We start from the raw sequence: 72,089 nt of genomic DNA on the forward strand, positions 1-72,089 counted from the left end.
GCCTACTCACACCAGTGGTTCAATCAGAAATCTTACGGTGCTGTCCCTCCTTTAGTCTCTGAGCCAAGCATTTCTGACAAAAGCTTGTTGGAAAAGTCAAGGCTAGGATGTTCTATTGTGACTGCTAGCCAGGCTGAGTAGTTGCGACCTGTCGGAAGCCTTCCCCCTTGCACAATGTCATTAGACACAGCCCTGACTAATGCTTGGTCTGAGAATTGAGAGCCTCACACCAATCTATTTGGACAACTACTGAGCAATCTTATTGATTTGCAAGCTTCCTTTAATTGTCAGTAAAAGAAGAGAAAAAAGAGGGTTTTTGAAGGCCCGAAGCCGTATGGTTTGAATTTTGGAGTACAGGCCCAATTGACATGTGGTCTGACCCACGAAGTTAAACAGTGGGCTCTTCCTGGGTATTTAGACAATACAAAGCCAGTAACTTGTGAAGTGCAAGCCATGCACTGCAATAGCGAGTCCATGGTCTTAAAAACCAGTACGGTCAAAGAACTGTTTTTGGTCTCGGTTTCTGGTTTTTAAAACTATGAGCGAGTCTGTAGCATAGTTCATGAAGTCTAAGTTCTTGTTTCAATTATTTATTGAAATTTTATTCTACTGAATCATGGTGATATTAGAGGCACCTATGTTTGGTGGTTATCAAGACCCAAGGATTTTCAACATTTGGTTACATGAGATAGACCAATTCTCTAAACAAGAAGGTTTATTAGATAAGGTTTGCCAAGATGAAACTCATCGGTCGAGCTATGTATTAATAAAAAGATAGTGAGAACCTTTGTCTTATATTGTACAAGCCTGCCATTATTGAGTGGAAAGAAATGAAGAAAAAAAAATCAAAGAGGAATATCTGGCTCAATACTATTGGAAGAAATATCTATCACAATCTCATCAGGATGATTTTTCTAGTTTGAGAGATGGTCTAAGGTAAGGGAACAAACAACGAGTACCAATCTCACAGCCTCTGGTCTTAAGCCTAACTACTCTAGGACAGTTTGCCATAGAGCCAACCTTAGCAAATCTAGCAAATGCTTAAGACTTGTCCGTGTTGAAAGAGAAGTTCAAGCACTGACAACTATTGCTTCAAAATTTGTGGAGCAAGAGTAACACATTGTAAATAGCAGGGGTGACATATTTGAATAGTGTGTAGCAGGTTTAATTCAGTCTATTGAAGAGTCAAATATGTTGCTTACCCTAGGTGCTGACTCCTAGGATTTATACCTTTTCTTTGTTTCTTAATTGCAATTTTCTCTAGTATTTTATCCTACGATAGCTTAAGAATCTATAATCTATAATATATTATAAAAAACTAAAGACGCTTTACTTTTTGTTGACCTTCTATATTTTTCCATATAAACTTTTTAGGTCTCACAATTTTACACATCATAATTCTCATGTATATATTTTTAATTGAATTAATTATATATTTAAACTCTCCACTAAAATCTTGGCATATTATATTTTCTATAAATGTTAGAATATATAGTTCTATATACTATGATAATAAATGCCTAATATTGAGATATGTATTTCCATATTAAAAAAAAAATAACTATCATAATTATCGAATTTCATATTTAGATTAAGAAAAAGAAAAAAAAAATTATATTACTTTTTTGTGCATTGCATGAGTTACCGACTAGTTTAATAATATGTCCATACTGTTGCAGAAATAAGAAAAGAAAAATAAAAAGTATACATTTTAGTTGAATCTATAAAACATAAAAGACAATCCGCAAAGAACACCTGCAAGTAATAAAAATGTTATGTTAAAGCCAGGATGGAGATGTGCAAATGAAGGTAGTGAAATAATAGATAAATAAACCCTTATCCTCCTGTTGTGAACAAACAGTGTAACTATTGTGTGCAAATGAAAATTCAGCTTGAAGCTTTGAGAGCACTTTGTAACTCTAGAATTTATTTTTATTTTTATTTTTATAGGTAAGAAATTTCTATTTTTGTATTGTAGGCATATGGTTAAAGACATGTAGCACTTTCTAATAGGATACTAAAGGTCTCCCTTATTGTTTAATTTTGGATGCTATCCTAGCAACTTGCTCTCCCAATCCATATCACACCTTCCTTCCAAACTCAATTTGTTTCGAAACTTCCAAACAAGTTGTCTTGAAGCTTTCACATTGAGTTTGAAGTGAGACAATAAAGATATAAAAGTTAAAGCCCAATATATTATTCTTGCCAAGGTTCATTGTATAATCCTACTCCAAGTTCATTGTACTAGGAATCTTGATCCTACTTGTAATCCTAATCCTTGTCCCAGTTCATTGTAACCTAGGGCTAGTCCTAAACTTGGCCTACTATATATATTATTCAATGGGTTCATAGTAACACATAGAGAGCTCAGTAATAGTGGGTTCCAGTTATCTTAAGTGATAAAGCCTTTTATCATTGAGTAAGAGATATGGGGTTTGAACCCCGTTTACCCCAAAAAACATGAAGATAAAGGGAAATAATCATTAGCGAAGACCATAGATTTGAAAGTACTTACCTCTTCTAAAAAACCATAGAGCTCAGTAATAATTATGTAGTCATTTTGGGCCTTTTTGCTGTGGATGTAGGTCTCTAAGGTTGAATTGCGTTAATTCCTTATATTCTTTCTTCTTAACCTAATTTGTTTTTTATTCTAACATGATATAAGAGTTAGGTCTCTACTTTTTTCTAACATAGCATCAAAGGCGCAATTCTATATTTTGCTTTTTCTAACAGGTTAAAAGAAGTTGAAAAAAAATAATACTACCTCTATCCCAAATTGTTGGTCGTGTTTAGAAAATCCAACTTTTTTGGAGAACATTATTTATTGTCTTGTCTCTTAATTAAAAAGACATAATTTTCCAAATTTGCCCTTAAACAAAGTTCTCCAAAAAAAAAAAAAAAAAAAAAAAAATCTTGTTTAAAGTGCTTGTGCTTGGTAGGGGCATAATAGGAAACTTGGTAAATTAATGACTTTGAAACAGGAAAAAATTTTGGGACATCCCAAAATGGAAAACAAGACCAACAATTTGGGATGGATGGAGTAATAATTTGAACTTGGGAGTGTAGAAGGCTGATAGAATTGCTTTACAATTTTAAATTCTCTTTTTTTGTCTACAAGCCTGGCTATTGGAAGGAGCATGGTGGGAGGAGCATATTGGGACCTAATTTGTGATGGTGCACTAGTACTGAGCAAATAATTGCTAGAATCTAACAATATTCAATCTAGAGTTGAATGATCTAATCTCTAATTGTGTATGAGACATCTACTTGACATTTCTTCACCATAAATATTGATAAACTTCCACTTATCTAAAAACCTTAAGCTGTTAGGAAATGATGGATTTAATTACTTAAATTATTATTGTAACACTCCATCTCACATGTGGGTCCATATTTTCACTTAATAACTACGGTCTATGTGGGACATTTAACTTTTAAGTGGGAAGTAGAGTGAAAACAAGGTTCAAACTTAGGACCTCCCGCTCTTATAGTATGACACACTACCATTTATCCCAAAAGTTTAAACTAAGTAAATGATGAATCTAGTCACTTAATCATTTTTCTAACATATATGGCATTCATAGGGGAAGATGCACTAGACACATACATATATAATGAAGGATGTCTACCGATATCCCACCTCCCCCAACAACACACACCAACCACCCCCCCCCCTCTCCTTGTCCTTTTTGTTTTTGTTTTTGTTTTGCTCCACCCAATTTGTTTTTCCTTGATTGTGTTAAGTTGGTGACATGAAAAGCTACATGGATGTATATGTGCATGTCCAAGATATTCAACGTGGAAGTAAGGACTATATTATCTACTTTCTTATGTTTATAGTAAGCCTTCTGATTTTCTTATCATTTTGCTGTTCTGATTTCAACATTGTCTTTCTTCTTCATCATGCATTTTCGTAAAGGATGTATTGTAGATGATGTGACAAAAAAAAAAAAAGCACTTTTGGGACATTCTGATTTAACGTGTCAAAATTAAAATATTTAACACCTTGTTTTTATCTTGGCAGCACTTATTTTTACTTTATTTTTGAAAATTCATTTTGTAACTTTTTTTGACTGAATTGCCAATGGTGCAGCTTCTTGTGAATCAATTGGAGCCTTTAACTGAGCAACAATTGGTAGGCATCTACAACTTGCAACAGTCATCCCAGCAGGCTGAAGATGCTCTGTCACAAGGCATGGAGGCATTGCAACAATCCCTGGCTGAGACATTGGCCAATGGCTCACCTGGCCCATCAGGATCATCTGGGAATGTGGCAAACTATATGGGTCAAATGGCCATGGCCATGGGAAAGCTTGGAACACTTGAGGGTTTCCTTCGCCAGGTAATTTTCTATTACGGTTTGATCCCATTTATTTTTTTCCCAGTATGGTTCATGCACTCATTGCTAGGAAGGAAAGATGATGAAATGAAACTCAATCTTAAAACAAGCTAGATTTGAAGTGGTAGGATAATCCTTACATTTGGTAGAAAATTGCTTCTTGGCATTGCTTTAAAATGCTTTAGCTACTTTGATATTTTCAGTAAAATAGTAGGAAATCTGTAAGTCTAATTGTTTTGAGGAATGTACGCCTTGCACAATTATAAAATTTTAATTTATGTTCCTTGTCCATAATTAGCCAGTTTGTGTTTCCATAGCATAAGGATTAGTGTTCCCAGATCTGCACTTTTCTGAATGATTGAATACTTTGGTATGTTTTCAGGTATTTGGAACATGAGGACTAAACCAAATCCTTCATGTAAATGTTGTATTTGTATATGTTCTTCAAAGCATTATGCATTTAATCTTGCTTGGGAATTTTCATGGAGGGTGGGGGGAGTCTGCAAAAAAGAAAAGAGTCTGATTACTTTTCATTAACTTCCTATTATTATTATTATTGTTATTTTTAGATTTCTGCAAAATCTGTCCTCTTGCTAGGTGAAGCAAATCAAACATTTAAAAGGATTAGTGCTAGTTTTGATGCAACTTGTACATAACTTTGGCTTCTTTCCCTTTTTTGAAAATTACCAGGCTGATAATTTGCGTCAACAAACACTGCAACAAATGCACCGTATATTGACAACCAGGCAATCAGCTCGTGCTCTTCTTGCAATAAATGACTATTTCTCTCGTCTTCGAGCCCTCAGTTCCCTCTGGCTTGCGCGGCCACGGGAATGAGAAGCACAAAATTGTCCTGATGAAGTTCTTTTGAAGACTGACCCAATCCTATCAAATGATCATTAAGCATAGAGTTCATAAAGGATCAGTCATATGATTCACCATTCAGTGGATTTGCTGTTGATCTTTAACCCTAAATTCATTTGGGATTGGGTTGTCATGCATTAGTCACATTGATCATCAAATTGAAAGTTGCAGATCTCTTTGTTGTTGATATTGTCTCCATCTGCACTTCTAGTGTCACATATGTTTACCTAGGTCGTTTATTCTCATTTCTTATGTTTAAACTATAGGTCCAATAATCTGATTATGATAGCTGTTTAATAGAACCAGGAAGGAAAATAGGATAGTATTTGAATGTAGGTTACAGTAATTGATTTGTATACCAGAATCAGATTATATATTGGTGAAGGAGCTTTTTTTTTTTTTTTTTTTTTTTGGTGTTTGGATTTTCTTTATTCATATTCAGCATGTGAATATGTTGCTGTGCACAATTTCATTGGCAATGATAATTTCGTAGGTTGGTTGTATCGTTTGGTTTTAGTGGAAAGTCAATTTTGTATGCTGAAATGTGCTGGGGAAGTTTGGCTATAGTTGGGTTTCATCAAATTTATTTAATGCTTTCCTGTATAAAGAAATGTACAATAGCTTATGTTACGACTTACAACCACATTCTGTTGGTTTTTTATTCTGGCTTAAATTAGTTAGAGAAGAAAAAAGAACTTTTATGTAAATCATCAATAGTATTATTTTCATTGTGTCAAAAAAAAGAAAAAAAAAAGACCCTAAATGTCTGGGCATGGAAATATATGAAAGGCATAACAGAAAAACGAAAAGAGAGGAATGTAAAATATTGATCCTATTAAATATAACTTCTTTCTTGTTCAAATAAACCTAGTAATTATCACATTATCAAGAAGATAAACTGGTGTGAACGTGAGTGTATTTACTTGAGCATACGTAGAGCTAATAAACACACAAGTTTTTCAAATCTGGAGTCTTATGGATAAAAGATTGAACATAAACAAAAACAAGAGTATTATCAAACAATGGTGCTCTCAGAATACATATACAAATAGCATAAGATAGATCCGGCTAGTCATATAACAAAAAGAACAAAATATAAGGCCCTGTTGGGAATGAGCATAGCTTTAGATGTGCTTCTCATAAGTTTTGTGAAACTGCTTCCGTCTTCATATATCCAGCGTCATAGTCTCTTACTAACTTGAGGTTGAATATTATGCAGTTGATATAACCTGTTATCATATAAATGTAATTGAGAAATTAGATTTATAGTGACTTAAATGAGACTATTTTCATTACTTTTACACTTCTATATATGATAAGGAAAAGGGTAGCTAAAACTATAGTGATTTTGATTAGTATACTCTTTTAAAGATTTTAACTTAATTTCTAGAATGTGATGTTTTGTTCTTATAATATAAGTATAAAATTAGAGCAAAATTAACAATATTACGTTATACCAAATATCATTTTCTATATTTTATAGAACTATCATTAAAATACTCTGAAAAGGGGATATAAAGGTCTCAGAGAAGCCAAAAACATGAGAATGAAAACCATTAGCTCACAAGAAGTTAGTGCACAAGTTTGTCTAATAATTAACGATATATGTATCTTTATTTTGAACAAGATGCATTGTTGTATTGGACTCATTGTTCATTAAATACCTTTTTTTGAATGCCAACTGAGTATGGTAAATAGATTAGTTTCAATTGTCCAAGAACTCGATAACTAGAGTCAAGTTGCATTGTGATTGCGTCTTTTTTTTTTTTTGCGAGTGTGCTGAGGATGGTTAAGAGATTTAGTTGGTAATAAGTATAAACATAAGGGCAATTGAATACTTTTTGATTGAGTGGATGGTCAGAAGCTTGCTTGCAGACAATTTATATGTTGTTCGTTGTGATTCTTATTTGAGTCTTAGTCAATGGGCACCACAACACCACCAATGCATTGAGTTATGAAAACATTGGTTAGTGAAAGTTCAATAGTGTAAAACACTATATCTTGTTTAGATCCTCAATTTTAAAAACACGGCTTAATTGCTTTTACTCTAACTTATTTAAGTTTGGAACAAGAGTAAATGATACGCAATAATCGGAAATACTCTCTAAGCCATAACCACAAGCAAGCAACAACAATAATAAAGCTTAAAGAGTAAGGGAAGAGAGATGTAAATTCAAGATAATATCGAGACGTGTTATCAAAGAGGAAACCGAAGTACTTGACGAAAAACCTCTTCGTGACCCTCTAAGTTGAAATGGTCCACTGTTGAATAAGTTGGAGTACAAGTAGGGCTATCCACGGGTTGGTCCGGGTCGGGTTTGTGCCCAACCCCGAACCGACCTAAAGGAATCGGGTGGAGAAGTTCTAGACCCCCCGCCGACCGCGAAAAGCCACCTCTTGAGTCAGATCGGACTTGGGTGGACGATGGTTGGCTTTGATTTCGATTGAAAATACAAAGATCAAACACAAACCAAAGAATAAGATTGATGATTCAGAAGATCTACAACTACAAACCCAAAGAATAGATCAATAAACCCAAATAATAGATCCACAAACCCAAATAATAGAGAATAGAGAGATCTACAAACCCAAATATACATATTGGGAGATCGTACTTGAGAGCTTGAATCTAAGAGAGAGAGATCGATTGACTAAACTGGTGAGGGCTAGGCAATGTTAGCGATGGAGGCGAGAGATTGAGTGACTGAGAGTAGAGAGATTAAACCTAAGAGATGGAGGCGATGGGTTTGATCGGCGACGAGCAGAGATCAGCGAAGAGTCGCGAATTGACGAAGAACAGAGGGATCGTTAGAGGAGAGAGTGAGAGTAGAAGAACTGAGTGGGTGAGTGAGTTCTGAAATTCCTTTTAACCCCTTTATAGTCCGGTCGGGTCGGGTGCTTCGGGTTTTGGAAGAAAAGACCCGCTGCCAACTCGCCGGAAATAGTTTTGGAAAGCAAGGATCCGCCATCGATCACTGGAGTAGTCAGATTGGGTGGTGGACGGTTCGGGTCCAGTCGGTTTGGCCGGGTGGGTCGGTTCTGCGGGTTGTTTGGACAACCCTAAGTACAAGGATACCAAAACGACCCTCCAAGCCTAATCTATCCAAAGTACTTGAATCCTCTAAGCTCCAGCTATCAACGGACTTCTTGGAGTCTTGTCTTCGCTGGCTTCCTACATCCCACAATATTGCCTAATTGCATCCACCAAGTTTCACCGGCTTATTTTGGCAAATCCCCAATACTTACTAAGCTCCAAACCACTCTCTATATTCTGAATAGGTGTGGGTTGTGTTTGGGTACAAATTTCCTCTCAAGGTATAATAATGGGAGAGGGAAGAAGAAGAGACTAATGATTTCTCTCGAGGATGAGTAGCTCTCTCTAACAAGGTGGGTGGGTTGTAAAAACTTCTCTAGGGTTTTCTTCTGAATAGCTTCCTTATAATATTGTGGGTAATGAGGTATATATAGTAGAGTAAAGAAGAGGAAATGTCGCACTTAAAATCTAGCTGATCAGTATATCTCGCGGGTTGGCCAAGTCACGAGTGACTTATGAAACATATCGACTGTTGAACTTCCTTATATGCTCCTCACATGGCCTTTTGCAGGTGTTGCAGTCCCGAGCCAGCCGCGAAATCAATTTTCTTGAGCAAGCTTCACCAACTTAGTACTAAACCCATTACAAATAAATCCCACAAAATACAAGGAAATAAATTAATGCAATTACAACACTTTTTGTCACGAAATAAAGCCAATATAAATGTTATGTGAAAAACCATAACTTAACAGTTAGGAAATCACAGCATTAGTATATGATATTGTAGTAGATCAAAAGAAAGCCACCTATCTAGATTTTGAAAATCATTGCAATTGAATCACTTTATCATTAAGCCTACATAATACAACTAGTTCCACTAATTAGCATCTTTATTTCTTCAATAAAAGAAAAGAAAAAGTGATCTTTCTAAACAATGTGTGATTTCTAATTCTACCAAATTGTAGATGATTGTTGACCACGAAAATGGTTCTTAACAAGTGTTTCAAATCAATCTCCAAAAAAAAAAAAAAAAAAAACAAGTTTTTCAAATGGTGTGCCTTATGTATATATATAAAATAGTTGTATCTGTATTTAATTTTTATGCATTTTTGGATACTAACTAAATACTAAATTGATATAAGAAAATATAATGTGCTCACCTACTGTATGTCTTGCCCAACATCACTTATCATTCTCAATAGTCTCAGTTTGCTCTTCTTGCTGTGTCTCATGATTCGCCTGCTTTTCCTGTATGAATAAAATATATATGTGATTTAAGTAGTCATAATATTTGCTATTGGAAAAATATTTGTTTCTACTATATCTAATCATAAGGGAAAATATTATTATTTGTCAAGACATTTTTTTTTTTTCATATATGTAAATTATGGGTCTAATTTTTATACTAAGTAATAAAAGCTTAAAGTATTTGCAAATTATATAGTGCGATGGTTTATACAAAAGAGTTAAAATTCACCCATTAGTGAGATATTTTTGGTGTGAATTTGCCATACCTTTCCTTTGAAGATGTTTTCTATGGTGGCATTTAGGTCTCCCTTCCAATGATACGTTTCTTCTCCTTCCCAATAACTATCGTATACTCCCTCTAGCTTAGGTGTGTCTAGATTAGATGGAATAAACGTGCTTAAACTAGGACATTCAATTACCCTTATTTCCTTTAGTGATGGCCACTCTAAAGCATTAGTTTCAGAGCAAAAACACTTCAGATTTGGTAATTTATGAAGCGCGATTGAGTTCACTTTGTAGAACAAAACGTCCTTTTTTTCCTCTTCTTCTCCTGCTCTTGTAAGGATTTCTTCAATCTTTTCACAGTAACCAATTTTAATTTCCTCTAACATCACAAGCAATTTTGCTATGGATGGTGAGAACAATTATGTCAGATTGTTACATCTCCATACATATAACAATCTCAAGTTCCCAAAGCCCAATATCCTTTTCAGACGCTTCTTCCATATGTGCATCAGATTATCTAACCCATATAGAATCAATTTCCTTAACTGATCAAGTATTGGTGCCATGTGATTTTTCTCAACATTTAGTTCCTCAAGTTGAAATAAAACTTCCGGTGAAGGGACATTAATCAATTCAATCGATTCTAGATTCTTTAGACACTCAATTATATAAGATGGAATAAAAGACCATATCTCTGAGGAGTTGTCGCTATCATTAACTTTTGGATTCTTCAGCTTACTCAAAGTACTCTATCAAAAATCAAGTACTAATAAACAAATAAAATAATAATTTCTCTTCAATTATTATTTGTATTTTTTTTTATAGCATAAAGTATAAACAGATCAGTGGATGACTAATAAATAGAAAAACAATCAATGTCTTTTTTTATCTGACTGTGTTAAATGCATTAAGTTTATGGCCAACAATTGATTGATTGGATATCTATATGACAGTTGGTGACCATAGTCCACTGGGATAAGTGCATAAATCTAGAACTTGTACGTACCTCTTTCTTCACAGAGTAGCTTCTTTAGGATTTATTGGTGGTGCCTTGGTCTGACACAGCCATCAAACCATAATTTTTGTGAGGTGGTACACACTCAAGGCATCGCCAGAGAAAACCAAGGGACCCAAGTTCATGCTCATTGGGTCTTGAATACAGTTCCCTATTGATTTTCTTCGACTTTCTTGGGCTCTGAATTTCTGAACCAATTGTTTTCAATTTTGGACAACGATACAAATAAATCTCCTTAATGGATGACCATTCAAAAGAATAAGTTTTGATACAGACTCATCATATTTGGCAGCTCTTGTAGTTTCAAGGAACTAACTCTAGGGAACAGGATGATATCCGTTGCCTCTTCTTCTCCATCTCTTTGAACAATGTTTTCGATTGCATCACATTCTTCTATCTCAATGCTTCGAAGTTCCACAAGCAGTTTTGCAATAGAAGTTGGGAATAAATATCTTAGATGATGACATTTACTTCAATGGATGTCAGTTTTTGAAAGCCTTGAATTCCTAGTGGAACATTCTTCCACACGTATGTCAACTTAGATAAATCTTTTACCTCTAAAGTTTTCAATTGAGCAAGTACAATGATCCTCTGGTGGTTATCGTTGATGTTTAGTCCTTTAAGATCAAATACCACTTCTAGTGAATCAGCTTTCCACAATTCAAGATATTTTAAATTCGGTGCCCACAAGATGGTGTTGGATAAGAAGAGTTTATGAGAGATAATGGGTGTTGATTTTGGAAAGGGGCCTGTATGTTGTTGAATGTCTGTCATCTTATGCTTTTCAAGATTGGTCACTTCATCAATGCCGATCCTTCCAACCTGATAAATCCATCAAATTATTATTAGCATTAGAGTTCAACTTTTTTAGTTTATTAGCATCAAATCCAGACAAGAACGAAATGTTAAAAAATTGGTAAACATAAAACAACGAGCTTTTGAATGGTTTAACTATACCTCTCGATTCAAGGATGGTTGGACAAGCTCAACGGGACCCACGCCTGTACAAAAGCCAATGAGTCTTGGTAGAGAGTCCAGCTCTATAGACGTTAATTGCGGAAACATTTTGTTATCATTTAGTGCCTTCTCATCTTCTCCTTCCTTGTGAAAACATCCTTCCATGTCATCACAGTCATCTATTTCTAACTTCTGAAGTTGAACCAAACCTCTTGCTATGGACAATGAAAATACATTTTTCAAATGTTGGCACTTTTCTAGACAAAGAGATTTGAGGTTGCCAAAACAAGCACTGTTAAAGGATCTCTTTGGGTATTGGCCATGATATATCTCTTTTAAATTATTTAGTCGAAACACTTTCAGTGACTCCAGGATAGGGAAGGCAGCATGAGGATTTTGATCTGATGTTGTATTCATTACATATTCTACATCATCACTTCCACCAACTTCTAGAACCTTCAAGCATTGAAAACCCTCTTTGTCTAACTCATACACAATGTTTTTTAAATCTTTTATTTCTTTCAACTTTAAAATTTCAGATTTCTTGAAAAGTTGAAGAAGCATCCGACTCTCCGCAATATCACTTATGTCACAACTTGCAAGTCCCAAACTATTTTTAATTAAATAATCATAATATTCCTTGAAATTATTCTCATCAATTTTCACATTATTACCTGCAAATATCTGAAATTTTATCGTTTAATTTTTGAAGGGCAAGTCTTTTGGCAAGACCTTAATATTTGGTATTTGAATTTTTAAAGCCATCAAATAGGACAAAGACATGAGTTCATTAAGGCTTGCATTTGCTCCCTTTTTCTCTTCTTCCTCTTCCATAGGTTTCCACTTCACATCTACTCCGAACATGTACAACTCTTCTAGGTGAGATAAACTCGATAGGAGATCAGGTGGAATTCGCTCAAGATCACTGCATTCTGTCAATTCTAACAACTTTAGATAACTAAGATTTCTCACTTCTCCTGGCAGCTCCTTGATTTTAGATCCAATAAAGCTAAGAATTTCTAGTTTCCTAAGTTCTCCAATTGCTGACACATCTGTTATCTCACAACTAACAAATTGCAGGGTCCGAAGGTTTTGAAGGACATTGCACTACAAAAAAGATTGCTATTTGCAACGAAACTTTTTCGATGACTACAAAAAGCCATCGGAAAAAATAGCTTTTTTGACGACAAGTCTCTTTCGTCGACAATTACTTGTCAAATATTAAAACATTTGTGACAGCAAAATAAGTCTATCGAAAATGCTTATTATTTTTGTTGAAAATATGATTTTTTTTGGAGGGAAGTGTTCTCGCCTTACTTTTTGCGATGGAATAAAAATATTCATCGCTAATAAAGTATTATTTACGACGACTGAAGAAAAATCGTCAAAACTATTAACACTTGTGACGGCTTTCATGTGTCCAAAATACCAAAAATATTTTTATGGTGTTAGTATTTGTGACAAACATTCTTCCATCGTAAATATAAAAGAGAATATTAGCGATAGACATAAAGCCATCGAAAATGGTAAAATATTTTGGAAGGAAAATTCCCCCCTTAGTTTTCACATTTGTGATGACATTTATCCATCACAATTATTATTTTTTATTTTTCTAATTAAGTTTGTATTTGCGACGAACATGTTGACCGTGGTAAATAGTTAATTTGTTTTAAAAGAAAGAATGTATTAGTGATGGATTTGGATCCCTCACAATAAATAAGATTTGTGATGGACCTAAGCCATCGACAATGGTACTTTTTTTCAAATGGGGAATTCATGCCCTTATTTTTCATGTGTTTATCTCTTTTTTTCCCATCACTATATATTGCATTTGTTATTTGCGACGGACATGTTGGTTGTCGTTCGTAGTTAAATTTTTCTTAAGAAAAGAAAGTATTAGTGACGGTAAAGTAAATTCGTCACAATAAAGGTAATTTCCAACATACATATGGCCATAAAAAATGGTTATTTTCTTTTAATGGTGAATTTTCCTCAATCTTAATTTTAAAAGCTACACAAAAACATCTTTCAAGACCCTCCAAGTATTTAAGGGCTATTTTGGTCATTTTAGAGGTAAAAGGTATATTGATCATCTTAAACCTTTGAGGGACACTTTGGTCATTTTGTAGGTTTTGGGTTGTGTTTTGGTTATTTTAGAAGTTTATGGGTATTTCGGTCATCTCCTAGCTTTGATGGCATATTTCAGCTATTTTGGATGGTCGGATTGTGTCAATAGGGTTAATCAAAGTTTCCCATTAGGTGGGTACAACAATATGTGTCCATCATGCAACTAGATAGAGATCCAAAATCTGACCGTTGGATTGGAAGAATGTGGTGAAATATTTGTATTTGTAAATTATAGTGACAATCAAACAGTCAGATTGTGAGAACAGAGTAGTCAAATCTTGCAAAAATTCATCAAAGTCTATTAAACTTGTTCAATCTTTGGTCCAACTTCAAAGTTGGTTCCAAGACCACTAGATTTGATCAAATTAGGTTGATCAGGGAGGTTTTAAGTGGGTTTTGGGTTTTAGTCAATGTTTTAAGGTTTTCTTGATTTTCATGTTTTTATCAGTTTCAAGTTTTAAAATAGCAAAACAAGGTAGTCAAAAGTCACATACAAATCCATTATGGTCATTGTAAGGACTGAAGTTGGATTGGATCCAGTATAGGAGTGGGTTTTAGCCCAACAAGCCCAAACAATGAATTTGTAGAGTATGGATGAAAGAACTAGATCTATTCTAGAAGAAAGACAATAAAAGTTGCTGATTCAAGATCATTAAACACAAATAAGATAAGAAAATCTATCATCGGCCTGGCTTGGGGAGATTATATTATGATGTCCTGTTGATGAACAAAGTTACAAGAGTTTACAGTATTATTACAAAGACTTCTTGATTTTTTTCGATCCCCTTTCTTAGACCATCTTCCTATATTATATACTACAATCTTGGTATCATCCTTACCATACACGTGTAGGTTAGATTCTAGGAACTCCTTCTTGTCCCATCTAACACCTCCTAGAACCATCAACTAGTAGCTGTAAGGCTGCTTGACCACTGTTTAGGTATCACCTCCACATTAATGCGACCAGAGAGTTAGTTTGGAGGCATTTAATGTGGAGGCAGCAGCTTTTGAAGATATTTGTTGCCTCCCTTTACTCATCCCTTATCCAATGTCCGACTCTTAGTTGTGATGCAACTTTGAAGGATGTCTGGGATGATAAGACATTCTTACTGACCTCGGATCTCCATTTTCGAGATAACTTTTTTTCTCGGACGTATTTTGGACTATCACGTACAATCTTTATTTCTTCTTCTTATACCATTCTCATTATAACCTTGCTTGACCATCCTCGGATTGATTGATATCCTCAGATTGAGCCATAGACCCAATTCATACAGTTTTAATATTACCTTCATGATAGTTGGCCCCCACAATCATTTTGTAGATTTTGAGTTGTGTTTTTTAGATCATTTTCTCAATTCTTAGTAATGTTTATATAGTATATAACTCTCTTGAAAGAAAATTGAATATTTTTAGTGATTGAAGTTTCATGATAGGTGGATGCAACAACACGCTTCCATCTTATGCCATAATTTGATTTAAAATTTGACCATTGGATTGAAAGAGTGTGATAAAATATTTGTTTTGATGAACTTTGAGCTTAATCAAACGGTTGGATTTTGAGAACGTGACCAATCAAAATTTCTTGATGTGTTGGTACAAGGACACATGTCTATAATGTTCTAGACTTAAATCCAAAATCTAACCGTTAGAGTAGAAGAATGTGATGATATATTGGTGTTTGTAAAGTATGACAAAAATCAAACGGTCAAATTGTGAAAAATGAGTAGTCAAAGTTTGCAAAATTTGGTCAAAATTGATCAATATTTTGTCAAACATGGTCAACATTGAAGTTGGATCTATGACCTATTGGAAAACTGAAAAATTGTGGGTACATAGTAAGTAATCTCTTCACTACATCCACATCTCCATTTCTTAAATCATCCACAAGTCACATTCACATTCAAGCTTGGGCTGATGTGAAGAATGTCTCTCATCTCTCTTTCCTATTTTAAATTGAGATGTTAAATAAATAAATAAACAATCTATCTTCTTTTATCAAAAAAGAAAACTTGATGTAAAAAAAAAAAAATTGCAAGAAGTGAGATTTCATAGTGTTTCTATCTTTTATTAATAATAATAATTAATAAAAAGTGATATTTCAAAGTGATAAATGAAATACATAGTTTTGTTATAAAAATAAATAAATAAATAAAGTTACATTGATTTAAAACAAGCCCAGCCATGCCTTATTATTATTACTTTATATATATATATATATATATATATATAAAAGAAGACCCCACAATATCATTTTTATCTTTTAGTAAAAAAAAAAAAAAAAAAAAAAAAAGAAGAAGGAAAAGACAAAACCCTAGCACCCTAGCACTCTCCCTCTCCCTTTCACTAAAAAACAAGTGCCCCCACCTTTTTTTTTTTCAATCCCCCGCCCTCCCTTGCCCCCTCACTAAATTAACACTCCTATTTCACTAAAAAAAAAAAAAGCCCTTATCTCCATCTATTGTTCATTCTCTCTCTTTCTCCCAATCATAATCAAACCCAAAAGGTTGGTCTTCTTAGATCCTTATCTTTTGATTTTTTTTTTTTGGTTAATGTATTGTGGTTTAGTAAATGTATTTGCTTGTTTATTTCATTTATCTAAATTTTGGGTTTGGTTTAGATATACCTCTTTCATAATATATCATCTAGTATTGTAGGCAAAGTTCTTGATAATTTGGTACTAGCCCATAGTGTAATGTTTGTGTGTATTGGTGGCCTTAACCAATCTGTTGATTCATGGGGAGCGTTTTTAACTTGATAATAGTGCTTTGTTCAATTTGTGTTTTAGCCTTTTAGAGTTTGCCCTGTTTGAGTTTGCCTCTTCTTTGTTAGTAAAGTTCCAAGTAAAGACAAAAGCAGCTTATAGTTATATAATAGGATTGATGATTACATTATTCTTTTAATATTATTTATATGCAATATTTATTGATAGATCATATTAGACTAACGGATACATGTAGTTTAGACATATATATATATATATATATAAAAGGCTTATTAACTTTAACAATCTCTAAAGTTATATTATTTTATTTATATTTATATTAAAAATGAAAAATACTAAAGTTCTAAACTTTTTTTTCCAATATTTTCTATAAACTTATGATATGATAAGTGGTTATTGGACGGAACAATCAGTCAATTGAAAGAGGTGATAGCTTTTATTATAAAAAATGTTTTGAAATCGATGGGCTTTAATTATATGCAAGCAACTACTACACACATATATTTTCTCAGTATAATCAACATTAAAATTTTTGTTTTTGCTATTTTATTTAGGTTGTTGAAATAAGTGATAAATTTGCTCATTATAATTTTCAATTAATTGCTATTGTTGGTACATATGTGATTTCATGTGATTTGTTGTGGTGATGGATATATTGTTAAGGGTGATGGAGATGTACTATTAATATGGTTATTGGTGGCAGATGTATTCTTTAAGTTCTTATCAACTGGAGCACTACAATGTTCTTATATATTTATTCAATTTAATTTAAAATATTGCAAACTAATGCTAGAGGAGGAGATCACAATGTAAATAATGACACAAGAGGAAGATGACTCTTAGATGGAGGACGACATTGACTCAGATGATAATTGATCTTCCAATATTTATGCTTTCAAGTTTAGTAAAGGATATAATATAGCCTTCATGTATTATTGAACAAACATGCTATTTTGTAGACCTTTTAGTATTTTCATTTTTAATGCACTTATTAGTTTTGAACAATTATGGATTTGTGTTTGTTATTTGAATGAAGAAACTTTTATGAACAATTATAGATTTGTGTTTATAATTTATATATTAATTATTCCATATACAGAAATATTTGATATTATCAAATAAAATAAAAATATCATAAATTTTTTTTCGACGGAGCTATTTTTTTGCAAATAATGTATGAGTGACGAGATAAATGGTTTTTAATAATGGCTAAAGTTCGTCAAAAAAAAGTAATTGGTTGCATTGATGCTATATTTTCGATGAAAAACTAGGTATTTACTATGGCTTTTAGTTATCGAAAAAATACATTAACGATGTTCATTGTTCATCGCAAAAGGTATTTGGTCGACCAACTTCCTCATTTGAAGTTCTATTTTTGACGACAAGGCAAGTATTTATGATGACTTTTAGTTGAAAAAAAAAAAAAAAAAAAAAAACATTAACGACAGCCTTAGTTCATTGCAAACTCTATTTGGTCGTTTAACTTCCTCGTATGAAGTTAAATTTGCGATGGCAATTATTAAGTACTTACGACAAAGTTTTGCTGTTGAAAATAAGTGTTAGCGACGACCTTGTCGGCAATATAGTATTACCCATGAGGCTTTTGCTGACGGACGTTGACGGCTTTTTGTCGTTGGTAATACGAATTTACGACGGCTTTTTGTGCTTTTGTGACGAACTTTGACCATTGCAAATAAGCTTATTTTTTGTAGTGTTGATTGATTGTGGTAGTGATGGAAATGACATATTTATCAGAGACAAAACCTTTAAACCATTCATCCCTGTAAATAGATTGGGTGGGAGCATCTGCAAAGTGTCTTTGTCACATGATAGCTGCAAAAGCTCGAGTTTAGGACACTCCAAGCCATCGGGATGCCATTTCAATTCTTTGGATACAAGCGAAATTGCAGTAGAACGCTCGCAAGATTCTTTTTCTGGCCATTCTTCCATTGCTTCATTACATCGAACCAGAAAACCTTTATTTTCTGCAATTGATATTGCACCATCCCGTACAACATCATGCATTTTGACATGTTCTTCTCCTTCCTCACTATCTAACAGTAGAAATGATCTTTTGAGATTCTTAACTATTGCATGTACTCTATTTCTTGCATCTGCAATAGTATCAATCTTTGCAAACAACCTTTGTCCCAACCCATACCTCACTAAAAATTCAATGGGAATATTACTATCTTCTGCGAATAAACAGCATAGCAAAAAGCATGACTTTGCTTCACTTTTTAAGTAACTATAACTAAGCTCTATGCTGGAATACACCTTTGAATCAAGACCAGGAATATTTTTTGGGATAGCATTTTTAAGCTGTTGAAGTGCAGCACTCCACTCAAATTCACTTTTGTTTTCTAGGGCTCTTCCAACAGTTACAATAGCAACAGGTAGACCTCCACATTCCTTTGCAACCTCTTTTGCTATTGGATGTAGACCGGGAGTATCGATACAATTACCTGCCTTCTCCTTGAAAAGATTCCATGCTTCTTCTTCAGATAAGACTTTGATTGGAAAAATCTTCTGAGTTTTCATCTGATTGCAGGCTTCTTCATTTCGTGATGTCAACAAGATTTTGCATCTATTTTTTTGACCACCAAAAGGAATTCCTACAGCCTCTAAATCAAGTGCATCCCAAACATCATCTATTATTACAAGAACACTCTTACTACCCATTAGTCTATTATTTAATCGTTCTGCTCTCACAAGTGGATTCTCTTCAACGAGTCGCAGACCTAGCATCTCCGCAATTTGAACTTGAATCTTTCTCAAGTCTTGATTCTGGGACACCACCACCATCACAACTTCAGCAAATAACTTATCATCTTTTGCTCTTTTCGCTACCTCTTTTGCCATTGTTGTTTTTCCTATCCCCCCCATACCGCATATGACAATCATATTGATCTTGTCAGCTCTTAGTGCCTTTAAAACTTCTTTCCTCATTTTTGTTCTTGACTCAAAATCCATAATACCTTCTATGGATGAAGATCCTATTCCCAACGGAGGAGGAGGATAGGACACTTTAGTAACAAATGGGGCTGCATCACTTAGAAGCCCATCAATTTCCAGAGTCTTCTTCTTAGCTTTTCTACTCAAGGAATAACGTGGACACCATCCATCCAAGCTCATCTTATTCGCTTCAACATCTTCATCAAGGATGTTGCGTACCTTTTCAATCCACGTCTCAACCTCAGGTGCTATTACCTGTCCGTTCCTTTTTGCTGCGCCAATTTCTAATTGCACCCCATCTCTTTTGTCACGCAACTTCTGAATTTTAATTTCAAGATCCTTGATGTTGCTATTGTAGTGAATCAGATAGCCACAATGTTTTTTGATTGGGTCCACAAAGTATCCTCCAATGGTTACTATAACTGAAATTGCATCCATTTCTTTGCTTTATTCTTCTGGATTCTCTGTAAGAAAAGAAGAAATTTAAAGTTTTAACTTTCATTTATTCAAAACCAAAAAGACGAAATTTTAAGTATTATAACTTTCATTTATTCAAAACCAAGTCAGAAGTGATGGTCACACTGAAGTTGACCTACTGATTAGAGAGTTTTAGCACTGCAATTGTTATTATTTTTTGAATGTGTCAGGGATTCATGGTTATCATCCAAATGGCATTATAATTAAAATTCCTATCAAGATTGATATATGAATAGGAGTTTCGGGTGTAACCGTGTAACACTAAAGCCTTCATAGAAAATTATGTGAAATTTTGATGGCAATTCGTGTTATTTGGGTTGTGTTCATGTAGTGTCGAGTGAAGGGTATTCAACTACATGGGTCAACCCAAACATAATTTATTTTAATAATCTTGTATCAACACTAACACAACCCATTTATTAAGCTGGTTGACACAATGCGAGACTTCCCAACCCACATATCATGCTCAACAAACATGTTATCTTGGATTGACACAGACATAACCAATATGACCCATTTATTAATATACAGGGAATGTTAGATTTAGGGGAGTCAATATTGTACCAAACTAATTAGTATAGTTGGAATTTGTCATACCGATAGGCGGTACAAAACACCCTTAAAGCATCCTCAATAAGGTTGCTAAATTGACTTTTAGTCAATTTAGCAACCAATACCCTAAAAATGTATTCCATAGCAAAGAAGGCAAACTTATTTAAAAAAAAAAAAAAATTGAGTTTGAGCTACAGTGAGCAACTAGAGATAGTAGCTCATTGTTGCTTAATCTCAAAAACAAAAACTAATTTTTTAATGTGGGGTGTTAAAAAAAGTATTTTATGTGCTAATGGTTATGGTTGTTGTTTATTGTGTTGGATATATTATTTTTTTGTGTTGTTTATATTATTTTAATGTGTTGAATATTAAAATAAAATCTTTGATGTTGGGTGTATTATAAAGTAGGTGTTAAAATAGATAAAGTAGTATTTTGAGTTGCTAAAAGCTATATTTTTTAGCAACCTTGTTGTGAATGCTCTTATAAGCCATTCTTACTAGCTAGACCACCACAAAAGTGGTCTTTTCTTTGTCGTGGTTCAAGCAATATACTTTCCTTGGCACTAAGCCACTGAAAATATTTGCTAAATAACATAATTTTAGGAAATATTTGCTAAATAGCACCTGACCAAACTTATTTAGTTATGTAGCACTTTTTTGAACTCAAGTTTGTCAAACTCGAGTTCCAAGTGGAACTAAACTCGAGTTCCAAGCATTATGTTTGATCAAATTGCCATAATGCTTGGAACTCGAGTTTGACAAACTCGAGTTCCAAAAATATATTACACTTGAGTTCCAAAAAAATGTTACATAACTAAATAAGTCAAACTCGAGTTCCAAAAATATATTACACTTGAGTTCCAAAAAAATGTTACATAACTAAATAAGTTTGACCCGATGCGTTTTTCCTAAATATTTCCAAAAATTATGCTATCTGGCAAAATATGCCCTAAGCCACTAGAGTGGATCCCATGCTCTCCCCTTGAGTAAGGATGTCAATTCGGGTTCGTGTCATGTCGAGGTAGGGGTATTCGACTAAATGGCTCAACCCTAATCTGACCCATTTAATAATCATGTCATGATCCTTCAACCGTAACTCGACCTGTTAATAAGGTAGGTTGACTTGACCTAACTCACTTGACATGCTTAATAAATGGGTAGTGTTGGGTTGACACGAATGTAACATAACCCATTTCAACCTATATAATATTAAATATAATATCCATCTAGAAATAATTTTTTTTTTCATCCCAAAAGTAGTGCATAGACTTCAAGTCTTCAACCCACATTCAAAAAATAATATAGTTCAACAAAAATATAACATCCATCTAGAAATAAGTTATTTACACTTCAAAAAGAGTGCATACACTTCAATCTAAATTCAAAATAACATAGTTCAACAAAAATATAATATCCTCAGAACTCACCAAATGCAAAGTATCAATATTGAAAAAGTTGGAGCAAACAGTAGACTAATCATGACTATAACTACAATTATCATTCATAGATTCTTTGTTAATGTCCAAATTCATAACATCTCCCACAAGTTCATCCAATTTTATTTGTGCAAGTTCTATGCCAAAAAAAATATATATAAGTATTAGTAGTTACAAAATATGATCATGCCTTAGCAGTTTTACAAGAACTAAATAATAATAATGTAAGAGTAATAATAACTAATGAAACAAATAAGATTACCTTTCTCTCCATACAGCCAATCTCTAGTGCAAACCAATTATAAGAAGGTTTAGAGATTTAGGGTTTATAGGGTTTAGAGATCTAGGGTTTGTAAAGTTTCAATTTCCAATTATATTCCTTGTAATTTTTTTGTAATTAATCACTTTTCTTTTTAAATTTAAAATATAGGTTGGATATAAAAGGTATTTGAAAAATCTAAAATAAAATTAATATTTATTTGTTATACAAATTAAACGGGTTGTGTTAAATGAGTAATTTTGGGTTGACACATAAATTGGCGTGTCAAACGTGTTTATTGTAGGTAGATCTGCTTACGACACGTTTCTTATCATGTCACTTTTGGGTTGACCTGTTTATGACCCAAACCCACTAAGGCCCAACTCTAACTCGAAAAAATCCCTGTCGGGTTTGTGTCGTGTTTGCAGGTTGGGTCGAACATTTACACCTCAAGTTAAGAGTGGGATTTGATGAACACTGTTCATAATCTTCAACCTTCAACCCTAATTTGACACTAATCTTTAAAAGACCATAACTTACTCATTTTAAGTCCAAATTAAACTGGTTTGAAGCTTGTAAAATATACCATCAAATCATGAAAATAATTGACAAAAAATGAGTTTTAGTGAGTCAAAATTGGTATGCAATTTTTTGTTTTTTTTTTTTTATTATTATTTTTTTTTACCAATTTTCAAAACTAGGTTTTGTATTTCTCTTTACATGCTATAACCCGCTGCCATATTTTAAAAAGCATGCTATTATCATCATTAGAAACATATTCATATGATTTAATCATTCAATTTCATGCCATAACATGCCTCTAAAAATTCGTGCATATTGGATTTTTTAAAAGCAACAAAGATCTTGGGTTTATTAATCCAAAAGGGAAAACGAGCATCCATAGCTCTGATATCAATATTGAAGATTTTAGCTGGGCCATATATTTGCATACCTTAATAGAACCGATTACTCACTTCCCAGATCTTTCTCGTCCTTTCTTTACAAACTCCTCCACACGATCTCTATAGTTCTTGGAGCACCTTTTTGTCATTGGAGAGGCTAGCAAAGTTTCTTTTGAGATTCTCACACTCCAAGTTCCAAGGTACTCTTGATGGTGTCCCTAGAAAGAAATGGTTTGCTTGAGAGATTACTTAGGAATTGTATGTTCGTTTTTGTTCTCATAATTTCTCTGTTGGTCCCTTTTTTTTCCTCTTTAATTGTTGTAATAGTATTTAAATACAAATTGAATAAACATACTATCAAGATGAGTGGTCTTATAATCACTCAATCCATCATATATTACTCCACTATTGATCTTGACAACTCATACTTAGACCAATTAAAACTTAAACTCGAATTTAAATTTGCTTATCAAATAGCCTGTGGATAAATAACCCATGTGGATGATTCATGGGCCATGTGTTATGGGTTGGGTCAAATCTGGGCTAAGTATTAACAATTAGAAACAAATAAGTTCCAAAATACAATGAACATGATAGTTTTTCCTTTATTTTGCAATTTTTTTAAAAAAGGTGAGGAACTCAAGGGTTTAATGAAGGATTAACAGTATAACTATTAAGTGTAGAGGAGCTTATAATCACTTTATGGAGAGAGAAAGCTTGAAACAATCTGATGAGGAAACAGATAATCTAGCCCACAGCACCAAGAAATTCAAGGATAGCCATCAGTCAGCAGAGGATAAGGAAGACAATTTACATGCTAAGGTAGGAAGTTACAAAGATAGGTTGGTGGGATCAATTCCTGGGGCATTTGAGAAAGCCTTTGGCTTTGCTAGTGCCATGCAAGAAGATGTTGAATCAGATAATGAAGATGAGCACGCACAAGATGGCAGTCTCATAGTGTGCTTCTCCAAAGATGATAAAACCTGTATGAGAGCACCTAGGTATCAAGCCCTCATCATCAAACCGTTTGGGAGGAAGGTGGGTTACTCTTTTCTTGTCTCTAAGATTCGGAGTATATGGAATCCAAGAGGAGGTATGGATTGCATTGATCTGGGAATTGATTTTTTTCTAATCAAATTTGAACTTAGTGAGGATGTTTATAACATTTTGAAGGGAGGCCCTTGGTTTATAGGGCAGCACTTCCTTGCCATTAGGCAGTGGGAGCCTGAATTCCAAGCATCTTCAGCAAAGCTTTCTTTAGTTGCAATGTGGATTAGGTTACCAGAATTGCCTATTGAGTTCTATAAGCATAATGCACTGTTAAAGATAGGGAGAGCTATTGGTCCTGTTCTGCGCATTGATGCTAACACTGACAACGGGGCTAGAGGGCGTTTTGCCTATTTGTGTGTACAAGTTAACCTTGACAAGCCTCTTGTTAAATCGATTTACTTGGGAAGGCTCAAACAGAGCATCCAGTATGAAGGCATTGGTACTCTCTGCTTTGAGTGTGGAAGAATTGGGCATAATAAGGAAGTGTGTCCATTCTTAGTCTGTGGGAATAGTAAGGGTGTTCAGGAGGAGTATATTAATGGAAGCCATGAGGAATAGAGAGGTGTAGCTGTAACACCAGAGGTGGAGAAAGCTCCTACCAGCCAATAGGATGAATAGGGGGATTGGATGATAATGACCCGGCATAAGCCAATGAACAGGGCCCGAGACAAGCTAAATGGCTCTAGTGGGAGCCAAACTGATGAGTCTTCCCAAATGCCTTATGAAAAGACCTTGCATAGAGCAGGGTAAGTAGATAGGGCGGTGGGGAAAAGAAAGGCGCCACATATCTAGGTTGACAGGTCATATAGGGAAGAGTCTAAGAGCACCTCGTCTTATCATAACAAGACAATTGATGGAAAAGGTACAAATAGAAATGGAGCTCGTGCCAACCCCAAACAAAAGGCCAAAGTTACCGTTGGAAATCAAAAAGTGTTATGGGCCTGGGTAAGGAAAAGGGTATGTTTGTGTTTGGGGCTAGTGTAGGCCCATTGAAGGATGTTGGGCTAGACCAAAGCTCTTTTTCATTTTCAAAAGTAGCTAGGTTTGAAGCAAGATCAGATATAACGGGTAAAGAAAGGGAGTCTAATACCTTTAGTTTCAACAATTATGGAGAAAGCAAAGAAGTGGGCGTTGTTTTACAGGAGCAAAATCGTACCAATCGGAGACGAGACTATCAAATGAATAAGAAAGGACCCAATGGAGATTTGGGGGTGGTTTGACTTGGAGCTAATGCTAGCTTGGAAAAATATGTTTTCTTTGACGGAGGAGAGCAGAGAGGTGGGTTACCTTCCCTTGATGAACAAAGCATGGGAGCTAACCTCAAATCCGTGGTGGAGGTTTGCTGCAGACAGACCAACGGTTCAAGCCCCTCCACCAACAAACTAAAACTCGTCAGTGATAAGTTCAAGTGTGCAAATCTTGGAAAAATCACTGACCGAGGCAAAAAAGGAATGGATGGAACCTGTGATTACAATGAGGAAGATTCTTCAAGACAAGCCTGTGGAATGCTCTATGAAGGGGAATTTGCACAGGGTGAAGATGATCCAATTTGCAGAAGCCAAGATCAAAGGCACCATTCTCACCAAAAAGTCAATAGGGGAGATGGGGATAGTTCACCACTCGATCACTCTGTTCCGAGAGAGTTTGGTGAGGAAGGTAGAGGTGATGGGTGCATGGAGATTGAGAGACACTGAGGATTTTTCTTCCTTGGTGCATTTGGATTCTACAAAAACCCCATTCAAGATAATGAATATCCTGATTTGGAATTGTAGGGGTGCTATGAAACCCTAATTCAGAAAGATAGTGATGGACTTGGTGGAGTGGCATGCTCCATTGCTAATGGTGATCACAGAGACTAGAATGAGTGGTGCTAGGGCTGTGGAGATGATTGAGTCTCTGCCTTTTGATGGCTCGGTGGTAGTAGATACTATTGGCTTTGCTGGGGGCATTTGGCTGCTTTGGAGGACTGACTTGGTACATGTGGAGGTCCTGGCTTCAACTGAACAGGAGAGATCCATGCCATTATCTGGGTAAGATCTCAATCTCTTAGTTGGATTATTAGTGCCATTTATGCTAGTCCTAAGTTTGTAGAAAGATGCGTGTTATGGAAAATCTTAAATTGATAGCCACTTTGCATGATCTCCCTTGGGCTCTTATGGGAGACTTTAATGAGGTTATTATTGAAGGAGAAAAGGCTAGGGGTAATCCTATCTTCCAAAGAAGAGTGAGGGCTATTCTAGATTGTATGAATGAGTGTCAAATGATGGATTTGGTGTTCTCAGGGCCTAAATTTACTTGGACTAATAAGAGAGAATTGGGGGGTCTCATCCAATGTAGACTTGATAGAGTTTGGGCTAACCCTAACTGGAAATCTTATTTCCTTGAAGCAAATGTTACTCATCTGGCCAGAGTTAACTCTGACCACTACCCTCTCTTGCTTAATCTGTGCCCTAATCTGACTAATACCTCCAATCGTCCCTTTAGATTCCAACTTATGTGGTTGAGTCACCATGACTTTCCAGCCATTGTCAGGGAATCTTCGGCTGGTATGGAAGATAATCTAGTTGGAGCTATCACTAGATTCACTCACAAGGCCCAAACTTGGAATAAAGAAGTTTTTGGAAATATATTTGCGAGGAAGAGACAGATCATAGCAAGGTTGCTGGGTGCCCAGAGAGCTATTGCTAATAATCCTAATAACTTCCTGATCAATCTCCAAGAGCAATTATCATGAGAATACAATGAGATTTTACAGCTTGAAGAGGAACTATGGGCAATGAAATCTAGAGTCAATTAGACTATTTTTGGGGAGAGAAACACTTCCTATTTTCATTTGACTACCTTGGCTAGAAGGAGTAAGAACAGAATTACCAGCATTTTGAATGATGAGGGGGTGTGGATTCATAATGTGGAGCAAGTCCAAGAAGTTTTTACCAACAGTTTTGTAAAGCTATACCAGATTGACCAAATTGCTTGCCCTTTGGTCTAGAGATGGGATTCAGAGTGGTGCACGAGGCTAGACGTAGATGAAGCCAATTCTGTGGGTCTGATGCCTTCTGATAAAGAAATTTGGGATGCCCTCAAATCCATGAAGCCATACAAAGCCCCGGGAAGTGATGGGATGCATGCTGGTTTCTATCAGAGGTTCTGGCTTGTGGTTGAGGATTCAGTGCGAAGTGAAGTGAAGCAAATTTTTGCAAACCAAAAAATCCCTGATTACCTCAACCAAACTCTTATTGCTTTGATCCCTAAGTAATTGGGACCTGAAACAATTAGCCAATACAAACCTATAAGCTTATGTAACACCATCTATAAAATTGTCTCTAAAATCCTTGTTCAAAGAATTAGACCCCTGCTGCCTAGAATTATTTCTCCTATGCAAGCTACTTTTCTGGAAGGGAGAAGAGGAGCAGATAATGTTATTATTGCTCAAGAACTTATTTACTCCCTTGGGAAAAGGAGAGGTAAAGATGGGTATATGGTGGTGAAGATAGACTTGGAGAAAGCCTATGATTGTTTAGAGTGGAGTTTCATTAGGATGGTGCTCATTCACTTTGGGTTTCCTGAGAACATTATTAAGCTAATCCTAAGCTGTGTGTCTACAACATCAACATCTCTTCTCTTCAATGGAAGCAAACTCCAACCCTTTTGTCCATCAAGAGGAATTAGACAAGGTGATCCCATTTCACCCTGTCTATTCCTTTTATGCATGGAATTTCTTGGGGCTCAAATAACCAAAATGTGTGAAGAAAAGAAGTGGGATATGGTTAGAGCTTCTAGAAGAGGGCCTAGCTTCTCCCATGTTTTCTTTGCTGATGACATTATGCTCTTTGCCAAAGCTAATACCAAGAATTGCAATGCCATTATGGAAGTTCTTAACAACTTTTGTAACTTGGCTGGACAGAAGGTAAATTATTGTAAGTCTATAATCTTCTTTTCTCCCAATGTCACTGTTAGGAGGAAAAGGACTATGTATAGAAGATTGGGGATCCTTGCTACCAATAACCTTGGTAAATATCTGGGTTTCCCCATCATTCACAAAGGCAGAATTGGTAATGCTTTCAACTTTATTCTTGATAATGTCCAAAACAAGCTAGCTGGGTGGAAATCTAGATTGCTGTCAAGAGCAGGAAGACTTGTGCTTGCCAAATTTGCTGCTACCCCCATTGCAGAGTATTACATGCAGTGCCACAACCTTCTAGCTAGAGTGTGTGATTCCATTGATAAAATGATGAGGGATTTCATTTGGGGGTCAATTGAGGAAAGAAGGAGAATGCATATGGTTAGGTGGAGTATTGTTACACTTTCCAAAGATTTGGGAGGTTTGGGGCTTTATTCAATGAAGCATAGGAATGAAGCCATTCTAGCCAAACTTTGTTGGAGACTTGCTCATGAGGAAGGGAAACCTTGGGCAAATATGCTGTCAGCCAAATACCTCTGTCCCAATAAAGTGACTGAAGAAGGAAGAAAATTGCCATGCTCTCGGGTTTGGGTAGCTTGCAAAAAGGGAGGGCCAATTTATGTGAAAGGTTTGAGATTGGAAGTTAGAAATGGTGATTCTGTAAATATGTGGATGGATTTTTGGTTGCCTAATGGGAGATTGAGGGAGCTTATTGAAGGCCCCCTGACCCGAGGAGAAGAAGAGTTGACTGTCAGACAATGTTATGATGAGAACCATGCTTGGAAGCCTTCAAGCATCTCTTTTGAGCTCCCAGCATGTGTGCTTAACAACATTAAGGCCACACCCTTCTCTTATGTACCTCAAGCTTGTGATAGTCTCATGTGGGCCTATTCCAAAAATGGTTCATTCTCCATTCAAGCAGCCTACCTCATTGCAAGGGGATTAAACCCCCTGAACCTGGATACTTTGTCATTTAAATGGGTTTGGAAGTCTGAAACACTCCCAAAGATTCAATTCCTTAGATGGCTATGTCTCCATGATAGTCTACCCACGGCACATGTGCTAGGTTTAAGAGGTTTAATCCTTGATCCATTGTGCAACTTGTGTAATAAGCATTATGAAACCAAAGAACACTTATTTAGAGGCTGTGAGGTTGCCCACCAATTCTGGATGCAACTTCAAGTTCCCCATTGCACCAGAAATTCATTCACTCTTCCTTTTAAAGCTTGGATGGAAGTCAATTGTAATGATGGGATGAATGCCACTATTAAAGGTATTCCTTGGAAGGTGCTATTTCCTATGGGACTGTGGTGTTTGTGGACTCACAAAAACAACTTTTTGTTCAAGGCAGGAACTGTGGATCCACAGGTTTGGAGAAAATACATTCAGGGCAGTGCTGAGTTCTTCTCAATTGGGCTTGTAACTAAGACCAAACAACTGAAAACCATTGTTCCTATGGGATGGGAGAAGCCACCGAGGGGTTGGATGAAGCTCAATACTGATGGTTCAGCTATGAGGAATCTAGAAAGAGCAGGAGAAGGGGGTTTGATATGAGACCATGATGGAGTTTGGCTGAAAGGTTTCACAAGAGGGCTCGGCTACACTAATAGCGCCTTGGCTGAGTTGTGGGCGCTTAGAGATGGCTTGTTGCTAGCCAAGGAAATGGGAATTCAACAACTAATAATTGAACTTGATGCTTTGAGTGTTGTTATCCTAATGAACAATGAATCTGAAAATTTATTAATGGAACCACTCTTAACTGATTGCAGGAACCTTTTGAAGGAGTTCCCAAACAAGCGCGTGATCCATGCTTTTCGTGAAGCAAACCAATGCGCTGATGCATTGGCTAAACTAGGAGCGTAGTCTTTGTATAATTTTGTTGTTTTTTGTAACCCACCTCCTGTGGTGGAGGCTATTTTAGCTTTTGACAAGGCTAATATGCATTGTAACAGACTTGTGAATTCTTAGTTTTAATGTTAACTCATGGTTTACCCAAAAAAAAAAAAAACAGTATATCTAGTAAAATTTCATACTTATGATGGACAAAAATGTCATGCACTTATATGGGTTACTTGTCTTGACACAAATTATGAGCCTCGTAATTTTGGGTTTGATTACAAGTTAAAGAGGTCAACATGAAATTGACCTATTTATTAACCATATTAAACTGGGTTAACTCCGCTTTGATATAAACTCATCTATACTAAACATTAATCTACAAAAATTGTGTTGCATTTATGGGTGGAGTTATCCGTTGCCATCGTTACCCGCAAGAGGTTGAATATTTAATTTTTTTTTTTTTTTGAGCTTGTACTTGCATTCTCACACTTCTTAATTTTATATAGCTTTTTTTGGAAAAATCTCTCTCTTCATGTTCTTTCTGTAAACTAATAACTAATAGAAAATAATAACTAAAGAACAAAATAATAACAAAAATAAAATAAATAGAAAAGTAATCGAATTGTGAAACCAATGTGCAAATCAAAGAAGCATTACCTTAGTAAAATTTAGGAGTAACACCAGAAGGAAAAGTCTCTAGTACTTACCTACACCTATACAAAACAAAGAAGTGTATAACAAAGAAATTTAGCAGGTTCCAACAGAGAGATTGTAGCCAACAATCGCAGAGCACTGTGATCCGATTTTAAGTGTAATTAAGTATGAATCAAAAGGGTGATGGAGAACAAGCAATTAGGTGTTATTATATGCAGTGTAAATGCCTTTAACTTAAGCATCAGAAAGGAAAGGTATCCAATTCTTGATTGGCCATTTTGACAAAGAATCAATGATGATTTATCTTTAACAGGCATCCCAACCTTTCTTGAACATCAATCTCAAGGGTATGGATGCAAGCCCTGATTCACTTTCTAGAATAGGTACTGAGAAATTGTTCCACTATCCTTTCGAAAAAAAAAAAAAACCTGAAAAAGGAATAAAAGGAAAAAAGAGATAAGAAAGGAACAACAAGATTGATGAGGAATTACTTGAATACTGAGCAATATATTATTCACTGCCCTAACAATAGGCGAATGCTTTACAAAAGAGTAAAAGAAAAGAGTATTAAAGGTGGGTTGGACTGGTATGCCAAAAAAGTGTTGATAAGAGAATTTTTAAACTAATTCATGATATTTAAGTCAAGTACAACAGCAGCAGATCGATTAACCATGCTAACATAAAATGAAATTGGTTTTTTTTTTTTTTTTTTTAATTGATTGATTAAAAATTGGGTTTGTAAGACGTAGAATAGTTTTCTTAAAAAATTAAATAAAATCTGTTAGACTAAAATTTCAGCAACCAACTTAGACTACATTAACGGAAAAAGTTCCCAAAAAAGAGCAGTTTGGCTTCTCTGTGGCAGTTATGCTTCTCTTCCTTGTAGTATATGGTTTCCCTTCTCTGTGAGAAGGATAGTGGGTTCTCAACTATAATTTTCTGCTTGGAGATTTGTTTTTTGCTTCTTAGTGTGTCATTTTCTATTTTGCTTTCTTTCTTTTTACTTCAAGCCTTGTCTGTTACTATCAGTTTCTTTATTTTCAAATTGTGTCAGTTTGTACTTTGCTTTCTTTGTCTTATTTCAAGTCGTGTTTGTTCTATCTGTCTCTTTATCAACCTCGCCTAAATGGAGGTTTTATCAACTCGCTGGAAGAAGTTATCTTTGCCAGAATCTGAAGAAAACCAGGTTGCACTGAGAATTGATAGGAGGAAGAGAGATTTTATACTAGCAAGGAAATTTTTCACCCGTAGATCATTAAATATAGAGGCTGTTGCAAAAACATTCAGACCTTTATGGCGCACAAAAGGAGGATTCAATGTTACTGTGGGTGGTGAAAACATTCTGTTGTTTGCTTTTGAATTGGAAGTTGATGCGTAAAGAGTTATTCAAGGTGAACCGTGGGCTTTTGACAGGCATCTTGTTGTCTTTGAAAAATTTGACAGTTATGCTCCTATTCACACATTGGGTTTTAAATCAACAGCCTTTTGGGTGCAAATTCATAATCTGCATTTTCCCCTCCAAATTGTTGAAACGACTTTTAGTATTGGAGAGACTATTGGACCTGTGAATCTGTGATCAAACCAAAAGATTTGGGTGAAATGTTGGGGCCGGATTTCATGAGAGTGAAAGTGGTTGTTGATGTCTCAAAACCTTTATGTAGGGGAAGGAAGATCTATTGGGATAAGGATGAAGGGTGGGCTACTTTTATGTATGAGAGATTGCCGAATATTTGTTACTGGTGTGGGTCTGTGTCTCATGGTGATAAAGACTATTCTCTTTGGTTGCGAAGTAAGGGTACTCTGACTGAAGCAGAACAGCAATTTGGTCCGTGGATTAGGGCTCGTCTTTGCAATCAGGCAAAAAAGTATTTTGTTGCAGTTAAAGGATATGAACATGTGAATAGTGGTGCTACAGATGGTTTTGCTGGTGTAATGAATGCTTCAGATGTTGGTGTTTCAGGACTGAATGAAGGCTTTGAAAACACTATCACCTCTTTTGATTCACGTGCTCCAAATGAGAATAGCTTGGTGCCTCGTTGTGTGGAGGGATCTATGGATGATGATGAACACGTTTCTTCCTCCTTGAAGCTATTTGGATCACTGCAGATGGGGAAGGATGATGCAAGGGCAGTTCCGGATTTTGAGAGGTAGTTACAAACATTAGATCGTGAGATTGACTCCTCTCCAAACCTCTCAAAATTGAAAACCGATAATCCTGATGCCGTTTCAGTCGATGTCCCTATTTTTCTCATGCCAAGTCACGCATTAATGTGTCAACTGAAAATCAAGAATTAAATAAGGTGGATGTCAAATACAATGTGGACGCTGCTCCTTTTTACCTCATGCTAAGTCTTGCATTAACGGTCAACAACAGGTCAAGGTTTAAATAAGAAGGTAATCAGATATGATGGGGACTCTTTGGAGGCAATCTGGATTAAGGAATTTAATGTTGGCCAAACTTCTGCTCCTAAAGAAAAAAAAAACCTCACGTGGAAAACCTAGGAAATTCATACAGGGAAAATCGTTGACTACTGGGAATACAAATCAGGTATATTCGGGTAACTCTTCACAGATATCCCACGCTCCAAAAAAACATGGAAACGTATTGCTGTAAAAAAAGAAACTTCTGCAGACAAGGCAGTAGCAGGTCTTGACATTGGTGAGAAGAGAAAAAGTGCTGATTTAGGTGGAAAGGAAGATCATTCTGTTGAAGGGGAAAAGAGGAAAAAGATTGAGGTATGTCATACTACTCCAACAGCAACCCCGCTGAGTACAATGAGTCTTTTAAGTTGGAACTATGGGGGCTTGGGAACCTCCGAATAATTAATGCCTTGGCAAAGGTAGTGAATAAAGAAGAGCCCATTATTGTCTTTCTTATAGAGTCAAAGTTGAAAAAAGATTGGCTGGATTTGATTAAGGAGAAATGTAAAATAAAAAATTGTTTGTTGTTCCTAGTATCGGAAGTAGTGGTGTTCTTATATTGTTGTGGAAAGAAGAGTTGAAGGTAGATATTAAGACTTTTTCTCAAAATCATATTGATGCATGGGTGAATGGTGGGGAAGTTGGATGGTGGCATTTTATGGGTTTCTATGGTCATCCGGATACGGCTAAAAGGCATGAATCTTGAGCAAAATTGAAGCATTTAAAAAGATCATCTTCTTTACCATGGCTGGTCATTGGTGATTTTAATGAGATTATGGGTCTCTCGGAGAAGGAAGTTGAAAGTATTCGTCCAAGAAAATAGATGGCAAACTTTGTATCTACTATTGATAATTGTAGATTGTGTGATTTGGGTTTCATTGGATCTGAATTCACTTGGCTATATCAAACAACTAGTGGGGTTCAAATACGGGAAAGATTGGATAGGGCTTTGGCTACATTGGAGTGGAGGTCTCTTTATCCATCAGCTAAGCTTCACCATTTATTCTCTTCGGTTTCGGATCATTCTCCACTATCACTTCATTTGTTTCAGCAATGGAAGAAAAGGAGACACAAAATTTTTTTTAGGTTTGAGCCAATGTGGTGGAAATACTTGAGATGTGAAAAGGTTGTAAAGGATGCATGGGAAAATGGTCAATTGATAGAATCAGATTAGGTTCTTCACAATTGTTTGGAAAGGTGCAAAGTTGACTTGTCTTCTTGGAATGCTACGGAATTTGGCCATGTGGGAAGAATTATTAGGGAGATTCAAACTAAATTAGAATGGTTAGAGATGCAGCCCACATCCACGGAAGTAGTGGAAGCATTGAGACATACTTGAACTGAACTGAATTGTTGGTTGGATAGAGAGGATGACATGTGGAGATAGCAATCAAGGATTGATTGGTTCCGAAATGGTGATAGGAATACAACTTTCTTTCATGCCAAGGCTTCGACTAGACATAGAAAGAATTTAATGGAGGGTTTTCTAGATAATGATGGGGTATGGCAAATTGAAGAGGATAAAATGGAGGAGATAGCAATTGGGTACTTCGGGGATCTTTTCTCTACTAGTAATCCGGTGGATTTTTCAGATTTGCTCTTGGCTGTGCAACCTAAGGTGACTCATGCAATGAATGAATGGTTGGTTCGGCCTTTTGTGGAGAGTGAAGTGAATGTAGTTTTGAAGCAAATGTATCCACTCAAGGCACCAGGTCCTGATGGGATGCCTCCTCAGTTTTTTCAACACTTTTGGAGCACTTGTGGTGTGGTGGTCACCAAAACGGTACTTGATTTTCTGAACTTTGGTATTTCTCCACCCAATTTTAATGAAACTCACATTACTCTTTTCCCAAAAATTAAAGAGCCAAAGAAGATAACGGATTATAGGCCTATTAGCTTATGCAATGTTGTTTATAAAATTGCTTCTAAAGCTATTGCAAATAGGTTGAAAAAGTTTTTACCTTCGATTATTAGTGATATGCAGAGTGCTTTTGTTCATGGGAGATTGATTACTGATAATGTGTTGGTGGCTTTTGAAACTATGCATCATATTAGCCAAAAAAAAGGGGCAAGGTTGGGGAAATGACTCTTAAATTAGACAAGAGTAAGGCTTATGAAGGGTAGAGTGGATTTGGCTGGAAAAAGTTGTGGAGAAATTGGGTTTTGCTAACCAGATTAGGGATTTGATCATGAGATGTGTTTCTATGGTTACCTATTCAATTAAAATTAATGGGACTCCGAGAGGACATATTACTCCATCTAGGGGAATCCGTCAAGGAGACCCTTTGTCACCTTACCTCTTCCTTTTATGTGTAGAAGGTTTGTCTACTTTGATTCAATCATTAGTGAATAGGGGTCAAATGGAGGGTGTTAAAATTTATAGGGTTGGTCCTAGATTGTCTTATTTGTATTTTGCAGATGATAGCTTGATTTTTTGCAAGACAATGTTAAAGGAGTGTGATGAACTACAACGATTACTTGCTTTGTATGAGAAAGCTTCCGGTCAATGTTTAAACTGTGCAAAAACATCTTTGTTCTTCAGTATTAACACTTCAAGGGATGTTCAAGAGGAGATAAAAAATCGTTTGGTTGCCTAAATAATTAAGCAACATGAGAAGTATCTTGGCTTACCTTCTTTGGTGGGGAAAAATAAAAGACTCACCTTCAATGCCATCAAGGAGAAATTGGGGAAAGTGTTGGCGGGTTGGAAAGAAAAATTGTTGTCCAAGGCGGGAAAAGAAGTTTTGATCAAAGCCGTGGCTCAAGTAATTCCGACTTACACTATAAGTTGTTTCAAACTTCCGGATTCGCTTTGTGAGGAAATGATGGGGATGATTAGGAATTTTTGGTGGGGACAAAAAAAGGAGGAAAGGAAGATCGCATGGCTTAGTTGGCAAAAAATGTGTGAGCCTAAATGTAATGGAGGATTGGGTTTTAAGAATTTAAAGTTGTTTAATATGGCTTTCCTCCTCAAATGGGGGGTGAGTCTCTTGTTTATAGGGTACTTAAAGCTAAATGTCTTCCAACAACTGATTTTGTTCATGCTTTGATTGGACACAACCCTTCTTATACATGGAGGAGTTTAATTTCTGCCCAAAGCTTAGTCATTGAAGGCATGCAATGGAGAGTTGGTAATGGAGAAAATATCAAGATTTGGCAAGATAAATGGTTGCCAGGGGTATCATCTCATAAAATACTTTCTCCAAGGATGTTTTTGAGTGTTGATATGAATGTTGCTGATTTGATTGACTCAGAAACAGCAAGGTGGAAAACTGAAGTGCTTGACAACCTCTTTATTCCTCATGAAGCCGACCTGACTAAGAGTATTCCTTTGAGTGTTATTCTACCAACAGATAAACTGGTTTGGGCTGAAACTTCTACTAGAAATTTCACTATTAGGAGTGCTTATAAATTAGTGGTTAATTTGTTTACACCTGCGACCTATGGAACTACTTCTGATGGTAGTTTATTGAGGAAGTTTTGGGAGAAAATTTGGTCTTTGCCCATTCCCCATAAGGTGCGACACTTTTGTTGGCGTGCTTGTCGTGACACTTTACCGACCAAAGTCAAGTTAAGGAGGCGTAATGTGATTGCAGAAGATATGTGTGTTTGCTGTCATAAAGAAGCTAGGACGAATGGACACATTTTTTGGGGTTGTCCGAAAGCACAAGAAACTTGGGCTGCTTCAAAATTACAACTATTGCATTTGGATGTTCATCTTGGCTCTTTCATGGATCTGTTCTGGCTTGTTATGATGACTAATGAGTCAGGTGAGGAAAAATGTTCATAGGTTGTCACAACGGCTTGGGCACTTTGGAGTAACACAAATGAAATCCTTCATGGTGGAGAAGGCAAAACAGGTCCGGCAATGGCTCTTTGGTCAGCACATTACCTTTAGAAGTACTGGTCTGCTACGGATTCATGTTTTCAAGCTACATCAGATCCGGTTCAGCACATACCTGATGCACAACAACAGCCTCTACTCTCGGCCTGGCTTCCTCCTTCAGCGGGTTTATTTAAAATCAATGTAGATGGGGCTCTTTTTTCATCAAAGAAGCAAGTTGGGATTGGTGTTGTGATAAGAGATGTTGAAGGCAGATTGAAGGCAGCTTTATGCAGAAAAATTAAAGCTCCGTTGGGGTCACTCGAAGTTGAAGCTAAGGCCTATAAGGCTGGTCTGTTGCTGGCAAGGCATTTGGGGCTGCGAGATGTTGTGTTGGAAGGTGATTCCTTGATAATCTCCAATGCTCTCAAGCGACTTACACTATCACCCTCTTCTGTTGATGCTATTATGAAAGGCATTCATGAGTTAGGTGCTGAAATTGGTGTTGTTCATTTCTCTCATGTACGCAACATTGACAATAAGCCAGCCCATATTCTAGCAAGACAAGCTCAAAACCTTGTTAATGATGTAATTTGGATTGAAGAGATTCCTTGCTATATTCAGCAAGCTCTTATCCAAGATGTATCTGTACTGTGATATTGTTATAATAATAGTTTCAGTGTGTTTTTTATCCAAAAAAAAAAAAAAAAAAAAAAAAAAAAAAAAAAAAAAAAAAAAAAAACTTAGACTACATTAAAAAAAAGAAAATTCTATATAAAAAAACATAATAAAGAAAAAAAATCAGTTAATATATATTAGAATTTTTTTAATAAAAACATGGACAATCTGAACTACTAAAGGCCTCAACTTCTACTTTCTAGCAAAGTCTTACATGTTTAATATTTTTATAGTTATTTATAAAAAAAAAATTTGCCAGTATTATTTATTAATTAATTTAGCCACTTTAGAAGAACTTTTATTATTTTTTATTAATCTTTTATTTATTAATTTTTTATTCGCTAATAGGTAACAAAACACACTAGTCGGGAGACTACCCTCTCTCTCACTCTCTCTCTCTCTCTGTTTCTTTGTTTCTGAATTTGAAGGGTCCACGGAATCGTTGTATGAGCACGGGAACTCTCAAGAGGTGATGCATTCATGTACTTGTAATACTATGTATTATGAATCTTAAGGCGTTACTTTGGGAAATATACAATAACATGAACGATTTATATAACCACATGAATTCAAGTAGCCAGGTCCTACTCCTAGCTATTGAATTAATACTGAGCTCTTGAATTTCTTTTTTCCTTTCTCCTATCTGCTCCGATTGTGGGCTCTCAAAAGTTTGTGGGTTTAGAGGGTCTTTCATTGGGCTTTTAGTTTGTGGGGTGTACGGACAACTATGTTGTTTTTGTGAATTTTAAGGTTCACAGGTTGATTCTGTTGTTTGGTTCGTTTTTTGGATCTGGGTTTTAGTTTTAGCTTGTATTTATTTATTTATTTTTGGTAAATGTTGCATCTTTGCTCTTGTGGTATGGAATAGGAGGTGATGAAGTAAGTGGTAGTTTGACTTAGCTTGAGAAGATACTTGTACTGCAGTCTGTGACTTCGGAGTTCCTGGTTAGTTTGGTTTTGTGAAGGGGTTTAAGATTTTTGGGTTTTATTTTGAGAGGGATATGGTGGTGAATTTGATTATCATGGTGATGGTGATTCATGGGTAGTAGAACAGTGAAGGATGGCTCTCCATATATCAGACTGAATATTTTCTAATAGTTTAGGCAAGGCATATATTTTATTTCAAATTAATCAGAACAGTTAAGTGGGCGAAAGTGTGGGGGTTTCAATCAATGTTTGTGCGATAATATGTGAACAGGTAAAAAAGAGTAAAACAATTGCTATCTTTGATTATTTCCCTGGTCTACAAACACAATTATTTCGATTCACTATCCTAGTTAAAATGTTTTATCAGATCATCCTAGTGCTCAGGTGTCATCTCACTATTTATGTAGGCGTACCTTTTCTTCTGGATTATTTCCTTTTCACAATCGTCTTTTACAAATTAATTTGAGTTTAAAATTTGGGTATAATAGTAGGTTAAAATTGTGATCAAATGTTGATTGATGAATTCAGTCGCGAGTAATCATTCAATTCTAATTGTCTATACTGTGGTGATTTTATGAAACTGAAAATTGTGTTTGAAAGTTCAATTATGTTTTGAACATATATAGGCTCTTTATGGATGCATGTTTTTGTGGATGTTAGTTGTATTCTTAGAATACTTTTAGCTTTTAGTACCTGCCTAATGAATATGGATTAAAATACTTTTTATGGTTCTTTTTTTTCTTTTCGGCAGTTTATTACTGATGATTTTGATGATCTTGTTATTTTCAGTGGCACAAAAGTAAACACCATAGGTTCCTGAATTTCGGAATTCCGAACTTTTGAGCAATCACTTGGATTACACATAGATGTGGACCTAAGTATAAGTATGTAGCCAAAACTGAACCTTTGACCGGATTAGATTAATCTTGTTGTTGCTCTTTCAATTACCACTTAAACAGTATTTCTTTTCTATTCATCATTTTTTATTTTTCTTTAACTTTAATAAGTGCATAACAAGTTTTCCCTACTAAATTCTTGAGTAGAAAGCGTTGTTTCCAATCTCTCCTTTCTTTGCCATGTAGAATGAGAAACTCAATTTCCTGGTGGCTTTCCTCATAACTATGTACTTAACCCAATAATCATGTCCACAAATTCCTATGGCCTCATAGCCTGGTAATTTAGGATGATTATTGTGGATCAATTCCTTTGTAACTATTTTCACCTGAGCTCAGAAATATTGCCTTTAGGATTCATTTTGACCTTCTGCATAAATTTTTCTTATTCATCTTTTCTTAAACTTCCCCTGAAGTATGAGCCTGAAAAAGCATAATTACAGGAAGTGTAGGAATTACAATCACTGAAAATACTGTTCCATGGTTTATAAGTTGCTTGGATTGCAATTTGGGCATGCATGTAATTGTTTGAATTATGAATCTTAAGGGTTTTTTTTTTTTTTGTGTGTGTGTGTGTGTGTGTGTGAAATATATAATAACATAACATGATATAATATTAGGATGCATATTTCTCATGTTGAATTTCACAAGTTTCTTAATCATCTTCTCTCCCTATTTGATAACTTTATTGGCTTATAGATCCACTATACAAACAGATGAAGTCAAGTAGCCAGGCCCTAAGTACAGAAGTTCAATTTGCTACTTTAAATAAGGGTAATTATTTCAATTTCATTAACAGGTACTTACTTCAAGTTCAATAAAATCAATACTAAGCACTTCCAAGTCTTTTCTCCTTTCTCCTGCGTTGTGGAATTTGGTCACTTGCATCTTCAGATATAAATCTATCTGCTGCTATAGTGGGGTCTCAGACATTATCACTACAAAAGAAGCACAGCTGAATCTGGTTTCTACATCTGGTGGCCATCATGAGAACTGGGGAGAGTCCACAGTGGCAGAAGCAAGCCCCAGGACTGATACCTCAACAGATGACAATAATCAAAGGGTGATGTCTCTTGCATTGTTTTTGTATCTTATTCAGCTTTCTAGAATTATGTCATCTCTATATACCTCGTAGTAATGCAGCTAAGTTTGATGCTGAAAAGTAATATGCCCTTTCATTATATCCGTAATAAAATTCTGTAATGAGAACTATCTTTGCTTTTGGTGTTGCCATGTGAAAGTAATACTAATATTGCATATAAGAACCTTCTGTTTAATTGCAAAGCTTGGCTGCTCTTTAGCAGTGACTTTAAGTTTGTGCTTTCCTTGTCCTTGTGCAGCATGAAACGGGTCAATTGGCTGCTGTTGTGGCTTCTGATTCCAGTGATAAATCAAAAGAGAAATCAGGGGATCAAAAGGTAAAATGATTTAAACAATGTATATTCAGATAATTTCAGATCAATATGATTTAAATAATACATGTTCTAAAATTTTCAAATCAAAATTTTGTGGACATTAAGCCAGCTTGCTCAAAATTGTGAAGCAGCCAGAAAAAGCCGATAGGAAAAAAAAAAGTTTAGGCATATGTGAAACAACTTGAGAGTAGCCGCCTAAAGCTAACTCAACTAGAGCAAGAGCTCCAGTGAGCCCGCCAGCAGGTTTGACAATGTTATACTCAATTATGTGCAGTACTCCTTTTATCCTTTTTCCATTTCAATGTGAGGCCTTAGGATATTGTTCTTATGTTTCTATGAATATTTTTTCTTTTAGGGCATATTCATCTTAACCTCAGGATATTAATCCCATATAATGAGTGGAAATGGTATTTAAACTTCCTTTTCTTTAGATTCTTTATGGATTGTATGCTTGGATTTGGAAAATTAATCACGGAATTAATATCTCTAAAAACTTTAGAATCATATTTCTTAGCATTTGTGTTAAGGTCCTTAAAAATGTAACCACATGGTTGTAGCTTAAATATGCAAGTTACTGAGGTTTATGATAAAATATGTTAAAATTCTCAGTTGCATGGCATGATAAGCCTCAGGCAAGCTCAACATACAATTTGATATGGACACCTTAAAGGGTTTTAAACATGCCAAGCTGTTTCTGTAGCTCATTCAGGTTTCTTTGCTAAACTACATTAGATGAACTCTTACCTGCAATGCAGCTTCACTAAAGAAAAAAATCTTAAAACTGGTTGCTGGCTTCCCTAATTGAAATCAACTTCACATGTAGATCCACTTATATTTTGTTTGACCTAATTGGGGTATGCTCCAAAGGCGCAAAGTTGGAAAACCAATTCTTTCACATTGAAATTTCCTAAACATGTATCTCAATGTCATTGCATGTCTTTTGATGCAAAGAGCACCAAATTAAATCAGAATTTATTATTTCTGATTTTATTTTGAATTTTGAACTTTATTTTTTATTTTTTTTATTTGTTCTTAATTTTTTATTTTTTTTATTTGTTCTTTATTGTGATTTTGAACTATTTTTTTCCTTAGTCCATCATGGGTGAATGCCCCTGGATTACCTAGTAACTGGTTTTGCCAAGTGAGGTTAGTTGCCCTTAGGTTTTACAAAAGGTTCCCTTCATTATCAATTTTTTAAATTGTGGCATGATTAGAATTTAGCCCTGTTAAAATTGTGGCTTTTGTAATCGAGAAAACAAAAGTTTAAACATAGGACCACCTGCTCTAATAGTTTGACATACTACCGCTTGTCCCAAAAGTTTAAATTATTAGGCAATGATGAATTTAGTCACTTAACCATTTTTATAACACATGTATGGCATTAATAGGGGAAGATGCAGCACACACATGCATATTTAATGATGTCTGTATAAATGACCCCCCCCCCCCCCCCCCCCCGCCTTTTTTCTTTTCCCTCCTTAGTTGTTTGTCCTTTGATTCCGACATGGGAGTTTATGCACATGAATATAAGGACTATATTATCTACTTTCTTATGTTTCAAGTAATGGAAGTTCTGATTTCTACATTGTGTCTTTGTTACTCATCATCCATTTTTGGAAAGGATGTATTGTAGATGTTGTGACAAAAAAAAAGCACTTTTTAGCCATTCTGTTTTAACATGTGTCAAAAATTAAAATCTTTAGTACCTTGTTTCTATCTTGGCAGCACTTCTTTTTTCTTTATTTAAAAAAAAAAAGATTTTTTAACAGTTTTGACTGAATTGCCAAATGGTGCTGCTTCTTGTGAATCAATAGGAGCCTTTAACTGAGCAACAATTGGTAGGCATTTACAGCTTGCAGCAGTCATTCCAACAGGCTGAAGATGCTCTGTCACAAGGCATGGAGGCATTGCAACAACCCCTGGCTGAGGCATTGGCCAAGGGCTCAGCTGGCTCATCAGGATCTTCTGGGAATGTGGCAAACTATATAGGTCAAATGGCCATGGCCATAGGAAAGCTTGGAACACTTGAGGGATTCCTTCGCCAAGTAATTTCCTATTCTGGTTTGATCCCACTTATTTGTTTTCCTAGTATGGTTCAAGCACTCATTACTAGGAAGAAATGATGCTGAGATGGAACTCAATTTTGAAACAGGCTAGATTTGAAGTGCTAGGATAATCCTTACACATGGTAGAATATTTCTTCTTGGCATTGCTTTAAAATGCTTTAGCTACTTTGATATTGTCAGTAACATGGTAGTAAATCTGTAAGTCTAATTGTTTTGAGGAATGTAAGCCTCGCACAATTATAAAATTCTAATTTATGTTCTTTGTCCATAATTAGCCAGTTTGTGTTCCCATGGCATTAGGATTATTGTTTCCAGATCGCACTTTTCTGAATGTTTTCAGATATTTGGAACATGAGGACTAAACCAAATCCTACATGCAAATGTTGTATTTGTATATGTTCTTTAAAGCATTATGCATTTAATCTTGCTTGGGAATTTTTATGCAGGTTGGGGGGAGTCTTCAAAAAAAGAAAAAGAAAAAAAGGGTCTGGTTACTTTTCATTAACTTCCCATTATTATTATTATTAAATTCTGCAAAAACTGTCCCGTTGCTAGGTGAAGCAAATCAAACATTTAAAAGGCTTAGTACTAGTTTTGATGCAGCTTGTACATAACTTGGGCTTCTTGTAACTGTAGATGAGGCAGTTTTATATTTATCAAAAAAAAAAAAAAAAAAGATAAGGCAGTTTTATGATACCATTTAGTGGATTGCTGTTGAACTTTAACCCTAAATTCCTTTTGGGATTGGGTTTTCATGCGTTAGTCACATTGATTACCAAATTGAAAGTTGCAGGTCTCTGATCTCCTCGTTGTTGTATGATCTCCATCGGCACTTCTAGTGTCACATATGTTTACCTAAGTCGTTTATTCTCATTTCTTATGTTTAAACTATTGATCCAATAATCTGATTATGTTAGCTGTTTAATAGAACCAGGAAGGAAAATAGAATAGTATTTGTAATGTAGGTTACAGTGATCGATTTGTATACCAGAATCAGATTATATATTGGTGAAAGAGTTCCTTTTTTTTGTTGTTTGGATTTTCTTTATTCTTATTCAACATGTAAATATGTTTCTGTGCACAATTTCATTGGCAATGATAATTTTGTAGGTTGGTTGTATCGTTTGGTTTTAGTGGAAAGTCAATTTTGTATGCTGAAATGCGCTGAGGAAGTTTGGTTTTACTCTCTGTACAGCTCTCTTCATTCATAATATATTTTTTCAATGTGTCAAAAAAAGAAGAAAAAAAGAGCGTAAAAGTCTGGGTATGGAAATATATGAATGGCATAACCGAAAAAAGAAAAGAGAAGGAATTTAAAATATTGATCCTATTAAATATAACTTGTTTCTAGTTCAAAGAAACTTAGTAACTATCAAATCATCAAGAAGATAAACTAGTACGAATATGTGTGTATTTACTTGAGCATACATAGAGCTAATAAACACACTTAGAAGTTTTTCAAATCTGGAGTATTATGATAAAAGATTGAACATAGACAAAAACAAAAAGAGTATTATCATACAATGTTGCTCTCAGAATACATATACAAATAGCATAAGATAGATCCGGCTAGTTATATGACAAAAAGAAAACAATATAAGGCCCCGTTGGGAATGAGCATAGCTTTAGATGTGCTTCTCATAAGTTTTGTGAAACTGCTTCCTTCTTCATATATCCCAGTGTCATATTCTCTTACTAACTTGAGGTTGAACATCATGTAGTTGATATAACCTGTTATATAAATGTAATTGAGAAATTACATTTATAGTGAGTTAAATAAGACTATTGTCATCACTTTTATACTTCCATATATGATGAGGAAAAGGGAAGCTTAAACTATAATGATTTTATTTCGTATACTCTTTTAAAGATTTTAACTTAATTTCTAGCATGTGATGTTTTGTTCTTATAATATAAATATAAAATTAGAGCAAAATTAACAATATTATGTTATACCAAATATGATTTTTTATATTTTATAGAACTATCATTAAAATACTCTGAAAATGGGATATAAAGGTCTTAGAGAAGCCAACAACATGAGAATGAAAACGATTAGCTCACAAGAAGTCAGTGCACAAGTAATTGTCTAATAATTAACTATATACTGAACAAGATGTATTGGACTCGTTGTTCAATAATTACTTTTTTTGAATGCCAACTGAGTATGGTAAATAGATTGGTTTCAATTGTCCAATAACTTGATAATTAGAGTCAAGTTGCATTGTGATTGTGTCTTTTTTTTGGCCAAGTGTGCTGAGGATGGATAAGAGATTTAGTTGGTAATAAGTATAAACATAAGGGCAATTGAATAATTTTTGATTGAGTGGATGGTCAGAAGCTTGCTTGCAGACAACTTATATAGTGTTCGTTGTGATTCTTATTTGAGTCTTATTCAATGTGCACCACAACACCACCAATGCATTGAGTTATGAAAACATTGGTTCACGGTATCAGTAAATGATATTGTAGTAGATCAAAATAAAGCCACATACCTAGATTTTGAAAATCATTGCAATTGAATCATATATGGAATCACTTTATCATTAGTCTACATTAATACAACTAGTTCTACTTCTAATTAGCATCTTTCATTCTTAAATAAAAGAAAAGAAAAAGTGATCTTTCTAAACAATGTGTGGATTCTAATTCTACCAAACTGTAGATGATTGTTGACCACGAAAATAGTTCTTAACAAGTGTTTCAAATGGTGTGCCTTGTATATATATATATATATATATAAGAGTTGTATCTGTTTTTAATTTTTATGCATTTTTGGATACTGACTAAATACTAAACTGATATAAGAAAATATAATGTGCTTGCTCACCTACTGTATGTCTTGCCCAGCATCACATATCCTTCTCGATAGTCTCAATTTGCTCTTCTTGCTGTGTCTCATGATTCACCTACTTTTCCTGTATGAATAAAATATATATGTGATTAAAGTAATCATAATATTTGCTATTGGAAAAATGATTGTTGCTACTATATTTGATCGTAAGTGAAAATGTTAATTGTTTTTCAAGACATCTTTTTCGTATATGTAAACTGTGTTTTTCCTTCCTTTATTTACTTATTTTTTTTCTTTTTAATAAAACTGGGGTCTAATTTTTCTACTAATAAATAAAAGCTTAAAGTATTTGCAAATTATATAGTGCGATGGTTTATACAAAAGAGTTAAAATTCACCCATTAGTGAGATATTTGTGGTGAGAATGTCATACCTTTCCTTTGAAGTTGCTCTATGGTGGCATTTATGTCTCCCATCCAAGGACACATTTCTTCGCCATTGTATACTCCCTCTAGCTTAGGTGTGTTCAGCTTAGATGGAATAAACGTGCTTAAACTAGGACAATTACTTACCGTTATTTCCTTCAGCGATGGCCACTCTAAAGCATTGGCTTCATTGCAAAAGCACTTCAGATTTGGTAAGCCATTGAGCAAGATTGAGTTCACTTTGTGGAACAGAATGTCCTTTTCTTCCTCTTCTCTTGCTCTTGCAAGGATTTCTTCAATCTTTTCACAGTAACTAACTTTAATTTCCTCTAACATCACAAGCAATTTTGCTATTGATGGTGAGAACAAATATGTCAGACTGTCACATTTCCATAGTTTTAACAATCTCAGGTTTCCGAAGCCCAAGATCCTTTCCGGACCCTTCTTCCATATGTGCATCAGTTTTGGTAAATCACTTAGATCCAATTCCCTTAACTGATCAAGTATTGGTGCCATGTGACTTTCCTCAACATTTAGTTCCTCAAGTTGAAATATAACTTCCGGTGAAGGGACATCATTCAATTCAATCGATTCTAGATTCTTTAGGCACTCAATTATATGAGATGGAAAAAGAGACTATATCTCTGAGGGGTTATTGCTATCACTAACTTTTGGATCATTCGGTTTACCCAAAGTAACCTACAAAAAATCAAGTACCGATAAACATATAAAATAATAATTTCTTTTCAATTATTATTTGTATTTTTTAAGAGAAAAAGATGGTATAAAGTACAAACAGATCAGTGGATGACTAAATAGAAAAGCAATCAATGTCTTTTTATTATCTAATTGTGCTGAATGCGTTAAGGTTATGGCTAACAATTGATTGATTGGATATCTATATGACAGTCGGTGACCATAGTCCACCGGGATAAGTGCATAAATCTAGAACTTGTACGTACCTCTTCCTTCACAGAGTAGCTTCTTTGGGATTTATTGGTGGTGCCTTGGTCTGACACAGCCATCAGACCGTACTTTTTGCGACATGGTACACACTTAAGGCATCGCCAAAGAAAGCTAGGGGACCCAAGTTCTTGCTCATTGGGTCTAGAATCCAATTCCCTATTGACTTTCTTTGACTTTCTTGGGCTTTGAATTTCTGAACCAATTGTTTTCAATTTTGGACAACAATCCAAATAAATCTCCTTAATGGATGACCATTTAAAAGAATAAGCTTTGATACAGAAACTCATCATATTTGGCAGGTTTCGTAGTTTCAAGGAACTAACTCTAGGGAATAGGATGATATCCGTTGCCTCTTCTTCTCCATCTCTTTGAACAATGTTTTCAATTGCGTAACATTCTTCTATCTCAATGCTTTGAAGTTCCACAAGTATTTTTGCAATAGAAGTTGGGAATAAATATCTTAGACGATTACATCTACTTACTTCAATGGATGTTAGTTTTTGAAAGCCTTGAATTCCTAGTGGAACATTCTTCCACACGTATGTCAACTCAGATAAATTTTTTACCTTTAAAGTTTTCAACTGAGCAAGTACTGCAATGGCCTTCAGTCCTTCAAGATCAAATACCACTTCTAGTGAATCAACTTCCTCCAATTCAAGATTTTCTAAATTCGGTGCCCACAAGATGGTGTTGGATGAGAAGAGTTTATGAGAGATAATGGGTGTTGATTCAGGAAATGGGCCAGTATGTTGCTGAATGTCTGTCACCTTGTGCTTTTCAAGATTGGTCACTTCATCAGTGCCGATCCTTCCAACCTGATGAATCCATTATTATAAGCATCAGCATTCAACTTTTTCAGTTTTATTAGCATCAAATCCAGACCAGAACAAAATATTAAAAAATTGATAAATCAATTTGATAAAAATAAAACAACGAGCTTTTGAATGGTTTAAGTTAACTATACAACAATTTATTAAATAATAGTAATATTTTACAGACAGAGAAAGAAAATCATACGTACCTCTCGATTCAAGGATGGTTGGACAAGCTCAACGGGACCCACGCCTGTACAAAAGCCAATGAGTCTTGGTAGAGTCCTTAGTTGAAGAGATTTGAGGTTGCCAAAACAAGCTCCGCTGGAGGCTCTATCTGGGAATTGGCTATGATATATCTCTTTTAAATTAGTCAATTCCCCCAGTTCCAATGACTCCAGGATAGGGAAGGCAACATGTGGAGTCAGATATGATGTGGCATCCATTACATATTCTACGTCATCACTTCCAACAACTTCTAGAACCTTCAAGCATTGAAAACCCTCTTTGTCTAACTCATACGCAATGTTTTTTAAATCTTTTATTTTTTCCAACCTTAATATTTCAGATCTCTTTAAGAGTTGAAGAAGCATCTGCCTCTCCGCAATATCACTTAGGTCACAGCTTGCAAGTCCCAAACTATTTTCAAATAAATAGTTTAAATCATCATCTCCATTATCACTTGCAAATATCTGAAATTTTATCGTTTCATTTTTGAAGGGCAAGTCTTTTGGCAAGACCTTAATATTTGGTATTTGAATTTTTAAAGCCGCCAAATAGGACAAAGACATGAGTTCAGTGAGGCTTGCGTTTGCTCCCTTTTTCTCTTCTTCCTCTTCCATAGGTTTCCACTTCACATCTACTCCGAACATGTACAACTCTTCTAGGTGAGATAAACTCGATAGGAGATCAGGTGGAATTCGCTCAAGATCTCTGCATTCTGTCAATTCTAACAACTTTAGATAACTAAGATTTCTCATTTCTCTTGGCAGCTCTTTGATTTTAGATCCAATAAAGCTAAGAATTTCTAGTTTCCTAAGTTCTCCAATTGCTGACACATCTGTTATCTCACAACCCAAAAATTGCAGGGTCCGAAAGTTTTGAAGCACATTGATTGATTGTGGTAGTGATGTAAAGGACATACCAAACAGAGACAAAACTTTTAAACCTTTCATCCCTTTAAAAAGATTGGGTGGGAGCATCTGCGAAGTGTCACTGTCAAATGCTAGTTGCAAAAGCTCAAGTTTAGGACACTCCAAGCCATCGGGATGCCTTTTCAATTCTTTGGTTAGAAGCGAAATTGCAGTAGAACGCTCGCATGAATCTTTCTCTGGCCATTCTTCCATTTTTTCCTTACATCGTACGAGAAAACCTTCATTTTCTGCGATTGATATTGCAACATCCCGTACAACATCATTCATTTTCACAATTTGTTCTCCTTCGTCACTATCCAACAGTAGAAATGATCTTTTGAGATTCTTAACCATTGCATGTACTCTATTTCTTGCTTCTGCCACAGTATCAATCTTTGCAAACGACCTTTTTCCCACCACATACCTCACTAAAAATTCAATGGAAATATCAAAATCTTCCGCAAACAAACAGCATAGCAAAAAGCATGACTTGGCTTCATCACTTTTTAAGTAACCATAACTAAGCTCTATGCTGGAGTACACCTTTGAATCAAGACCGGGAATATTTTTTGGGATAGCATTTTTAAGCTGTTGAAGTGCAGCACTCCACTCAAATTCACTTTTGTTTTCTAGGGCTCTTCCAACAGTTACAATAGCAACAGGTAGACCTCCACATTCCTTTGCAACCTCTTTTGCTATTGGGTGTAGATTGGGAGTATCGATACAATTACCTGCCATCTCCCTGAAAAGATTACATGCTTCTTCTTCAGATAAAACTTTGATTGGAAAAATCTTCTGAGTTTTCATCTGAGTGCAGGCGTTTTCACTTCGTGATGTCAACAAGATTTTGCATCTATTGTGTTCACCTCCATAAGGAATTCCAACAGCCTCTAAATCAACTGCATCCCAAACATCATCTAATATTACAAGAACACTCTTACTATCCATTAGTCTTTTTCTTAATCGTTCTGCTCTTGCAAGTGGATACTCTTCATCAAATTTCAGTCCTAGCATCTCAGCAATTTGACCTTGAATCTTTTTCAAGTCTAGAGTCTGGGACACCACTGCCATGACAACTTCATCAAATAACTTATCACCTTTTGCTCTTTTCGCTATCTCTTTTGCCATTGTTGTTTTCCCTATCCCCCCCATACCGCATATGGCAGTCATATTGACGTTGTCAGCTCGTAGTGCCTCTAAAACTTCTCTCCTCATTTTTGTTCTTGACTCAAAATCCATAATACCTTCTATGGATGAAGATCCTATTCCCAGCGGAGGAGGAGGAGAGGACACTTCACTAAATTGTCCAACGTTTAGTAGTACATCAATTTCCAGAGTCTTCTTCTTAGCTTTCCTACTCAAGGAATAACGTGGACACCAACCATCTAAGCCCTTCTTATTTGCTTCGGCATCTTCATCAAGGATGTTGCGTGCCTTTTCTACCCACCTCTCAACCACAGGTAAGATTACCTGTCCGTTCCTTTTTGCTGCGTCAATTTTTAATTGCACCCCATCTATCTTGGCATTAAGGTTCCCAGTTCGATCTTCAAGATTCTTGATGTTGCTATTGTAGTGAAACAGATAGCCACAATGTTTTTTGATTGGGTCCACAAAGTATCCTCCTATGGTTACTATAACTGAAACAACATCCATTTCTTTGCTTTATTCTTCTGGATTCTCTGTAAAAAAAGAAGAAATTTAAAGATTTAACTTTCATTTATTCAAAACCAAAAAGACGAAATTTTAAGTATTATGACTTCCATTTATGCAAAACCAAGTCAGAAGTGATGGTTGCACTGAAGTGGACCTACTGATCAGATAGTTTTAGCGCTGCAATTATTGCCGAAGTTTTTAGAATGGTTTTCTTTAATCCAATAAACTTGTGATAAGTAAGTTGGTGCTACGTGCATTTAGAATTTTGTGAACAAAAAAGTTGGGTGTAGAACAAAAATACTAACATCATCCCTACGCAGGCGTTACTTCTTCTTTTCTTTTTCTTTTTTTTTTCTTTTTTTATTTTATTTTATTTTTTATTTTTCTTTTTTATGTCAAAAGTTTTCATTCATCCCAATTCAGGTTTAAGCATTTGCCAATCACCGAAATAGATAGGAGTGTGAATATTAATTGTTTTTATTTTTCTAGATTTTTATTTTGTTTTTGATTAATCATTGGTATCAAAGCGTCCTTGTGCTCAGAGGATTTATTTTTTAAGCTTTCCAGTGAGCTTTACGTGATTAATTTTTCCGAGATTTTTTTTTTTTTTTGGGTTTAAAACTAATTAATATTAGTCATTTTATCAAATTGTATTTTTTGTGTGTAATCTGTGGCAGAGTTAGAAATTTATCTTTGGGAGGCCATATATATATATATATATATATATATATATATTTGTGTATGAAATGTAAAATAGTAATGTACAATATGTGCTATAAACAAAAGTGTATTTAATTAAAATTAAACAATCATGAGACAAGATTGACAAAACGATTTAATATCTTTAATCAACTATGAAATGTTAATATAGTCGTATACACGGTATATTTTAATAAACTAATCAAGTACATTTATAATTTATAATGCCAATATTATATATTAATTATTATAATAATAAATAATATATTATAAGGAATATAAAAAAAGAAAGCAAATGAAAAGTAAAGTAAAAAAATCAAAAGAAAGCAAATGCAAAGTACATTGGGAAAGAGTTAAAAAGAAGGGGTCAGCCAGTTAGCTAGGGACACAGAGCACTGCACAATCCGGGGATGAAGAGCCCATAGAAGTTTCAATATTTCACTCTTTTTTGTCTAGTTTAGTCATAGTACAGAACTTTTACTTTTTATATTGTAAACAAACTATTCATAAAAAGGAGAGTATAATAATCAAATCCCCTTCTATCCATTATAAATTTGTTTAATTTTTTATTTTTATAGGATGCAAATACCTTTTTATAGATGGTAGGCTTCAAGTTAAAATTGATGTAACTTTTGATAATGTTACATCATTTAATAATTTGGATAAAACTTAGGTATAATACCTTAATTAGGTGCATACACTAGGTTCTCCAATTGAATGCAAACATTTGGTTGTTTTAAATTTAATTGTTTTAAGAAAAAAAAATTACTCTATTTGTATTTTATCGATCAATGCAACCAAGTATTTGAATTTATTGAGTTATGTGGAGCTTGGTTTTGTGTTTGGTTCGGCTTGTGGCCTAACTCGACTTGAAAGTGTTTTGGTTTCAAATAGAAGATTTTGTGAGACTTAGTCCAAAGAGTAAAGGCTTGGGCCCATTTTAGATTCTTTGTTTGGGGATATCTATACTATTACTTCATAATTAAGGTTTGATGCATTGAAAATCATACTACCACCTTTATATATTTCTCCTTGCATGACATAGTGAAAATCCTTAGGTTCTAGGAATTAGGTTAAATTCCTAATGGAATTCGATTTGGGAACATGATATATTATACCTAATTTTTAGGCTAATAAATGCCTATTAGATGTGTGTTTTGAAAAATCTATCATTGAATTGCATATACTTCTTATATTGTCCATGCTTACCGGATTTCAGGATAATAAAAAATCAATAACTATTTCATTATAAAATATTTAAATTTCAAGTTTTTTTTGCATTTAAAAACTATAAACAAAACATGATTTTATGAATTCAATAATAAATCATATATGATTAATATGAAATTTGACGTGCATGTTAAAAAGAATAAAGAAATTTACTCCAATAATGAAATATTTAAAATATTAAGCCAATATTTTTATTTTTTATTTTTGTAATTCATGTCAAACAATCACAAAATTCAAATGTTACTAAAATAATTTAAACGACAAATTTTGCCTACATAATAGTTTGTAGGCAATGGCTATAAACTCCCACTAAAATTTAACATGGCTACATATTTCAAAATTTTAATTATTGGATTATGTGTTATTTATGTTCTTAATATGCATGTCAAATCTTGTTCAAATTGGATATTATTTAATATTTAAGCAATAAACTTATTTTTATGAATAATTTAAGATTATTAGGGGTGGCAAAATTTGACACGACCCACAAACCCGACATGACTAACCCGTTTATAAACAGGTCATAGGTTGAGGCTAAACGAGTTCGGGTCATATTCGGGTTGACACGGCTAACTCGTCTAATAAACAGGTTGTGTTCATGTTCAATATGCGAACCTGTTTGACTCGTTTAACTTATAAAATTATTAGTTATTTTGATATTATTTCTTAATTAATGGTTGTTTTTATATGTTTATTACTATATTTATAGTTGCAATTGTATTTTAATTTTAGAAACATGGGAATTGAGAAAAATTATATAGGTTTTGTATGACCTATTCATCAAATAGATTATAAAATGGGTTATTTGCATTGACCTTCACATGACTTGTTAATTAAATGAGTTAGATGTGTCGGGTTGGGTTGACCTGTTTAATAAACAGGTTGTGTTCGGGTTGAAGATTCCTAACACGTTTACTAAACAGGTCGGGTTCGGGTCAACCTATATAGCCGAATACTCATGGCTCGACACAACACAAACCCAACCTGCAACCACAAATTGCCACTCCTAAAGATTACAAAAACTTGAAATTTAGATATTTGATTGATAACATAGTTATTGATCTTTAATTTTTCAATTTTTACAAGTATTGAAGATATAACAAAAAAATACAATGTAATGGTGTATTTATCAACGTCCACATCCAATATAAAGTTATAAAGGTAATTTGTATGCAAACTTTTTTTTTTTTTTTTTTTCATTTGGGTATGAAATGAAGGACCTTCTAGCATGATGCCGAAGCACCAAATTTGCAAAAGAAATGGTATTGGGCTGCCCATTCGCTTCACTAGAACATGTTGTGGCTATTGGTTAAACAAGTCAGACTATTTTGTTCGCTCCTAGATCAGAGATTCCACACCATCTTCTCAATCCCACCTTGAAAGAACGATTAACTATTTGAGGAACTAGACAGAGTTGCGAGCTGTCCGGTGTCGGTCGCAATGGGATCTCTCTCCGATTTCACCTGGGTGGTGAGATCTTTGTTTATTTATTTGTGTTACTCAAATGATTTTGAGTTGTGGATTGAAAGTTTTAAGATGATCGATTTTTCATAAGAGGAATTTGGAGGACTTCGTTTATTATTATTTTTTGTTTGGTTACTGTGAAAGTTGCAAGATTTTTTTTATTTGTAATTCTCTCAATTTAATTTTTTTTCCAGCACAAATATTCTTTAAAACTTTTTTAAACATAAAAATTTCAAAAAGACTAGTATAGAACTATTTAATGGCGACATAGCTAGCAGAGAGTAGATGGAAGTATTAAGTTAAATAGAGTTAAAAGTTAGATAAGTGAATTGAATGAAAGTGAGATTAGTGGCCTAATTTGAATTTTAGTTAAAGAGGGTGTAATTTGTATTTTTGTATTTTTTTTTTTTCTCTTGAATCTCAATTTTTTTTGTTTACTTAAAATAAATATTGGTATTTTTTTATTACTTTTTTAAAAGAAAATATTTTTAAAGGTTAGATATAGGCTTTTAAATGAAATGATAGAATCAGTCTTATTAATCGGTACCGGACTACTAATTAGATCAAAATAATCATGTTCTTTGACATTAGACGGAATGATATGAAGTATTGTACTGTTTAAGTAGTCTATTAAGTCTAAGATATTAACTCGTGGAAAACCATAAAAATCAAGTTATAAAGGGCTTGACTTTTCTTTAATATATTTTCTAGTTAGTTTTTATGAGATAGAATAATGTGATAACTAGTTTAAATCTCCAATAACTAGTTTAAATCTCCAAGGTTTAGTTAGTAGTAATGTGACAATTTATTTATTCCTTCTATTTTATTCCTTCATATGATTTTCTTTATGTGTGTTTTTTTGTTGTTGATATATATATATATATATATATATGTGTGTGTGTGTGTGTGTGTGTAACTAAAACCTCATTTAAAAAAGAAAAAGAAAATATTTCTTATTTTGTTGATGTCTATTAAAGCTCCTATAAGCACAAAACAAAATTTTCTTCTACATTAAACTTTAAAGTTTTAGGTACATATATGTTCACAATATTATTTTTGAGATGTGACAATTTGATCATTTTACTAGTATTAACTAAATTATCATAATTCACACGAGTTGAACTTAAAGCTTTGTAAGTTTACTTACTAAAAATTCTTTTATATGAATTGTAAGTAGAACTTTAACTTCAAAGAAAAAAAAAAAAAAACAAAACAAAATGGCTTATTTATGTGTAAACAAAAACCCTTTAACATATAAATCCTTTTATTTGAATCGCAACAAATATGCTATGTTTATGGAATTTTGTTACATTTAAATATTGTTATGTATTCAGACAAATGGTTTTTTTATTATTAGGAGTGATCCTGTGTTGTGTGCGCATGTGTGCATTAAATATGAATTTCGTTCCCTAAAATTAAATCCTTATTCTGCCACCGCATGAAAGTAGGAGTTCCTTAATATGTGGTTAGTAGTGGAGAGTAAACACGTGCCAAAGTCGGAGAACATGGCATGTGGAAGAGGACGCAAACGTGGCATATGTGATCAAGGAGGTGGCGATGCAAGTTTGTGGTTGACACATGGAGGCTTGGATAGGCATGTGGAGGTGTGTAGTAGGACCTTTTGGTGGAACATGAATAAGGTTCATGATTCATGAGCTCTCTTTTGGTAGTGATTTCTCTCAACATGTCATAGCTTACTACCATATTTTAAAAAGCATGCTATTATTGTCATTACAAACATATTCATATGATTGAATCATTCAATTTCATGCCATAACATGCCTCTAAAAATTCATGCATATTGGATTTTTTAAAAGCAATAAAAATCATGGAATCATTAATCCAAAAAAGGGAAAACGAGCATACATAGCTCTACTATCAATATTGAATATATTAGATGGGCCTATATTTACATACCTTTGTAAAATCGATTACTCACTTCTCGAATCTTTCTCTTCTTTACTTTACAAACTCATCCACACAACCTCTACAATTCATTGAGCACCTTTTTGTCATTGGAGAGGCTACCGAAGTTTCTTTTGAGATTCTCACACTCCAAGTTCCAGAGTACTCTTGATGGTTTCCCTAGAAAGAAATGACTTACTTGAGAGAACACTTAGGAATTGTATGTCGTTTTTCTTCTCACAATTTCTCTATTGGTCCCTTTTTTCCCTTTAACTATTGTAATAGTATTTAAATACAAATTTGAATAAACCTACTATCAAGACGAGTGGTCTTATAGCCACTCAACCCATTGTATATCACTCCACTATTGATCATGGCAATTCATACTTAGACCAATTTAAATTTAAAATTGAATTTAAATCCACTTATTAGATAGCCCGTGGATAGATAACCCATGTGGATGATCCTTAGGCCATGGGTTATGGGTTGGGTTAAATCTGGGCCAACTAAGCATTAGCAATTAGAAACAAATAAATTCCAAAATACAATGAACATGATAATTTTTCCTTTATTTTGGATTTTTTTTTAATAAAAAAAAGGGCGAGGAACTCAAGGGATTGATGAAGGATTAACATTATAATTTGTAAAAATTCAAACTTATGATGGACAAAAATATAATGTATTTATATGACTTTCATTGATATGTGTTAAAATGGATTAACTCGTCTTGAGACAAATAATGAGCCTGATAATTTTGGGTTCATTACCAGTTAAAGAGGTCAACATGAAATTGACCTATTTATTAACCATATTAAACTAGGTTAACCCCACTTTGATATAAACTCATCAAAACCGGAAATTAATCTACAAAAATTGTGTCACATTTATGGGTGAAATTATCCATTGCCATTGTTACCCACAAGAGATTGAATATTTAATTTGTTTTAAGCTTGTACTTACATTTTCACCCTTAATTTTATATAGCTTTTTTGAAGAAAAAAAAAAAAACCTCTCTCTTTCCCTCTCTCACATGTTCTTTCTGTAAACTAATAACTAATAACTAATATAAAGTAATAACTAAATAACAAAATAAATAGAAAATTAACTTAGAATAATTTAGGAGTAACTTGCAGTGGAAAAATGTTCAAGAAACACCAAAAGGAAAAGTTTGTGGTACTTACCTCCTCCTCCTCCGATACAAAGCAAAGAAGTGTACTGCAGAGAAATTTAGCAGGTTACAACAGAGAGACTGTAGCCAACAATTGCAGAGCACCGTGATCCAATTTTAAGTGTAATTAAGGAAGAATCAAAAGGGTGATGGAAAACAAGCAAGTGGGTGTTATTATATGTAGTGTAAATGCCTTAACTTAAAGCATCAGAAAGGAAAGGTATCCAATTCTTGCTTTGCTTGGTCATTTTGACAAAGAATCAATGATGATTTATCTTTAACAGGCATCCCAACCTTTCTTGAACATCAATCTCAAGGGTATGGAAGCAAGCCCTGATTCACTTTCTAGAATAGGTACTGAGAAATTGTTCCACTATCCCTTTGAAAAAAAAAAAAAAAACCTGAAAAACGAATAAAAGGAAAAAGGAGATAAGAAAGGAACAACAAGACTGGTGAGGAATTACTTGAATATTGTGCAATATATTGCTCACTGCCCTAACAATCTTACAATAGGCGAATGCTTTACAAAAGAGACAAAGAAGACTGTTAAAGGTGGGTTGGATTGGTATGCAAAAAAAGTGTTGATAAGAGAATTTTTAAACTAATTCATGATATTTAAGTCAAGGATAACAGCAACAGATCGATTAACCATGCTAACATAAAATGAAATTGGGTTATTGGTAAGACGTAGAATAGTTTTCTAAAAAAATTAAATAAAATCTATTAGACTAAAATTTCAGCAAACAACTTAGACTACATTAAAAAAAAAAAAAATCTATATAAAAAAATATAAAAGAAAAAAAATCAGTTATTAAATATTAGAATTTTTTTTAATAAAAACATGGACAATCTAAACTACTAAAGGCCTCATGCTCTGTTTGGTAAGAGATTTCTAGTAACGTTGTTTAAGTTTTGTGGAAATACATGTGGGTAAAAAAGTGTTGCAGAAATACGTTTTATGTTATTTAAACAACAAAAACTGTTGTTCAAAACACATTAGCAAACAGCCCATGAGTTTCTACTTTCTATCATAGTCTTACATGTTTAATATTTTTATAGTTATTCATAAATTAAAAAAAAAAATTATAGAGAGAGAGAGAGAGAGAGAGAGAGAGAGAGAGAGAGAGAGAGAGAGAGAGAGAGAGAGAAATCACCTTTTTCAAGAGAGAAACAGAAAATATAATGAGAAAAAGAAACATCAAAATAAAAAATATAGTCATAAGTCAAACACTAAATTATCCAAGCAATGATATATAATAGAATAATTTTATATTTTTGTAAACTATATTTATATGCAATAGAATAACATTTAACAATCATAGAAAAGGAAAAAAAAGAAAAGAAAAGATGATAACTTAATAACACAAAAGCAAATTGCAACCCAAAATAAAATTCTAAAGAAGTCATATAAATACATCAATCTAAATTAGAGATACAAAAAATAAAAAATTCACACCAAAATAAACATGAGAGAGAGAGAGAGAGAGAGAGAGAGAGAGAGAGAGAAAGAGAGAGAAGAGAGAGAGGGAGAGAAATAATCACATTTTCATGTGAGAAATATGTATAGAATGGGAGAGAAAATGTCATATTTATAGTAGCAAAATGGGGATAAGAATAGTCAAAATAAAATGAAGAGGAAGAGGTAGATAAAGAGTGACATTAAGGTTGGGAGTAGTAGAGAGATGAAAAGGTAAAAGAGAAGTTATGGTTGGAAGTAGTGGAGAGAAATGGAGAATTGGTAGATGATGTGGCTGCTGATGTGGCTCAATAGGAGTATAACAACAATAAATACTACGCTTCAACTTTTAGATATATATAGATATAAATGTGTTAGGGATTGATGGTTACCATCCAAATGGCATTGTAGTTAAAATTCCTATCAATATTGATATATGAATAGGAGTATCGGGTGTAACTGTGTAACACTAAATCCTTCATAGAAAATTATGTGCAATTTTGATGGGAATTCGTATTATTTGGGTTGTGTTCATGTCGTGTCGAGTGAAGGGTATTCAACTACATGGGTCAACCCAAACATGATTTATTTTAATAATCTTGTATCAACACTAACACGACCCATTTATTAAGCTGGTTGACACAATGCAAGACTTCCCAACCCACATATCATGCTTAACACATGTTATCTTGGATTGACACAGACATAACCAATTTGACCCATTTATTAATATACAGGGAGTGTTAGATTTAGGGGAGTCAATATTGTACCAAACTAATTGGTATGGTTGGAATTTGTCATACCAATAGGCGAACTGGTACAAAACACCCTTAGAGTATCCTCAATAAGGTAATACCCTAAAAATGTATTCTACAGCAAAGAAGGCAAACTTTTTATTAAAAAAAAAAAAAAAACTATTTTATTGTGTTTGAGCCATATTGAGCAACTAGAGATAGCAGCTCATTGTAGCTTAATCTCAAAACAAAAACTAATTTTTTAATGTGGGGTGTTAAAAAAAGTATTTTAATGTGTTGATGGTTGTGGTTGTTGTTTATTGTGCTGGATATATTATTTTATTGTGTTGTTTATATTATTTTAATGTGTTGAATGTTAAAATAAAACCTTTGATGTTGGGTGTATTATAAAGTGGGGTGTTAAAATAGATAAAGTTGTATTTTAAGTTGCTAAAATCTATATTTTTTAGCAACCTTGTTGCGAATGCTCTTATAAGCCATTCTTACTGGCTAGACCACCACAAAAGTGGTCATTTCTTTGCCGTGGTTCAAGCAATGTACTTTCCCTGGCACTAAGCCACTGGAAATATTTGCTAAATAACATAATTTTAGGAAATATTTGCTAAATAGCACCTAATCAAACTTATTTAGTTATGTAGCACTTTTTTGGACTCAAGTTTGTCAAACTTGAGTCCAATTCGAGTTTGACAAACTTGAGTCCAAAAAAGTGCTACATAACTAAATAAGTTTGACCCGATGCTTTTTTCCTAAATATTTCCAAAAATTATGCTATATGGCAAAATATGCCCTAAGCCACTAGAGTGGATCCCATGCTCTGCTCTTGAGTAGGGATGTCAATTTGGGTTAACGTGTCAGGTTCATGTCTTGTCGAGATAGGAGTATTGGATTAAATGGCTTAACTTTAACCCAACACATTTAATAATTATGTCATGATCCTTCAACCGTAACCCGATCTGTTAATTAGGCGGGTTAACTTGACCCAACCCACTTGATACGCTTAATAAACAGGTCGTGTTGGGTTGACACGAATGTAACACAACCTATTTCAACCTACATAATATTCAATATAATATCCATCTAGAATTTTTATTTTATTTTATTTTTTATTTTTTATTTTTACATCTCAAAAGTAATGCATACACTTCAAGTCTTCAACTCACATTCAAAAAATAATATAGTTCAACAAAAATATAACATCCATCTAGAAATAATTTATTTACACTTTAAAAAAAGTGCATACACTTCAACCCAATTTCAAAATAACATAGTTCAACAAAAATATAATATCCTCAAAACTCACCAAACGCTAAGTATCAATATTGAAAGAGTTGGAGCAAAAAGTAGACTAATCATGACTATAACTACGATTATCATCCATAGATTCTTTGTTAATATCCAAATTCATAACATCTCCCATAAGCTTATCCAATTTTATTTGTGCAAGTTCTATGCCAAAAAAATATATAAGTATTAGTAGTTACAAAAATATGATCATGCCTCAATAGTTTTACAAGAACTAAATAATAATGTAAGAGTAATAATAACTAAAGAAACAAATAAGATTACCTTTCTCTCCATATAGCCAATCTCTAGTGCAAACCAATTATAAGAAGGTTTAGAGATTTAGGGTTTACAGGGTTTAGAGATCTAGGGTTTGTAAAGTTTCAATTTTCAATTATATCCCTTGCAAGTTCTTGTAATTACTTACTTTTCTTTTTAAATTTTAAGCATAGGTTGGATATAAAAGGTATTTGAAAAATCTAAAATAAAATGAATATTTATTTGTCATATGAGTTAAACGGGTTATATTAAATGGGTCATTTTGGGTTGACACAAATAAATTAGCATGTCAAACATGTTTATTGTAGGTTAACCCACTTATGACAAGTTTCTTATGGTGTCGCTTTTAAGTTGACCCGTTTATGACCCAAACTTGCTAAGGCCCAACCCTAACCCGAAAAAATCCATGTCGGGTTTGTGTCGTGTTTGTGGGTTGGTTCGAACATTTACACCTCAAGTTAAGAGTGGAATTTGATGAACACTGTTCATCATCTTCAACCTTCAACCCTAATTTGACACTAATCTTTAAAAGACCATAACTTACTCATTTTAAGTCCAAATTAAACTGGTAAACTATTGTTTTGAAGCTTGTAAAATATACTATAATTCATGAAAATAATTGACAAAAAATGAGTTTTAGTGAGTCAAAATTGGTATGCAATTTTTTGGTTTTTTTAATATATTTTTTTTTACCAATTTTTCAAAACTAGATTTTGTATTTCTCTTTACATGCCATAACTCGCTACCATATTTTAAAAGCATGCTATTATCATCATTAGAAACATACTCATATGATTTAATCACTCAATTTTAGGCCATAACATGCCTCTAAAAATTCATGCATATTGGATTTTTTAAAAGCAACAAAGATCTTGGGTTCATTAATCCAAAAGGGAAAACGAGCATCCATAGCTCTGATATCAATATTGATGATATTAGCTGGGCCATATATTTGCATGCCTTAATAGAACTGATTACTCGCTTCCCAGATCTTTCTCTTCCTTGCTTTACAAACTCCTTCACACGACCTCTACAGCTCTTGGAGCACCTTTTTGTCATTGGAGAGGCTACCAAAGTTTCTTCTGAGATTCTACTCCAAGTTCCAGGGTACTCTTGATGGTGTCCAAAGAAAGAAATGGTTTGCTTGAGAGATTACTTAGGAATTGTATGTTTGTTTTTGTTCTCATAATTTCTCTGTTGGTCCTTTTTTTTTTCCTCTTTAATTGTTGCAATAGTATTTAAATACAAATTGAATAAACATACTATCAAGATGAGTGGTCTTATAATCACACAATCCATCATATATCACTCCACTATTGATCTTGACAACTCATACTCAAACCAATTTAAATTTAAACTTGAATTTAAATCCACTTATCAGATAGCCTGTGGATAAATAACCCATGTGGATGATCCATGGGCTATGTGTTATGGGTTGGGTCAAATCTGGGCTAAGTATTAACAATTAGAAACAAATAAGTTCCGAAATACAATGAACATGATAGTTTTTCTTTATTTTGCAATTAAAAAATAATAAAAAAAAAAAACAGTGAGGAACTCAAGGGTTTAATGAAGGATTAACAATATAACTAGTAGAAGTTCATACTTATGATGGACAAAAATATCATGTATTTATATTAGTTACTCGTCTTGACACAAATTATGAGCCTGGTAATTTTGGGTTTGATTACAAGTTAAAGAGTTCAACATGGAATTGACCTATTTATTAACTGTATTAAACTGGGTTAACCCCGCTTTGATATATACTCATCTATACTGAACATTAATCTACAAAAATTGTGTTGCATTTATGGGTGGAGTTATCCATTGCCATCATTACCCGCAAGAGGTTGAATATATATATTTTTTGAGCTTGTACTTACATTCTCACACTTCTTAATTTTATATAGCCTTTTTGGAAAAATCTCTCTCTCTTCATGTTCTTTCTATAAACTAATAACTAATAGAAAATAATAACTAAAGAACAAAATAATAACAAAAATAATATAAATAGAAAAGTAATCGAATTGTGAAACAAATGTGCAAATCAGAGAAGCATTACCTTAGTAAAATTTAGGAGTAACACCAGAAGGAAAAGTCTCTAGTACTTACCTACACCTCCTATACAAAGCAAAGAAGTGTATAACAAAGAAATTTAGCAAGTTACAACAGAGAGATTGTGGCCAACAATCGCAGAGCACCGTGATCCGATTTTAAGTGTAATTAAGTATGAATCAAAAGGGCGATGGAGAACAAGCAATTGGGTGTTATTATATGTAGTGTAAATGTCTTTAACTTAAGCATTAGAAAGGAAAGGTATCCAATTCTTGATTGGCCATTTTGACAAAGAATCAATGATGATTTATCTTTAACAGGCATCCCTACCTTTCTTGAACATCAATCTCAAGGGTATGGAAGCAAGCACTGATTCACTTTCTAGAATAGGTACTGAGAAATTGTTCCAGTACTATCCTTTTGAGGAAACAAAAAAAAAAAAAAAGAGATAAGAGAGGAACAACAATAGTGGTGATGAATTACTTGAATATTAAGCAATATATTGTTCACTGCCCTAACAATATATTGAGCCTGTGTTTCTTTGTTTCTGAATTTGAAGGGTTCGCGGAATTGTTGTATGAGCACGGGAGCACGGGAACTCTCAAGAAGCCCAAGCTGACTGCAAAGTAATCATAGGAATTACAATTGCAGAAAAATATTGTTAAGAGTAAAATCACAGAACAGAGTAATGTTCAAAATGTTCAAAGTTCTAGAGCTTCAACGGCTAGTTTCTCCAACGGCTAGAACAGCTTTTATTATGTTTGAAGCTAAACGGTGTCGTTCTATTTAAAACAGTGTTGTGATTTAGGGATGGCAATGGAGCGGGGTGGGGCCGAAGGATGGGATCTTTGCCCCCGCCCCGCATGGATTTTTCTTGCCCCATCCCCGCCCCGCCCCGCATGACGGGGAAAATTTCTTGCCCCATCCCCGCCCCTTAAAGCCCCACGAAGACCCGCCCTACACTGTAAAACTCTATTTCTTGTTAATTTTCCCTACAACTATTACCATTTTTTCAAATAAAATGACATGTTTCAATGATAAAAATATACTTGAAATTATAAATAAATCTATTCTATCGAATCAAACTAATTTTTAGCAAATACTAAATAATATTATCTAAATATTTAACAAGATAATATCACAACAAAAATTTCATAGTATGGCACAATAAAATAATCCAAACTCCTAATACATAACAAAATAAAAATTGTCTTGTTCTTCAAAAAGAATCTTCACTTAAATAAAATAAGATGATGATATTTTTGTTTAAATAGTAGGGTTTTAGGGTATGAAAAAATTACCTTTTAACCCTTATTAATGCAGGGCAGGGCGGGGATGGGGCGGGGTGGGTCTAAAAAATGTAAACCCATCCCCGTTCCGCCCCGTGGTGCGGGTCTAAAATCTTGCCCCATCCCTGCCCCACCACCTTTGCAGGGTGGGAAAAATCCGCATGGGGCGAAGCGGGGAGGGGCGGGTCAAACGGGACGGGGCAAAATTGCCATCCCTATTGTGATTGTATTAAGTGAAACGCTATCGTCTGTGCTTAGTTGTTTCTTAGCTTCATTAGACAGGTCATTAGCAAGTTATGTCAGTTATTACTTTCCGGATTTCCTCCAATCTTTACGGATCTATCCCGAGATTTCAGGGATATTAGTTGAGCTGTTAGTGACCTTCTTAGACTATATATATTGTACATCAAGTATAATGAATTAGTACTGTGAATATTCTTCCAGAATTTTTTATTCTCTATCATCTCTCTCTCTGAACTTTCTCTCTAATTTTCTTGCTTCTCACTGAGTGTTATCTGTGTGAACACCATGGTTATAGTCTTTTCAAGCTTAGCTTGATTCTTTTCAGATATATCATTCCTTGCTTTCCCAGTTGCTTTGATTCCCATTTGGTGATGCATTCTTGTAGTACTTTGTGAAATATACAATAACATGAACGATTTATATAACCACATGAATTCAAGTAGCCAGGTCCTACTCCTAGCTATTGAATTAAGACTGAGCTCTTGAATTTCTTTTCTCCTTTCTCCTTTCTCCTATCTGCTCCGATTGTGGGGTCTCAAAAATTTGTGGGTTTAGAGGGTCTTTCATTATGCTTTTAGTTTGTGGGGTGTACGGACAACTATGTTGCTTTTGTGAATTTTAAGGTTCACAGGTTGATTCTGTTGTTTGGTTCGTTTTTTGGATCTGGGTTTTAGTTTTAGCTTGTATTTTTTTTTTTGGTAAATGTTGCATCTTTGCTCTTGTGGTATGGAATAGGAGGTGATGAAGAAAGTGGTAGTTTGACTTAGCTTGAGAAGATACCTGTACTGCAGTTTGTGATTTTGGAGTTCCTGGTTAGTTTGGATTTGTGAAGGGGTTTAAGATTTTTGGGTTTTGTTTTGAGGGGGATAAGGTGGTGAATTTGATTTTGATTATCATGGTGATGGTGATTTATGGGTAGTAGAACGGTGAAGATTGGTACAGAAGATACTAATAAAGTTATCTCAAAACAGGAACCGTGTTTGAAGAATAAGGCACTACCTTTGGGTGGGTGATAATGGTATTATCATTTCAATAAAACCATTTTTTGAGAACAACTTTTGTGCAATGGTTCCTATTATGGTTAAGTGTAGGGTTTAGAAGTGATTAAATTGTAGCCAAGTACTCTACTTATGCCTCATCATTGAATCTGATTCTAGTTCTCTTTTTTAAGTCTTCTATCTTTTCATTGTTATAGTTACGATTATTGGATATAGTTTACTAAAGGTAATTTTGTTGTAGACAAAAATCACCAATTTACCACTGCCCAAATTATTGAAAAACTAGGTGGAGCAAATCAAGAATTTAAAACGCTTTGTGTTAGTTTTGATGCAGCTTGTTCATAACTTGGTTTTCTTGTTACTGTAGATGTTACAATTACTAGGTTGATAATTTGCGTCAACAAAGACTGCAACAAATGCACTTTATATTGAAAATCAGGCAATTAGCTCGTTAACTTCTTGCAATAAATGAATATTTCTCGTCTTCGAGCCCTCAGCTCCCTCTACCCTTCCCCACCATGGGAATGAGAAGCACGAAAATCGTCTTGATGAAGTTATTTTGAAATTTGACTCCACTGATCCAATCAAATGATCACTAAGCATTGAGTTTGTAAAGGATCAGTGGACTGCTGCCGTTTTTTTTCCTAAATTTGTTTTGGGACTAGGCTGTTGTGCATTAGTCACATTGATGATCAAAATGAAAGTTGCAATTCTCTTCGTTATTGATGTGGTCTCAATCTACAGTGTCACATATGTTGACTTGGATCTTTTATTCTCATTTCTTATGTTTAAACTATAATGCCAATAATCTGATTATGTTAGATGTTTAATAGAACTAGGAATGAAAATAGGATAGTATTTGTAATGTTGGTTACAAACTTACAGAAATCAATTTGTATACCAAAATCAGATTTTATATTGGTGAAAGAGTTCCTTTTTTGGTGTTGGATTTTTCTTTTATTCATATTCGACATGTAAATATGTTCCTATGCACAATTTTCTTGGCTATGATAATTTCGTAGGTTGGCTGTATTGTTCGGTTTTAGTGCAAAGTCAATTTTGTACGCTGAAATATTTCATGTGCTGGGAATTTTGGCTATTATTGGGTTTCATCAAAATGATTTAAAGCTTTCCTGGACAAAGAAATCTACTATAGCTTATGTTACAACCAGTCTGTTGGTTTGCTATTCTGGATTAAATTGGTAGAAGAAGAAAAAGGAATTGTATGTAAATCGTTCTGTTTTACTCTCTGTATAGCTCTCTTCATCAATAAAAATTTTCCAATTTATCCCCAAAAAAAGAGAAGAGCCTAAAAGGTAACCAAAAAAGACAGAACTAAGAAGGGAATGTAAAATTTAAATATTGATCCTATTAAATATGATCAGGTGGTGTGATATTCTAAAGGATCAATTTGCACCAAATATAATTTGTTTCTTGTTCGATGAAACTTAATAACTACAAGATTATAAAGAAGATAAACTAGAATGAACATGAGTTTATTCACTTAGCATTCAAATTAGGAGACAAAGATATGACGTTCACACATAAAGCTTATAAACACATTTGGTTTTTTTCAATTTTGTAATTTTTCGATAAAAGATTGAACATAGAAAAAACGAAAAAAATATTATCACACAATGGTGCTCTTGGAAATTGGAATTCACATATAATATAGCATAAGATAGATACATATACAATGGTGTTCGGAATAAACATAAGTTTTAGATGCGTTTCTCATATTCTCTTACTAACTTGAGGTTGAAAAGTATATAGTTGACACCTCCTGTTATCATACAAATGCAAGTGAGACATTAGATTTACAAGGAGCTAAATTGGACTACTTTCATCGCCACATAACTAGATTTTGGAAATCATTGCTCTTCCATTATGATTTGACTTTCTATACTAGGGAAGCAATTGAATCATATATAGAATCACTTTATCATTAAGCCTGCATAATATAACTAGTTCTAATTAGCATCTTTCTTTCTCTTAAAAAAAATGTTATTCTATTAAATGTGTGATTTCTAATTCTACCAATGTTACTACATGATTCTCTTTAATTATATGCCGCTTACGAAAACATTTCTTAACTAGTGTCTCAAATAATGTGCTATATATATATATATATATATATATATATATATATATATATATATATATATATATATATATATAATTATGTGTTTTTCATTTTTACGCATTTTTGGATACCAACCAAATACTTGAACTAATATAAGAAAATGTAATATACTCACCTACTGTATGTCTTGCCCAGGCCCTAGCATCACATAATTTTCTCTTGGTCTCAATTTGCTCTTGTTGCTGTGTCTCATTATCCATTTGTTTTCTAGTATGAATAAAATTTTCCTCTTGCTAGGTGAAGCAAGTCTAGGGTTTTTTTTTTTTTTTTTTTTTTTCAAAATACATGATAGGAATATATAATCATACTAAAATCTCTACATTACAAGTTAGAACTCTATAACACATTTACAAACAATAACTAAAAATCATGTGCCTCTATATAATACATGAATATATTACAAAAATCCAAATGGATTACACAAGGTCACAATCTTATCAAGAATAAGCAACCTCAACATTGAATCTAGGCCTACCACGCCTAAGGCTAACAAACCTCAAATGTCCAACCTTCAATAGAATTAATTACGACCTCATTGAACATAGCAAGATTGAGGCACCAACCATTTACAGCAAAAGTCTCCCAATTTAACATAGCACTCTAATCACCACCAAATAAAATAAGCTCCATGCCCGAGGTATAGTTATATCTAATTGATCTGAAAAAAATCTGTTAGAGCATCTGCAATAAGGTTGCTAAATTGACTAAAAAGTCAATTTAGCAACTGACAACCTTAAAATGTGTTCTACTGCAAAGAAGGGAAATATAAAAAGATTTGAGTATTTTTTTTTTTTTTTTTTTTTTTTGGTGAAAAGAAGATTTCATTAAGACAAACTAACCAGGAACAGGGCAACGCCTGTTGATACACAGCCCAGACTTATCTTGCTCAACAAAGACAGCAACATCCACATGCGGACTTACAAAAGATCTAAAATCTAAAGCTTGGTCAGCCCCTACTCTAGCAAGAGCATCCGCACAACGATTCGATTGCCGGAACACATGGTTGACTTGAATCTGCTGGAAACTGTTAATAAGCATTCTGCAGTCATCCAAGAGAGGAGAAATCACATCATTAACGTAACCATTTCTGCAGAATATATCCACTATGGATTTGGCATCCATTTCGACTATGAGAGCAGGAATATTCAAATTGCTGCACAACAATAACCCGTCCCTTAAACCCCAAAGCTCAGCCACAAAGCTGTTAGTGATCCCTATGTGCCTTGAAAACCCAGTGATCCAATTCCCATGGCTATCTCGCACTACACCACCACAGCCAGCAAGACTCGGACTACCAGCAGCGCACCCATCAGAATTTAGCTTCATCCAGCCCTCTGGAGGCTTCTCCCAAAAGATTTGAGTATCAGCTATATAGTAAGCTGCTAAAATTTTTTTTTTTTTAAATTTTAATGTGTGGTGTTAGAAAAATAGTATTTTAATGTGTTGATGGTTGTGATTGTTATTTATTATGTTGGATATATTATTTTATTGTGCTGTTTATATTATTTTAATGTGTTGAGTGTTAAATTAAAACTTTTGATGTTGGTTGTATATAAAGTGGAGTGTTAAAATAGAGGGTGAGATGAACTAAAGCCCAGTAAGTAGCATAATTAATGGGATGGGGGAAATGCAAGTTTCATGATAATGAACATTTTACAAAACATGCTATAATTTGACTATAATTTGAGAATTTCCGTTCAATTTCTGCAAAATCAATTTCATTAACAATATGACAAGAGTGAAAGAAATAATGTAGCACCAAGCTTCCCAAAATAAATATGAAAATGCATATTATTCACTGTGAGCTAGAAAAACATCCAATATTATTTTAAAACTAGGAACCTCACCTAAGGTCACATGACAAGGTGCTACAAAGATGGAAATGTCACCAAGACATACCGCCACAAACAGGTTAGAATCCAAACACTCAAGGATTTACCTTTTCACCCCATGGGTAGCAGGGAATGATGCATCACACAGTACCCTATTTGCATGTAGTCTTTTGGTCCTATGGACAACAGCCTCACCCACACACTCAAGAATTTCCTCGTGTCATGCAAAGTGGGAGCCTCCAACCTGGTTTGTCATCACAAAGACAAGATAATCATACATCACAAAGATGAGGTAATCACCAATATCATAGCACAATGGCAAACCCACATCAAAAGCTCATAAATTAAATGCATTTAAAATACACAGTTTACTTTCAAGTAGTTTCATAAAATATTTCAATAACCAAATATCAACAATATTCTCAAAGTCCTTAAAACTATTTCTTGTCTTTTTCATGCCAAATATTCATGCACTTCCCTATATGAAAATATTAAACATGATGCGCTTTTCATATATAATCATATATAGTAGGGTCATAACACAACACTTTTTAGAAAAATATAGTTCCACAAATAATTTAGAATATTGTTGCTAAAGTGTGTGTCTATATATATATATATATATATATAAGGTAAAGTACAATATTTATTGTTGCTAAACTCATATTGTGCCACCTCATCCACCACATTATAAACCATATAATCATTCTTTTTAATATTTATTTTATATTCCTAATTCTTTTTCAAAAAATTTATAAATAAATTATTAATTTTACATATTCATCTTGGGTAGTTAACTTTACATTTAACTTTGTCTTTACAAATTCATCCTGTGCAGTTTTGCACCACATCTTTGGCATCCTTTCTTATTTTTTGTTTTGTTTATTTATTTATTTTAGCAATTTTTACTTTGTTCAACTTTTCATCTTCTTTAACCATTGTTTTCTTAGTTCAATATTTCATCTCCTCCAATCATTGTCTTCTTAAATATTTTTTGATTTGCTTTATAAATTTTTAAATTTTCTCATTTAAATTTTCTTAAATTCTACCGTTTCACTTTGTTCAATCTTTCATCTACTTTCACCCTTCATTTTCCATCTTAAATTTCTTATAAATTTCTTATTACTTTATATCCACCTCCTCCCATGTTCCCTCCAAGTTGTCCACACAAAAAAAAAAAAAAAAAAAAAAAAAAAAAAAAAAAAGGTTCTCTCTCTCTCTCTCTCTCTCTCTCTCTCTCTCTCTCTCTCTCTCTCTCTCTCTCTCTCTCTCTCTCATTTTGTTTATCTTTTAATGAATTTTCTTAATGTTTCAACCACTTTTTTTTTCCACTAACAGTTCTTTTTGTTATTATTGATTTAATTGTCACGTCACATTTGTTTATTTTCCCATAAATTTGTATAGACTTTTATGCATATTTAGGTGTTTTGGTATTCTAATTCCTGATCAGAATTTTTTTTTTTTATCCCATTGGTTTGATTTGATTTGGGTTAATAATTAGTTGTTTTGCAAATTAGAATTTGATTTTTTTAGTTATCCATTTAGATGATAAACTATGAGACATAACTAAGTTTTGTTTATTTTTTAATTCTTTTAGGTGGACAAATTTGTAGTTTTTGTAGAGAAAATACTCTTAATAGTTGTATTAGAAGTACTCAATAGTGCCACTAATGTAGAAAAAAAATAAATGTCAATCAAACAAAAATAATTGTATGAGTGATATATTTTAACTTTTAGTTTTTACAATTGAATTTTTTTTTTGATTATTATTATTATTTTATAACGATGTATATATATATATATATGTATGTATAGAAACTTAATTATGAGATTTTGCTAATAATGATTTATTTGATAATCTTTTTGGGTGGATGAATTTGCAATTTCTACAATTAAAGAAAATAATCTCAATAGATTATTAATAACAAATTGTTTTCCAAATCGGTCCAATTAATATTTGTTAAGTTTTATTAAATTTTTAGATATGTCTTTCGATGTTTTTGGATTGTAGAGTAGACAAATAGGATTTGAGAAAGTTTTTTAAAACTAAAAAGAATAATTTACTCATTATAAAACTTGAAACTTTACCTTTATTGAAAAGTCAAGCATCAACCTCATTATAAAATATATATTTTTGATTATACTTAAAAAAAAAAAAAAAAAAAAGTACCGTAATGAACCTATGAAGGTAATTTTTATTCTAAATCACAAAACCGAATGGGTCACAACACCTATACTTAGATTACATTAAAACAAAAAATTATATTAAAAAACATGTGAAGTAAGAGCATATAAAATTGTTGTAAAATTAAAAAAGTGTCCCAAGCTTTTATATTCTAAATGGAATACCGGATCTCAATAAGAGCATGGAACGTAACACCGGATCTCAAAAAGTGTCCCAAGCTTTTATATTATGGGCATGGACCTTAATAACTACTCACTAGTCCAACAGCGTGATTTGCGGCCTAATGGGCTTCAATTCAAGTGGCATAGCCTTTAATGGGCCTTTTTTAGACTCCTATTTATTAACAAGCAAATCAAACATTGCTCTCTCTGTTTCTCTGTCTCTGGTTCAAAGAACTATTGTATGAGCTAGGGAGCACTGGAACTCTGTTGAGGAAGCCGACCCCCCTAGCTGACGTCATCTGTCTACAGATACCTTTTTTTTGGCTCCGCCCATTTTGTTTTTCCTTGATTGTGTTAACTTGGCGACATGGAAACCTACATG

General features: G+C 34.0%; 6 protein-coding genes and 1 long non-coding RNA gene across 15 annotated transcripts in view; 5 read left to right on the forward strand and 2 right to left on the reverse strand.

The window, feature by feature from the left end:
* The window catches only part of LOC115951388 (transcription factor HBP-1b(c38)-like), a 15,477-nt gene extending 9,771 nt beyond the window's left edge, over positions 1 to 5,706 (forward strand). For 2 of the 3 annotated variants that reach the window (XM_031068606.1, XM_031068605.1), the window contains exons 10-11: positions 4,094 to 4,342; positions 5,030 to 5,706. In XM_031068606.1, the coding sequence (XP_030924466.1) occupies positions 4,094 to 4,342; positions 5,030 to 5,176 (396 nt within the window). In that variant the 3' untranslated portion in view covers positions 5,177 to 5,706. The other variant, XM_031068607.1, reaches the window with a different exon arrangement.
* Positions 5,707 to 12,381: 6,675 nt separating this feature from the next.
* Positions 12,382 to 19,927, reverse strand: LOC115951548 (disease resistance protein At4g27190-like). Its single transcript, XM_031068730.1, has 2 exons — positions 18,299 to 19,927; positions 12,382 to 12,789 (listed from the first exon to the last, which is right to left on the reverse strand). Exons 1-2 carry the CDS (start codon positions 19,925 to 19,927, stop codon positions 12,382 to 12,384), a joined length of 2,037 nt encoding a protein of 678 aa, XP_030924590.1.
* Positions 19,928 to 26,260: 6,333 nt separating this feature from the next.
* Positions 26,261 to 26,899, forward strand: LOC115951550. The gene has a single exon (XM_031068731.1). It carries the CDS (start codon positions 26,261 to 26,263, stop codon positions 26,897 to 26,899), a length of 639 nt encoding a protein of 212 aa, XP_030924591.1.
* A 9,055-nt stretch (positions 26,900 to 35,954) lies between these two features.
* Positions 35,955 to 37,460, forward strand: LOC115951551. Its single transcript, XM_031068732.1, has 2 exons — positions 35,955 to 36,750; positions 36,913 to 37,460. The coding sequence occupies exons 1-2, from the start codon at positions 35,955 to 35,957 to the stop codon at positions 37,458 to 37,460; spliced, it is 1,344 nt and encodes a 447-aa protein (XP_030924592.1).
* A 398-nt stretch (positions 37,461 to 37,858) lies between these two features.
* Positions 37,859 to 43,458, forward strand: LOC115953404. 7 transcript variants are annotated; one of them, XR_004083694.1, is made up of 5 exons: positions 37,859 to 40,364; positions 40,642 to 40,719; positions 40,822 to 40,959; positions 41,072 to 41,123; positions 42,531 to 43,458. It is a non-coding gene; the product is annotated as an uncharacterized LOC115953404 (long non-coding RNA). The 7 variants fall into 7 exon arrangements; XR_004083696.1 differs by lacking the exon at positions 41,072 to 41,123 and having other exon boundaries at positions 37,859 to 40,075; positions 40,196 to 40,364; XR_004083693.1 differs by lacking the exon at positions 41,072 to 41,123 and having other exon boundaries at positions 37,859 to 39,292; positions 40,001 to 40,364.
* A 799-nt stretch (positions 43,459 to 44,257) lies between these two features.
* Positions 44,258 to 57,250, reverse strand: LOC115953403 (probable disease resistance protein At4g27220). The gene is made up of 7 exons (XM_031071040.1): positions 57,044 to 57,250; positions 55,875 to 56,042; positions 47,988 to 50,590; positions 46,963 to 47,781; positions 46,009 to 46,699; positions 45,613 to 45,700; positions 44,258 to 44,513 (listed from the first exon to the last, which is right to left on the reverse strand). Exons 3-5 carry the CDS (start codon positions 50,562 to 50,564, stop codon positions 46,637 to 46,639), a joined length of 3,459 nt encoding a protein of 1,152 aa, XP_030926900.1. The 5' UTR covers positions 50,565 to 50,590; positions 55,875 to 56,042; positions 57,044 to 57,250; the 3' UTR covers positions 44,258 to 44,513; positions 45,613 to 45,700; positions 46,009 to 46,636.
* A 12,136-nt stretch (positions 57,251 to 69,386) lies between these two features.
* The window catches only part of LOC115951552 (TGACG-sequence-specific DNA-binding protein TGA-2.1-like), a 4,537-nt gene continuing 1,834 nt past the window's right edge, over positions 69,387 to 72,089 (forward strand). Inside the window, exon 1 of the mRNA XM_031068734.1 lies at positions 69,387 to 69,440. Coding sequence (XP_030924594.1) covers positions 69,387 to 69,440 — 54 coding nt within the window. The remainder of the gene's footprint in view (positions 69,441 to 72,089) is intronic.

The sequence above is a fragment of the Quercus lobata genome, chromosome 7, assembly GCF_001633185.2.
Source record: "Quercus lobata isolate SW786 chromosome 7, ValleyOak3.0 Primary Assembly, whole genome shotgun sequence".
Classification (NCBI taxonomy): Eukaryota; Viridiplantae; Streptophyta; class Magnoliopsida; order Fagales; family Fagaceae; genus Quercus; species Quercus lobata.

Excerpts from the sequence above, each read along its gene's own strand:
- LOC115951548 (XM_031068730.1), bottom strand. The coding sequence starts at position 19,927 with ATGGATGCAATTTCAGTTATAGTAACCATTGGAGGATACTTTGTGGAC. Across the intron at positions 12,790-18,298 it reads CAGGGATGAATGGTTTAAAG|TGCAATGTCCTTCAAAACCT; the intron begins GTTTTGTCTCTG and ends TCTTTTTTGTAG.
- LOC115951550 (XM_031068731.1), top strand. The coding sequence starts at position 26,261 with ATGCGTGTTATGGAAAATCTTAAATTGATAGCCACTTTGCATGATCTC.
- LOC115951551 (XM_031068732.1), top strand. The coding sequence starts at position 35,955 with ATGGGGGGTGAGTCTCTTGTTTATAGGGTACTTAAAGCTAAATGTCTT. Across the intron at positions 36,751-36,912 it reads TATGATGACTAATGAGTCAG|CTACATCAGATCCGGTTCAG; the intron begins GTGAGGAAAAAT and ends CATGTTTTCAAG.
- LOC115953403 (XM_031071040.1), bottom strand. The coding sequence starts at position 50,564 with ATGGATGTTGTTTCAGTTATAGTAACCATAGGAGGATACTTTGTGGAC. Across the intron at positions 47,782-47,987 it reads AACCATCCTTGAATCGAGAG|GTTGGAAGGATCGGCACTGA; the intron begins GTACGTATGATT and ends TGGATTCATCAG. Across the intron at positions 46,700-46,962 it reads GCTACTCTGTGAAGGAAGAG|GTTACTTTGGGTAAACCGAA; the intron begins GTACGTACAAGT and ends GATTTTTTGTAG.